General features: G+C 38.3%; 1 protein-coding gene and 1 pseudogene across 1 annotated transcript; both read right to left on the bottom strand.

The window, feature by feature from the left end:
* Positions 1 to 14136: 14136 nt before the first annotated feature.
* LOC128568500 (L-threonine 3-dehydrogenase, mitochondrial-like) lies at positions 14137 to 15689 on the bottom strand (annotated as a pseudogene).
* A 2389-nt stretch (positions 15690 to 18078) lies between these two features.
* SLC27A6 (solute carrier family 27 member 6) lies at positions 18079 to 69449 on the bottom strand. Its single transcript, XM_053566732.1, has 10 exons — positions 68432 to 69449; positions 57710 to 57913; positions 55562 to 55720; positions 54135 to 54259; positions 41834 to 42028; positions 27546 to 27636; positions 24613 to 24808; positions 23510 to 23607; positions 22308 to 22438; positions 18079 to 18266 (listed from the first exon to the last, which is right to left on the bottom strand). The coding sequence occupies exons 1-10, from the start codon at positions 68910 to 68912 to the stop codon at positions 18090 to 18092; spliced, it is 1857 nt and encodes a 618-aa protein (XP_053422707.1). The 5' UTR covers positions 68913 to 69449; the 3' UTR covers positions 18079 to 18089.
* Between the last annotated feature and the right edge of the window lie 2640 nt (positions 69450 to 72089).

The raw sequence follows: 72089 nt of genomic DNA, 5'->3' as shown, positions 1-72089 counted from the left end.
TAGCAGGCCCTGGCTAGGTTCGAACCCACCAGCCCCAGTGCATGTGACTAGAGCCCTAACCACTTAGCTATAGGCACCAAGCCTGGCCCATCTGTTTTATGATCATATAATATTCTACCATACGGCAGTATGGACATTTTTTTTTTTCTTTTTGATAGGTAAGTGCTTTCCAAAATATTTTCCTATTTAAAAAATACAAACCCATTGCTTAAGATGCTCTGTGCCCATGTATATAATGTATTAGAGGTATTACATGTTGTCTGAAGGCAGAATGCCGTGATGAATACACTTAACATTTTAATAAATGCTGCCATGTTATTTTATAAAATAGGTACAATGATTCATATTCCCAATAGAATTACTGAGTAGTTAAAATTTTTTCATATCCTGGAAAAAGTTGACATAAAAGTTTGACTAGCCAAACTTAGCTATTTTTAACATGCGTGATTACTGCCTAATGGGAAGAACCAGATTTTGTTATTTTTAATTTTCTTCACCAACAAAATTGAATATCTTTTGTAGCACTTGTCACTGGTTCAGTTCCAGATTTTCTACTGTTTCCATTTTCTCCTAACTTTACCATTCAATTATTTTCCCTTTGTATTTTTTTATTTGTAAGTGTTCTTTATATATTACAGATGTGGCCACTATTTTTTGTAGTTTCTAGTTATTTTCTTCTGGTTTCTAGCTCTTTAAAAACTTTAATCCTTATTGTCTTTTGCCTTAATGAAGCTTTTAAATTTATGACGTTATTTTCCATTTTTTACTTTTATGTCATGAATTATTTTGTCTGTTGTTGGACATTTTCTATATGGAAAAAGCAAGTAAACTCATGGTTTGTATTTACTATAGTTAAGTATCCTGACAATTACACAGACCCCCCATCTTGATATTTCTATGTGTTTGCTGTTGTTAGAATTTCTTTTGCTTTTGAAGTAACTTTCAAGTACACGTTTGATGTTTTGTTTCTCCTTCCTCCATGGTTTCTTTGATAATTTCATGTCATCTGTTTTCTGTTTTCCAGTAATTTCTCCCAATGTTTCATCCACTCATGTCACAATTTTTCCCCTGCCCATCCCTTATGTTTATATGGATTGTTCTATCTATAACATTTTATTTTTTGTTGCAATGGATTTAGCAGGAGCAGCAGGGGTAAGGGAACGATGCAGGTATGCTTAATTCACTATCAACATCCAATCTCCAATAGGTTCTTTTTTGTTGTTATTTGTTTTTATTTTCAGGGGATCAATTTGTATTTGTGCTTTTTTTTTTTTTTTTTTTTTAAGTCAGACTCTTGCTACTTCCCAGGCTGATATCAAGTTCCTGGGCTCCAGTGATTCCCCGCTCCAGGCTCTGTAAGTGGTGGGGTTACAGGCATGATGTACCCTGCCTGGCCGATTTGGGCTCTTCTCAGTGGTTAGTTAGAGCCACTCTGTCTTCAAAACAATCACAACATAGGAAATGTGTCACTGAGGAGTCGGACTAGCTGAATGTCAATGCTTAACACACATATATTTACAATAATTGACAAATGGCAATATGCCCCAAGCAGGAACGTATGAGTGTGCAGCTTTTCCGGCTATAGCACCAAACTCTTGACCATCTCTGAGCAGGGGACCCTCCTACAGCAGGAACCACACTGTGACTTGGGAGTCCCATCCAGCTTTGCAGGTCATGGTGGGGGGTGTTTGTCCTCTTGTGCCTTTGGGGTAGGATGCTACAGTGAATCAACAGCACTTGGAACAGCTCCCCACTAACTGGGGAAAGAAACTTGAGAGGGTCAGAATTCACCCATTTGCTCAGTTAACCAGAAGAGGATTCATTTGGGTAAAACCTGTTGTCGTAAAGACACTTCAGTGAGTAATTTGGGATTTTAAAAACTTCAGCCAACTCCGGCCACATACGGGCTTGCTTGTACTCACTGGACTCAGTAGGAGGTAGGCTTTGCAGTGTCTGTGGTGTCTGCCAGAGCCTCCTCTCGGCAGTTCTGGACAGAACTAACCTCTGGGCCACAGCCAGCCCAAGCTGGGAACTAAAGGTCCCATCAGACTACTGTCTGAAATTCTATCTTTGCCAAAGAGTTGTAAACTCTCCTGAGAGCTGCGACTAAGGGCTGGGGCAGCCGAGGGAGGCAGACAGGTCCAGAGCACATTCCCAGTCGCAGGGAGCAGAACCCAGGCCTCCCAGTGCTAATGGAGCAATGTGAAAATTGCAGTGATGAATTGGGAAAAACCTGTATTTTGAGCACAGTATCTCTGGCAAACACAGTGGACTGCCATGAAATTGCTGCCGGATACACCTGAGTACACAGTGAGACATTTGTTCAGTAAACAGTAAATGCACAAAATAAATTACCTTGAGGGCCATCTGTCCTCCAGACGTGTGGTTCATGTTAGCAGAATGACTCCCACTCAGCGAATCTTCACCAGAACAGGGTTCAGGGTGCACACACAGTGAACAGACACATACGGGTCACCCAAAGGTCATCATCTAAGGACTTCGCTTTGCCCATCATGGTGTTTGGTCTTCTGCAACTTAACACAGATACTCCTTTATGTCACAGGCTTAGATTTACCTGTTTTAGATATATATATATATATTTTTTTTTCTTTCTTTCTTTCTTACCTTAATGTCAATGCTTTGTCTGAATAACAGTGTTGGAGAGTAGAGGAAGAACCCAGCTTTTCATATGAACAGAGATGGACAGGGAATGTTACCTACAGCTGTGTGCCATGCCCATTGGATTATTTCTATTAACCCAAAGCTTACCTGAAGCCAAACATTAGACGCAAGGGTCCTGGGTGGCCTCTGGACAGGCGCCTCCACCCTCCCACCTGAGCCACTTACACTCTACATAGGCTATAGAAAAATGAAACACCCCACTCAAGTGGTGAGGGCAGGGACAGGGCATGAAAACCACAGCTCACCCAACTACCCCTTCCAAGCAGTTTTAAACAATCAACACCACCAAACCCAAAACCAAAATATTTGTTTAGCGTCAAAGACAAAATATCATGTGAGAGCGGGGCTATGGAGCTGCCCCTTCTCAGGACCCACAGCTTCCTCAGCCTCTTTGTTTGTAGGGAAAAGTGAGCCATGAGGGCCCACAGAGCATGTGCTCAGGGTGGAGGGTGACACCGGCCACCTGTGGGCACAGACCAAAGGGCAGAGATGCCGAAAGCTGCAGCTCTATCCACTGCCACCTTCGGGCCTGCTCACGGGAATTCCAAAGATAGTCCCTGTCCAACCCTTCTCGCAAAATATCTCCTTCTGGGTCAAGTACAGCCAGACTCATCAGAGTCCAGCTTGGCAAAGAGCCACAAACTATCCTCTACTGGAAGAGAATTCTTATCTGTCCACAGACAAGGTTCTTGTTTTCAGCTGTCTTTTGGGTTTTGTTTTTTGGGGGGTTTTTTGGGCCTTCACAAAATTAAAAAGACTTGAAATTTAATAACAATAACAATTTTTAAGATAAGGACTAGAAACAAAAACCTGTAAAGAATGAACGAACATAAATACATTCGAAAAAGGAATCAGACAATTGCTACATCGAAATATTAAGCGATAATAATAATAATGATGCAAAAAAAGTAACATTCATATTGCCAAATACGAGTATGTCTATTATAGAATGCTTTGACTCTAAGATTAATTATAGAGTCATGAGGTAACTTCTTATTATTTTTTTAAGTAACAAAAAATAGACAGCTAATATTTATAAATAAAAGTAAAGGATAATTTCAAAAAACAGATCATGCTAAATCTTATAGACAATAGAAAAAGAAGAAATACTTCAAAATCATTCTACTTGATCTGGGTACACCTGATATTGAAATTGGAGAAAATATATTATTATAAGGGAGAAATTACAAACATATGTCACTAATAAATGAGGATACAATATCCTAAACAACATATTAACAAGTTGTGTTAAAAATTAATGTTTAAGTAATATACTTTGGTCAAAATTAAAACCAATTTATGTGAAAATTAGTCACTATTTTCTTTTCTTTTCTTGTTCTTTTTTTTTCTTCTTTTCCTTTCCCTCACCCACTCCCTCCCTCTCTGTCTGCTCTCTCCACCCCCCATGTCCCACCGTGTCATTAATTGTCTTCAAATTAAAATTGAGTACATAGGATTCATACTTCTCCATTCCTGTGATGCTTCACTACGAATAATGTGTTCCACCTCCATCCAGGTTAGTACAAATGCTGAAAAATCTCCATTTTTTTATGGCTGAATAATATTCCATGGTATACATGTACCACAGCTTACTGATCCATTCCTGGGTTGAAGGACATTTAGGTTGTTTCCACATTTTGGCAATTGTAAATTGGGCTGCGATAAACAGACTAGTACAAGTGTCTTTATAATAAAAGCCTTTTTTTCCCTTCTGGATAGATGCCCAGTAATGGGATTGCAGGTCAAACAGGAGGGCTAGGTTGAGTTCTTTGAGATTTCTCCATACACCCTTTCAAAAAGGTTGTATTAGTTTGCAGTCCCACCAGCAGTGTAAAAGTGTTCCTTTCTCTCCACATCCATGCCAGCATCTGCAGTTTTGAGATTTTGTGATATAGGCCTTTCTCACTGGAGTTAGGTGATATCTCAGGGTTGTTTTAATCTACATTTCTCTAATAATTAGGGATGATGACCATTTTTTCATATGATTGCTGGCCATTTGTCTGTTGTCTTTGGAGAAGATTCTATTCATCTCTCTTCTCCATTGATGTATGGGATTGTTGGTTTTTTTCTTGTAAATTCATTGAAGTTCTGTATAGATCCTGGTTGTTAAGCATTTGTCTGATTCAAAATATGCAAATATCCTTTCCCACTGGGTAGGATGTCTATTTGCTTCGGTTGTTGTCTCCTTAGCTGTACAGAAGCTTTTCAGTTAATTAAATCCCATTTGTTTATTGTTGCTGTTGTTGCTATTGCCATAGCAGTCTTCCTCATAAAGTCTTTCCCCAGGCTGATATCTTCCAGGGATTTTCCTGTTCTTTCTTTGAGGATTTTTATTGTTTCATGAATCAATTTTTGTGAGTAGAGAAAGGTGTGGGTCCAGTTTCACTCTTTTTTTTTTTTTAAACGTTTTTTTTTTTTTTTATTGTTGGGGATTCATTGAGGGTACAATAAGCCAGGTTACACTGATTGCAATTGTTAGGTAAAGTCCCTCTTGCAATCATGTCTTGCCCCCATAAAGTGTGACACACACCAAGGCCCCACTCCCCTCCCTCCTTCCCTCTTTCTGTTTCCCCCCCATAACCATAATTGTCATTAATTGTCCTCATATCAAAATTGAGTACATAGGATTCATGCTTCTCCATTCTTGTGATGCTTTACTAAGAATAATGTCTTCCACGTCCATCCAGGTTAATACGAAGGATGTAAAGTCTCCATTTTTTTTAATGGCTGAATAGTATTCCATGGTATACATATACCACAGCTTGTTAATCCATTCCTGGGTTGGTGGGCATTTAGGCTCTTTCCACATTTTGGCGATTGTAAATTGAGCTGCAATAAACAGTCTAGTACAAGTGTCTTTATGATAAAAGGATTTTTTCCTTCTGGGTAGATGCCCAGTAATGGGATTGCAGGATCAAATGGGAGGTCTAGCTTGACTGCATTGAGGTTTCTCCATACTTCCTTCCAGAAAGGTTGTACTAGTTTGCAGTCCCACCAGCAGTGTAAAAGTGTTCCCTTCTCTCCACATCCACGCCAGCATCTGCAGTTTTGAGATTTTGTGATGTGGGCCATTCTCACTGGGGTTAGATGATATCTCAGGGTTGTTTTGATTTGCATTTCTCTAATATATAGAGATGATGAACATTTTTCATGTGTTTGTTAGCCATTCGTCATCTTTAGAGAAAGTTCTATTCGTGTCTCTTGCCCATTGATCTATGGGATTGTTGGCTTTTTTCATGTGGATTAATTTGAGTTCTCTATAGATCCTAGTTATCAAGCTTTTGTCTGATTGAAAATATGCAAATATCCTTTCCCATTGCGTAGGTTGTCGCTTTGCTTTGGTTATTGTTTCCTTAGCTGTACAGAAGCTTTTCAGTTTAATGAAGTCCCATTTGTTTATTTTTGTTGTTGTTGCAATTGCCATGGCAGTCTTCTTCATGAAGTCTTTCCCCAGGCCAATATCTTCCAGTGTTTTTCCTATGCTTTCCTGGAGGATTTTTATTGTTTCATGCCTTAAGTTTAAGTCCTTTATCCATCTTGAATCAATTTTTGTGAGTGGGGAAAGGTGTGGGTCGAGTTTCAGTCTTTTACATGTAGACATCCAGTTCTCCCAACACCATTTATTGAATAGGGAGTCTTTCCCCCAAGGTATGTTCTTGTTTGGTTTATCAAAGATTAGGTGGTTGTAACATGTTAGTTTCATTTCTTGGTTTTCAATTCGATTCCAAGCGTCCATGTCTCTGTTTTTGTGCCAGTACCATGCTGTCTTGAGCACTATGGCTTTGTAGTACAGACTAAAATCTGGAATGCTGATGCCCCCAGCTTTATTTTTATTACTAAGAACTGCCTTAGCTATACGGGGTTTTTTCCGGTTCCATACAAAACGCAGAATCATTTTTTCCAAATCTTGAAAGTACGATGTTGGTATTTTGATAGGAATGGCATTGAATAGGTAGATTGCTTCGGGAAGTATAGACATTTTAACAATGTTGATTCTTCCCATCCATGAGCATTGTATGTTCTTCCATTTGTTAGTATCCTCTGCTATTTCCTTTCTGAGGATTTCATAGTTTTCTTTATAGAGGTCCTTCACTTCCTTCGTTAGGTATATTCCTAGGTATTTCATTTTCTTTGAAACTATGGTGAAGGGAGTTGTGTCCTTAATTAGCTTCTCATCTTGACTGTTATTGGTGTACACAAAGGCTACTGACTTGTGGACATTGATTTTATGTCCTGAAACATTACTGTATTTTTTGATGACTTCTAGGAGTCTTGTGGTTGAGTCTTCGGGGTTCTCTAAGTATAAGATCATGTCGTCAGCAAAGAGGGAGAGTTTGACCTCCTCTGCTCCCATTTGGATTCCCTTGATTTCCTTGTCTTGCCTAATTGTATTGGCTAGAACTTCCAATGTTGAATAGTAAAGGTGACAGAGGACAACCTTGTCTGGTTCCAGTTCTAAGAGGAAAAGCTTTCAGTTTTACTCCATTCAGTAAAATATTGGCTGTGGGTTTGTCATAGATAGCTTCAATCAGTTTAAGAAATGTGCCACCTATGCCTATACTCTTCAGTGTTCTAATTACAAAGGATGCTGGATTTTATCAAATGCTTTTTCTGCATCTATTGAAAGGATCATGTGATCTTTATTTTTGCCTCTGTTAATATGGTGGATAACGTTTATGGACTTCCGTATGTTAAACCAGCCTTGCATCCCTGGGATGAAGCCTACTTGATCATGATGAATGACTTTTTTGATGATAAGCTGTAATCTATTGGCTAGGATTTTGTTGAGAATTTTTGCATCTATGTTCATGAGTGAGATTGGTCTGAAATTCTCCTTTTTGTTTGGGTCTTTTCTTGGTTTTGGTATCAGGGTGATGTTTGCTTTATAGAATGTGTTGGGGAAGATTCCTTCTTCCTCAATTTTTTGGAACAATTTCTGCAGTACAGGAATAAGCTCTTCCTTGAAGGTTTGATAGAATTCTGGAGTGAAGCCATCTGGACCAGGGCATTTTTTTGGTTGGAAGATTTTTTATTGTTTCTTTGATCTCAGTCCTTGAAATTCGTCTGTTCAGGAGCTCTATTTCTTCCTGGCTGAGTCTAGGGAGAGGGTGTGTTTCCAAATATTGATCCATTTCCTTCACATTGTCAAATTTCTGGGCATAGAGTTTCTGGTAGTATTCAGAGATGATCTCTTGTATCTCTGTGGGATCAGTTGTTATTTCCCCTTTATCATTTCTGATTGAGGTTACTAGAGATTTTACTTTTCTATTTCTCGTTAGTCTGGCCAATGGTTTATCTATTTTATTTATTTTTTAAAAAAACCAACTCCTTGTTTCATTAATCTTCTGAATGATTCTTTTGTTTTCAATTTCATTGATCTCTGATTTGATTTTGGATATTTCTTACTTTCTACTGAGTTTAGGCTTAGATTGTTCTTCTTTTTCCAATTCCATAAGATCTCTTGTGAGATTGTTGATGTGCTCTCTTTCTGTTTTTTGAATGTAGGCATCTAAAGCAATGAATTTTCCTCTCAAAACTGCTTTTGCAGTACCTACAGGTTTTGGTAGCTTGTGTCTTCATTGTTGTTATGCTCAAGGAAGTTAATGATTTCCTGTTTTATTTCTTCCTGCACCCATCTCTTATTCAACACAAGATTGTTTAATTTCCATGCCTTTGGGTGGGGTCGAGCATTTTTGTTAGAGTTGAGTTCCACCTTTAGTGCCTTATGGTCTGAGAAGATACAAGGTAAAATTTCAATTCTTTTGATTCTGTTGATATTTGTTTTGTGTCCCAGGATATGATCAATTTTGGAGATTGTTCCATGGAGTGATGAGAAGAATGTATACTCTTTATCTTTGGGATGGAGTGTTCTATATGCGTCTATCAAGCACAGTTGTTCCAGGGTCTCATTTAAATCTCTTATATCCTTGTTTAATTTCTGTTTAGAGGATCTGCACAGCTCTGTAAGAGGAGTGTTAAGGTCCCCTGTTATGATGGTATTATCAGATATCATATTGCTCAGACTGAGTAAGGTCTGTTTCAAGAATCTGGGAGCATTTAAGTTGGGTGCATAAATATTTAGAAGTGAAATGTCTTCTTGTTTTATTTTTCCCTTGACCAATATAAAGTGACCATCTTTGTCTTTTTTGACTTTAGTTGCTTTAAATCCACATGTATCTGAAAATAAGATTGCAACTCCTCTTTTCTTCTGAATTCCATTTGCCTGAAAAATTGTCTTCCAACCCTTGACTCGGAGCTTTAATTTGTCTTTTGAAGCCAGGTGTGTTTCTTGCAGACAGCAAATGGATGGCTTGTGTTTTTTAATCCAGTCAACCAATCTATGTCTCTTCAGTGGGGAATTCAAGCCATTAACATTTACTGAGATAATTGTTAAGTGTGGTAGTATTCTATTCGTCTTATTTTGTGAGAGTCCATTGCTTAGTTTTATCGTTTGCATCAGTGTGGAGGTTAGGTTCTGTCCTTTAATTTCTGAGTTCTTACTTTGCTGCTGATCCATTGTGGTGGTCAGTGTGCAGAACAGGTTGAAGTATTTCCTGTAGGGCTGGTCTTGTTGTGGCAAATTTCCTCAATATTTGTATATCCGTAAATGATTTGATTTCTCCATCAATTTTGAAGCTTAGCTTAGCAGGGTACAGAATTCTGGGCTGGAAATTGTTCTGTTTAAGTAGATTAAAGGTAGAAGACCATTGTCTTCTTGCTTGGAAAGTTTCATTAGAGAAGTCTGCGGTCACTCTGATGGATTTGCCCCTGTAGGTCAACTGGCGCTTACTCCTGGCAGCTTGCAGAATCTTTTCTTTTGTCTTGACTTTGGACAGGTTCATCACAATGTGTCTTGGAGAAGCTTGGTTAGAGTTGAGGTGACCTGGGGTCCTATATCCCTCTGAAAGCAGTGTGTCAGTATCTTTGGTAATATTTGGGAAATTTTCTTTTATTATTCTCTAGTTTGGCTTCCATTCCTCTGGGGCATTCTTCTTCCCCTTCTGGAATTCCTATAACTCGTATGTTGGAACGCTTCATAAAGTCCCATAATTCTGATAGGGAACGTTCTGCTTTCTCTCTCTTCTTTTCTGCCTCTTTTACTATCTGAGTTATCTCAAGAACTTTGTCTTCTACCTCTGAAATTCTTTCTTCTGCATGGTCTAACCTGTTGCTGATACTTTCCATTGCATCTTTAAGTTCCCTAATTGACTGTTTCGGTTCCTTCAGCTCTGCTATATCCTTTTTATATTCTTCATATCGTTCATCTCTTATTTGATTCTGTTTTTGAATTTCCTTTTGGTTATTTTCCACTTTATTAGCAATTTCCTTCATTGTTTCCATCATTTCTTTCATTGTTTTCAACATGTGTATTCTAAATTCCCTTTCTGTCATTCCTAACATTTCTTTATAGGTGGAATGCTCTGCAGTAGTTGCCTCATGGTCCCTTGGCGGGGTTGTTCTGGACTGGTTCTTCATGTTGCTTGGAGTTTTCTGCTGATTCTTCCTCATGAGTGATTTCTTTTATCTGTTTCCTTGCCCTAATTTTCCTTTCACTTCCTCTTGCTCTTTAAGTTCTCGTGCCTGTGGACTAAGGGTTACAGGACCAGAAGGGTGAGAAGCTTGAGGAGCAAAAAAGGGATGAAAGAAAGGAGGACCGAGTGATAAGAAAAAAAAGAAAGATAGAGAAAAGAGAGGGGGTGGGGATAAGGAATATTGACAAAAAGAAGAGAGGTACAGAAAGAGGGAGACAGGGCAATATAGGTGTACAGTAGGGTACTTTGACACAACCTTAAAAAACCCCACCTTCTGGGGGTGCCCAGTTGTGTGGTTCCATTGAGGTCAGCAGCTCTTTGCTTACCTGATCAGACACAGTACCCCACCTCCACCAAGTAGAGAGGAAAGACAAAAATGCTATAAATCAAACCAAAACAAGCAAACAGAAAACTTTACGGGATAAAATTGGGTGGAAAACCAAATAATAGCAGTAGAAACCCTAACAAAAATGACGTTCTAATTATTGAAATAGGCAGCAATGGGAAATTATAATTAAACTAGAAAAATTGAGAAAGAAAAAGGATCTGTATGGAAAAGGTTGAACTTAAAAAACAAAACAACAATCTACAACATCAAAATAAATGAAAAAAACAACCAAACCAAAAAAAAAAAAAAAAACACACAACCAAAAATAAAGCAGTATGTATATGTTATTGAATATTGTCTGGGCAACACGTGGTCTTCTGGGGTATGAGATGTTAATCACAGTTCTGATACGACTGGAGGCTGCTGATTTCTCAAACCCCAGCAGGTAGACACCCTAAATCTCTCTTCAACCCACTTAAAAGGCACTTTGAACTTGTTCACTTGCTGAGCAGAAGCTTTCCCAGGGAAGTGCTTGTAGCTGGAGTCACTGCTGAAGTGGCTATCCACCTACCCAGTGTGCCAAAACTGATCTCCCTCTGCCCCCGAGGGTTAGGGCTGCAAGGCGGCTCAGACCCCGCCCTTAGGCTACTTGGTTGCTGGGTTACCAGCTCCCACCCAATTCTAGCTCTGCAACCCTGAGGGCGGAGCTTGCCGGGGCAGATCGCTCACAATGGCTGCTTGTGACCCAGAGCCAAACACTATTAGCTCCGTCTGGCTCAGTGGCTCAGACTGGGGCCCTAGACAAAGGCCAAAGTTCTCCACATTCCCGCTCAGGCTCTCCACAAGGCAGTTCAGCTGGGTGCCAAGTCCAAAGACACCAAAACAGTTCACAGGCAAGGCCTTTCTGGTTTGCAGTCTCGCTGCTACTGAACTTACAGTTGCGGGTGGGTTTAGATGGATTGAACACACGCGACCACTTGCTGGTTTTCCACTGTTTTAGTCCTCCTCTTGGGGTCCAGAAGTCTCTCGTTGACTCCCTGTATCCTCTCAGGGGTGATGATAGGCAGATCCCAGTAGCCAGAGATCCCTGGAGTCCTATCTCCCCAGACTCATGGTGCCCAGATGCAAGGAAGCTGTTACTCGGCTGCCATCTTGCTCCGCCCCCTTCTTAATTCTTTTTAAATGCTGAACTTACTTTATGGTTCCCCAAGTATGCATCTTTGCTGCGGTGGTCGCAGGGACGGGGAAAGGGAGCTGGCGGGCACGGAGACTGTACAGCGTCCTCTTCACAGCAGCGGGCCCAGAGACCTGGAGCGCAGCTGACGCGGCTGCGCAACCCTAACAAGGGGCGGGCATGCCTCGGGCTGAAACGCGGCTGCGCACCTCATGCTTTGCACCCCCTGCCGTTGCTACGCAACCGGGTGGTGGTCCCGACTCTGGACAGGCCGGGGCCTTCCTCCCTTGCTCGAGGCTGGGAGGAGGGGTGACTCTCACCAGCTCGCGAGTTTGGAGTTGGGGGTGAGTCCTCCCTGGGTGCGAAGAGGAGGACTGGGCTGGCGCCTGCTGGCGAGGAACGTGCAAAAAACGACGTCTGACTCTTCTTCCCCTCCTCGGGCGTCCAGTTTCAGTCTTTTACATGTGGATATTCAGTTCTCCCAGCACCATTTTTTGAATACGGAGTCTTTCCCCCAGTGGACCCTCTTGTTTGATTTATCTAAGACTAGGTAGCTGTAAGCTGTTGATTTCATTTCCTGGTTTTCTATTTGATTCCAAATGTCTATGTCTCTATATTTGTGCCAGTACCATGCTGTCTTGACCACTATGGCCTTGTAATACAGCCTGAAATCTGGTATGGTGATACCCCTGGCATTGTTTTTATTACTAAGAACTGCCTTAGCTATATGGGGTTTTTCTGGTTCCATACAAAACACAGAATTATTTTTTGCAAGTCTTAAAAATAGGATGTTGGTATTTTAATAGTGATGGCATTGAATCGGTAAATTGCTCTGGGAAGTATGGACATTTTAACAATGTTGATTCTTCCCAGCCATAAGTATGGTATGTTCTTCCATTTGTTAAAGTCCTCTGCTATTTCCTTTCTTAAGATTACATAATTTTCTTTATAGAGGTCCTTCACCTCTTTTAGGTATATTCCTGGGTATTTCATTTTCTTTGGGGCTATAGTGAAGGGAGTTGTGTCTTTAATTAACATCTCATCTTGGATGTTGTTGGTGTATACAAAGCAACTGACTTGTGGACATTGATTTTATATCCTGAAACATTACTGTATTTTTTAATGACTTCCAAGAGTCTTGTGGTTGAGTCTTTAGGATTCTCTAAATATAAGATCATGTCATCAGCAAAGAGGGAGAGTTTGACCTCCTCTGCTCCCATTTTGATTCCCTTTATTTCCTTGTCTTACCTAATTGTATTGGCTAGAACTTCCAGCACTATGTTGAATAGAAATGGTTACAGAGGACAACCTTGTCTGGTTCCAGTTCTAAGAGGAAAAGATTTCAGTTTTACTCCATTCGGTAAAATACTAGCTGAGGGTTTGTCATAGATAGCTTCAATCAGTTTCAGAAATGCGCCACCTATGCCTGTATTCCTCAGTGTTCTAATTAGAAAAGGATGCTGGATTTTATCGAATGTTTTTTCTGCATCTATTGAGAGGATCATATAGTTTATGGTTTTACTTCTGTTGATACGGTGAATAATATTGATAGACTTGCATATATTAAACCAGCCTTGCATCCATGGGATGAAACCTACTTGATCATGATGAATGACTTTTTTGATGATAAGCTGTAATCTATTGGCTAAGATTTTGTTGAGAATTTTTGCATCTATATTCATTAGTGAAAATGGGTCTGAAATTCTCCTTTTTAGTTGGGTCTTTTCCTGGTTTTGGTATCAGGGTGATGTTTGCTTCATAGAATATGTTGAGGAAGATTCCATCCTTCTCAATTTTTTGGAATAATTTCTGCAATATAGGAATAAGTTCTTCTTAACCTTCTGGTGTGAAGCCATCCGGACCAGGGCATTTTTTTTTTTGGAAGATTTTTTATTGTTTCTTTGATCTCAATGCTTGAAACTGGTCTGTTCAGGAGATCTATTTCATCTGGGGTAAGTCTAGGGAGGGGGTGTGATTCCAAATATTGATCCATTTCCTTCACATTGTCAAATTTCTGGGCATAGAGTTTCTGGTAGTATTCAGAGATAATCTCTTGTATCTCTGTGGGATCAGTTGTTATATCCCCTTTATCATTTCTGATTAAGGTTACTAGAGATTTTACTTTTCTATTTCTCATTGGTCTGGCCAATGGTTTATCTATTTTATTAATTTTTCAAAAAACCAACTCCTTGTTTCATTAATTTTCTGAATGATTCATTTGTTTTCAATTTCATTAATCTCTGATTTAATTTTGGATATTTCTTTTCTTCTGCTGGGTTTAGCCTTAAATTGTTCTTCTTTTCCCAATTCCATCAGATGGTTTGTGAGTTTGTTGATGCACTCTCTTTCTGATTTTCGAATGTAGGCTTCTAAAGAGATACATTTTCCTCTCAGGACAAAGAGCTTCTCCCTCACATCCTTCAGCTGGCCTGGACCACTCTGGTGTTGGAGCCGACGTTCAACATTGTGGTCACCAGCTCTGGGAGGTCAAAATCATGTTTCCATCCCCAGTCCTTTCGAGTGTTCCTGTCATCAAAGTTCATTGGCCAACTATCTGCTATGGCCTGGCGAACAGCATCCACATTGTATGTGATCTGGAATTCCAGGATGTGCTTGAGAACCTCCAGGGCCAGCTCCTGAGGGGTGAAGCTCATGGCATTGATGTTGTAGGTCCTCACGGACAGAGACTCAGCTGGGGCCTCCATGACCTCCAGGGTGGCCCAGAGGCAGTTATCAATGTACATCATTGGGAGCCTAGTGCTGGAGTCCAGGTTGCACTTGAATTTGCCATGCTTTGCAGCATCATGGAAGATCTGGACTGCATAGTCAGTTGTTCCTCCTCCAGGTTGGGAGTCAGCTGAATGATTCCAGGGTATCTCAGGCATCGGAAATCTAAGCCATACTGATAATGATAATATTCTCCTATGAGCTCCGCATGGACCTTGGACACCCCATAGATGGTCCTGGGTCTCTGAATGCAGAGATCAGGGGTCAGATTCCGGGGAGAGGTAGGTCCAAAAGCCCCAATCATACTGGGCACGAACAGCTGCACACTGTGCTCTGCTGCAATGTCCAGAATATTATGCCATCCAGTTATATTCACAGCTCTCGCCAGGGACACATTTGCTTCTCTAAACGTACTGAGCAAAGCACTATAATGAAACAGCCAGGTGATGCAATTGTTTACCACAATCTCCTGAAGACTCTTGTAATCCAAGATATAGGAATAAATAAATGGGCCACTATGGAAGACATGATGGTGAGGCTTCCTTATGTTGGACAAAATCACATTGTCCTTCCCAAATCATTTCTTCAAAAGGTTAGCAAGCCCCACTCCTAGCTGGCCAAGACCTCCTGTAATTAAGACTCGTGGATAGTCTGTTTCAGAGAAAGAGGCAGAGTGGAAGTTGGTATCTGTTACAATTTTCTGAGGGGAGGTGCCCAGAAACTGGACTGGCAAGACAGCTGTTAAACAGCCACAGGCTGGGCGCAGTAGCATTGGGCCCACTACTTGCCTCAGTATCCTAATAACCGGAATTTTCTTTTCAAACACTCTTCCAACGCAACACACGCGAAGCTTGCAAAGTGGCGTCTGAGCCCAGAGCTGCACTTTTTGTTGTTTGTTTTTAAAAGAAAAATCAAAGAGAGATAGTATAATCTTTCACATTTGAACCCGCCTGTAGCCAGACAGAGCCTGCTGGGAAAAGGCCCCTCAAGGACATACAGGGTACATCCGTGCTGTCAGCTGGAATTTGAGAGATCAACACTCCCTCTACCAACCTACAACTGCCCATCAGCTCTCATCCCCCACAGGATTAGCCTGATTATGGCTCTGCAGACCCTGGAAGCCACGGGTCACAACCCCGGGCCTCTGTGGGCTTCCTTCCTCACCCAGGGCCACAATGGGCTTCTGCTCTTCAACCGAGACCCAGCAAAGTTCTTTTAAACTAGTCAGGGCACAAATCCACTCCATCACCAAGAATCATCCCAGCCTCCTTACTTGGGAGCTGTCAAAATATGCATCTGTCTGACCCAAACAAGTAGATAAGATATGACTTAAAAGGGGGGAAAACAGGGAAAGGGTGGGGGCGGAGGGGATGCATCTACACCCCCAGACTGTACTTGGAGATGTAGGAGGATAGAATACAAAAGAAGCAAAGTGAAAAGCAACCAAGTGGCTATTCCTCTTTCTCTGAACATCATTGGATGCTTTTCTGTGGTTCTCCTCTCCCTTGGTTGCTCTGCCAAATTCTTGGGGGCAGGCAGAGCCTGCTCTCGCTGGGGGAGCTGCTGATCTGGGAGTTTGGAGAGTCCTGCTTACTGAAGAAGCTCAGCAGCAGGTGTGCAGGTAGCCATGGCAGAGCCCCTTAGAGGGCTGGCAGAAGTCTTCCCCTTGTCACAAGGAGACTGCACATGGCAGTTGTCACAGAAACCCAAGCACCCATCCAGAGATCAGCAATGAGCTTGTTGAACTTGGAGGTCATCTCCACAGTGGCCTGGCTATGTGCATGGGTCCACAACTCCCTCACCCACGCTTCAATGCCCAAGTCGTCTGTGAAGCCATTAGCTGTGATGCCGTCCAGACATATGGCTCTTACTGTCAAGGAGCACACTGCCATGGCTGGGAACTGTCATCCTTACATTCTAAATGCTTAGCCAGGAAGGCCTCCGGGTCTAGTGCCACCAAGCCATCCACAGAGCCACTGAACTCCATTCCAGGGGCTGTGGTGGCTGCTTGGTCAGCTGGCAGGTCAGAGGTGTCAGGGTCAGCAAAGGGAGTCTTGAGCTACTGCTGCTGGGCCCAGACAGTAAGCCGCTCTGTGCCTCCAGGGAAACCCTACGGGGTAGCACCAAGTGGCTGCTCCCTGTGGGGCCACACTGTGGAGGCAGCTGGAAGAGGGGGAAGAGTCATACTTATCCCACAGGCTGGAGGGCAGTGTCATAGTCACACCCCACCGCATCCATGCATCCCCAGGCTCTGCTGATCCTCCCACTGCAGCCTCCTGAGTAGCTGGACTACAGGTGCACACCACCACACTCGGCTAATTTTTAAAAATTTATTTGTAAAGACAGGGTCTCACTTCCTTGCCCTGGTCTCTAACTCTGGGGCTCAGGCAATTATTCTGCCTCAGACTCCCACAGAGCTGGGATTATAGGCCATGAGCCTGCCTTCACATTTAAGATAGGTTGTAACTGGGTGGTGCCTGTGGCTCAAAAGAGTAGGGCACCAGCCCCATATGCCAGAGGTGGCTGGTTCAAACACAGCCCCAGCCAAAAAATGCAGAAAAAAAAAAAAAGACATGTTTTAACTTTATAATATGTGATTTCCCAATGATGACAAAGATAAATTCCCTACACTTCTGCTCCAACCTAAGTAAGCTCTTTAACGTGAGAGACAACAGAAGGCCAGGAGAACCTTTCCTTCTGGTGGTGGTGAGCTGGTGGACAGGGGGCTTCTTGCTGGGCTCTAGTCCCCTTCTCTGTTCAGCCCTCCCACAAAGATACTTCACCTTATTAAAAGAGTCTTTTGTGTGTTTCTAGCTTGAAGGAAACACTGGAGCCTGCTGTTTCCAGCTTGAGATAACTACAACTGTGCTCATTACACTATCCTCCTCATAAATTTCCCAGCGAACCACTCACAAGCCTGTTCAAACTCGCAGCCCTTTCTGACTCTGATCTTTGTGATAATATCATACCAGGGCTCTGGTGTAATCTATTATTTCCCTGTGGTATCAGCGGTTTCAACAGCTCTATTGGTTTGTATTACCAATTTGATCCCATGTATATCTCTCCCACAAATTCCTAAAAGCTTTGAGCTTACCAGTTTTCCTGCTCTGTTGTTTTTATATTTTTATATTTATTCTGTCATCTTAAAGTGAATTTAAAATCGAGGAGCTATGAGGGGCAGGCATTGAGCCAGTTCTTTGGAAGTTTATAGCAGAAAGCATCAGAACAAAAACTCAAACCATGTACGAATGAAGATTATTTTATTGAGTTATAAGATGTAACACATAAAAATATCTTTCAGTAAAATTTAACCATTTATTCAAAACTAGGAATGTTACATATTAGAAAATGCATTTTTTTTACTGATTGTCTTTTAGCCACTTACTCACTATTTAAAATCCTTAACATGAAGGTGAATAGTCATGCACTGAATCCTCAAATGGGTAAAAATAATAATCAAATAGCATTTATATCAATTAAAACAAATTAAAGTTTTACTCAAATAAAGAAATTCTCTTGCCTGTTACAGAAATATAGGAGACGCTTAATTTGTGTTAGTTCCCTTTCCTCATTTCATAATGAAAAATAACCTCGTCGCCTTTCACTCTTCCTAGGAAAGCATCTGAAAATCCCATATATACAAAACTTAAAGTTTAATCTCTCCTAACATTATTTGATCATAAAGTTCCTTGGTCAATGGAACATAAGACTTCTCCAAGTTATCCATGAGGTACAGTGGATCAGAAATCTGCAGTGGATTAAATCCATCTTCTACCAGTTGATACTTCTGTAGTTTAAATGTCCCTGTCATTTCCATTTTTTCCTATAAAACAATGACCAGGATGAGTGGAAGCATTTAATATTATCTATAAGAGCTATTACATATAAATAGTTAACACCATGGAATATAATATTTAACTGTAACATTTTATATCTAATAATCTTCTCTATATTTACTACTAACATTCAAAATAAAAAATGCCTTATAGCATGTTTAAATCTTTAGTTTGATGTAATTTTAAACTTTACTCAGCTATTAACTCATTCAATATATAAAGATTATGAATATAATATACTGATTATAAGTAGGTCTAAAACACATAGGCTATCTCCTCCATTCAATACCAATTCAATATTATGTAATTATGAGACTGATAGGGGACAGTAAGAGAGAAAACCTATCAAAGACAGCAATTCTTACAAGTATACACAAATCTATTGTGCAAGTTAGAACACTGTAAGAACCACAGTGGGTACAGAATACTCTGAAACTTGGGTTCCCAAACTTGGGATACTTCAGTGAACTGCCAGGAGTCTCATAGGATATATTAAGTTTTTTCAAGGGAAACCCAGTGACACCTGTTGGTCACCACTCACAAATTACCAGCTCAAGGTAATTTATAGTTTCAAGGTAACTTAGTATACCTTCCTTTTAATGATGCCATATCTTTGCAAAATTGAGTTGAGTTTTGGGTGGTGGTTGTAATAAAAAGCAAGTACAGACAAAAATCATCGTGGAACATGGGAAGAATTGTGCAGTGTCCAACTTACACCTCCCTAGTAAATGAATGTGGTCATTTGAAAATGAAACATTTTTTCCTTTTGATTTATATGCATTATTTTTTCAAATGGCTACTAATTTGTTAAATCTAAGTATTTATTACTTTGCTTTAACTAGTGAATAAACGAAGGTTTATGTATTTGTTTTGAACCAAGAGTGCTATGAAAAAAATTACTGAAACACTAAATGTGTCATGAATCTAGAAATTTCAAGAATCTGCTTTGAGGTGTTTAAAAGAGATAGTGTATTTCTTTGTGGGAGTTTCAGATGGGAAAACAACCAGTTTAAATGAGATGACATGTATGGACCCACATAAAATTCTGAGTAACCTAGCTGTTTTCATTCATCCTTCTGGACTAATTCAAGTTCACTTCTTTTTGAGCCCCTTTCCCTAATCTTCCTTCCCTCACTGTACCTTGGGGGCCCAAGCCTGTCATCACAGAATTAGATGTGGCTGTAAAGGCACACATATTCTTATTCTCTTTTAAAAAAAAGTAGACGCTCGCTGTATTTATACAGGTTGGTGTTTTGCTTTATTTTTTTTTAACTTAATATTATACAAAGTATATTTTTCTAGGTCTTATAATTTTCATCAAAATAGTACTTTTAGCAATTATGAATAGGGCTGCAATAAAAAGCCCAAGTGCCCATTGATCCACGAATGGATTAATAAATTGTGGTATATGTACACCATGGAATATTATGCAGCCTTAAAGAAAGATGGAGACTTTACCTCTTTCATGTTTACATGGATGGAGGTGGAACATATTCTTCTTAGTAAAGTATTTCAAGAATGGAATAAAAAGTACCCAATGTACTCAGCCCTACCATGAAGCTAATTTAGGGTTTTCACATGAAAGCTATAACCCAGTTACAATCTAAGAATAGGGGGAAGGGGGAAAGGGAGAGGAGAGAGGGGGGAGGGGTTAGAGGGAAGGGGATTGGTGGGATTACACCTGCGGTGCATCTTACAAGGGTATATGTGAAACTTGGTAAATGTGGAATATAAGTGTCTTGGCACAGTAACTGAGAGAATGCCAGGAAGGCTATGTTAACCAGTGTGATGAAAGTGTGTCAAACGGTCTGTGAAGCTAGTGAATGATGCCCCATGATCATATCAATGTACACAGCTATGATTTAATAAAAAAAAAATAGTACTTTTAAAAAATTATTTAACAGTCTAACTTAGTTTTAAGTAACCTTGCCCTCATTCTTGGACTTGATAAAGAATATCAAAACTTTGACTACTATAAGTAATACTTTGGAGGATATCTTCATATGTAACATTCATGTATCTTTGATTGCTTTCTGAGGATAAATTTCTGTGGAAATCAGTAGGTCAAAATGTATGGAAACTCTTAACAGTCTGATCATATATTACCAAATTGTATTCTAAAGCTGTTATACCAACTTGTGTTTACACAAAGAATAAAAGTCCATAGTTAGTTTTATTAAATCAAATTTTGATTTTTTAATAAATGAAGTTCTTTTTTAAAATTTGTGCTAAATAGATTTTTAATAAGATAGTTTTACTTATTTTGTTGGAAATAACTTTTACTTTTAAATTCTTTTTATCAGAATACTTATTATCATAACTCATTTATTAAATAAATATTCCCTAAGGGTCAGGCTTTGTACTAACTATAGGAAATACTATAATACACATAATAGTTATGGCCCATGTTCTTTATAGGAGTTTAAGAAGTATTTTGGAAGTGATTTGGAAGTATTTTCTAATTTTGTTCAAGGCTAACGAGTCTTCTAGAGTAGTCCTATGCAAAAATATTTTTTCAGCTTGATGAAAGTGAATTTTAAATTGCCATAAGGGGAAAATACTTTAAATATTACTTGCTGTATCAGCTTTCTATGGGATCAAAATATATTACTTTGGGGTAGGGTCAGGAGGGGCAGGAGTGAGCTCCACCCGAGGGATCCTTGTAGGGTTGGAGTCATTTGTATCCTTACTATGGTCAGGGGCGCATGAAAACACACAGGTGATAAAGTGTATGAAACACACACACAAATGAGTGCCAGGAAAGCAGAAGAAAGTTCAATAAGTTGAGAAATTATGTTAATAGCCTCCTTGTGACAAATTTGTGAAATTTGATCCTTGGGGACAACGGGGTAGGAGACATCCAAGATCTGTCTATATTATTACAGCAGCATGTGAATCTACAACACTCCCAATGCAAATCTCAGTTAAAATGGATTACTTCTGCTTCATATTTACCGATCTTTAGTATTACAGACGACTGTTAACAAAAATCATCTGAGACAATGTTTGTAAAAACTTAAAAGTTAAAAAAAAAAAGCAAATGAAATATGAATTTATTGTAGTTCAGATGATGTGTCTCCCTGGACAGGTAGTGACTTAGCTATGAGGATTGCTTGGGAAATGCTTTAAAACTGAGGATGGCACAGTCTATTGATCCACTAGGATCTAATAGTGATGTGTCAAGTATAGTCAGTAAAAGTCTATGTGACTGGACATTAAGGGATGGGGAATGGTTCAGTGAATGAGTAACTAAAGTTACACAGTCGTTGAGAAAATTCGTTTTCTTTTCACTATACGTTACACTAGTAACTTAACAAGGATGAGCCCTCATCCAAAAATAAATAAACTCAGAATTCCCCAAAATACAAGGTCCGGGGGAGGGAGAGGTTGGACAGAATGATAGTAAAATTAAAAAGAGTTGCTTAAACCGGGCGTTGTGGCAGGCGCCTGTAGTCCCCGCTACTCGGGAGGCTGAGGCAAGAGAATCGCTTAAGCCCAGGAGTTGGAGGTTGCTGTGAGCTGTGTGGGGCCACGGCACTCTACCAAGGGCCATAAAGTGAGACTCTGTCTCTACCAAAAAAAAAAAAAAAAAAGAGTTGCTTAATGCCAGTTGCCTTTAGGTTCTGCACACATCCTGCAGACTTCTTGATGGTTCCTTATTAATTCTAATTCTAGACTCCTACGCACCAAATGTCTTCACAAGGTGTGTTGTAAGACAGAGTTTTGGCTTGCCACTATCTCTGGGAAATTTTTCTCTGAGGCCCTGAAGAGAAAAAGAAACTGAACAATTTTATAATCAGGACCAAGATAAATATGTCCTAGCATTTCATCATGTTCCCTCTAATATTAGGCGGCAAACATGGTGTCAGTCAGGCTCAGCTCTGCATCCTCGGGCATCTCATGACTCTTGAAATGTCCTAACACAAATAAAATGCATATATCTAAAGGAAACAATATCATTTTGAAATCAAACCACCTCCTGGTTCCCTGGTCTTAAATGTGATAGTAAATTCAAATAGTAAAATTACCTGAATTCTTAAAAATCTTGGGCAGGCATAAGCTGGTAGAGATGCTACAACTTGTTCATAAAATTTTTTCAAATCTAAAGACTTATGTGGTTTTAAAATGATAGATGCCATCCCTGCTTTTCCTTCATAACCTGAAAAAAAGTTTGAAATAGAATTAATTTTATAAGTACTAAATTCATTTTCAAAAATGAATTCTGTTACTTACCTATGAATTCTGATAAATAGAGAAATTAAAACTGTTGTGGTGATAGCAAGGTGACAGAAGCCCAAATGAGTCTGTGTCCTTCCCCGAGCATATGATTTACTTTCTAGAAAACCTTTAAAAATAGGTACGACCAGTATCTACTCCTAATTGTCTACACTACAGAAATAAAACAGATTGAATGGGAAACATTATAAATTACCCATCATTCTCAACCTAAGACCACTAATACAAATATGAAGAAAAGACCCATTAGTCTAAAGGCAAATGTAGAGATATATATCTTATGCATTAATGTAAAAAAAAAGGGCATGTGTTTTAGTTAAGAAACTAGAAACTAGTGTTTTCATAATTTAACGCTTAACACCTACAGATCTTTACAAGGGAAGAGAACATTCTGGACCCTTTCTCTAGAATTAAATAATTATTCCCTTCCTTTGCTCTCCTACCCAAGCACTCCCAGACCTCGTGTCCCCTGCACCTACAGCATCAGCTGGAAAAATAGAGAATGACTGTTCTGTGACTGCAAATTAGTCACTTTTCTGTTACATTTTCAGTAATATGAAATGATCCTCATGTGCATATTTATCAAGATAATGAGAAAAAGATTTTAAATGATTAAAGACCAACTTTAAGTACAAGTCAGTATTACTAAACATTTAAAGCAGAACACCTTCCTATTTAGCGGTTTGTACAAACCCTAAAGAGAAAAATAATAGATTATTTAAAAGCTGTAACAAATTTTAACAAGTGAGTCACTGACCAGCTTTCAAGGTCTGCTTAAAAACACACACGAGCTTTAAGGTTCACTTAACCCCATTCCCCTGATGTGACCATGAAGTTGATTAGCTTGGACAAGGGCATTATCTGCTAAGACAAGACTAAGATGTTTGTCTTAATACATAAAAATCAAAATGTTGAATTAGTAAAATTGTTATAAAATTAAACAATATTACATGCCATCCCGAGCATCCTTCCAAAATCTGAAATATATTTATACCTGACACAGACACACCATAGACGTTCACTTCCTGTATGAAATCCAATTTTCCAATAACTTCAGCAACCTCTGTGGTTGCAACGTTCTCTCCTTTCCATCTAGATGAAAACAAATTCCAGTTAGTGCACCTGTATTTGAAGAAGCAGGTATCCAGTTTTAATTTTAATGCCTTGCGTTTTGTTCTTTTAAGCATCTAGTGAGTTACCAATACTAACTGTAAGTTTCAAAATGGAAGGTTTCTAAGGACATACTTTGTTGGCAATTCCATAAAATCAGTATGTGTTTTCCAGTTAAAATTTCTGGATATCTCATTAGTATAAATTTCTTACTATAAAATATTTTATGATGCAGATGAAAATAAAATGATGATAAGGATTCTAATTACAAAAATGCTTATTTTGTGGCATAATGAATAAGTGAAAATCATTCCCTGTCTCTGATGACAGGGATATAAAAAATTGAAAGTAAAAATATAGTTGTCTTTCTGTATGCTCATACACTTTAATTTCTAGGTATTAACCCCTTTGGCTCCTCAAATGTATATAAATATTTTATTTCAATTAACATAATTTTATATAAATTGAGATTAAAGTATAGTACAAGAAGGTAAGGATGTATGAAGTAATTTATTCAATCAAGGATTTGTTGAATGTTTGACTAGTCATTGGCTAGTAAAGAAAAATAATTTTATAAGCCTGAGATAATCTTAGAGAATTATAAAAAAACATAAGAAAGGGGAATTTTGCTATTTCAACTATTTATCATTAGGTCAAAAATTAGGTCATATTTGACTGAATTGGTTTTCTGTCTTAACCCTACCATTTAGACCTCACATCTACCTGCCAGTTTGATATCCCTACAAAGGAGAACACAGATTTGAACTCAACTGACTCATTAAAGTAATTATAAAAATTTTGCATCAACATTTAACTTGTAGTTCAATCTAGAAACAGATGGCCAATCAATTTCTAAATGAGAAAACGTTATGGAGATAAACAGATTCTGTTTGCCTGGGAAGCTAAAGAGCACGTGGTCTCTGATGTTTCTGTAGAAGCATGTTTCACAATTACAGGGCAAGCTGTGCATCCCAGGATATTTCATACCTGAAAGTATCTCCGATACGGTCCCAAAAGTAAAGGAAATCCTGATCTTGGACCATCAGGTCTCCCGTGTTAAAGTAAACATCTCCCTTCTTAAAAACATCAAAAAGCAATTTTTTTTGTGTATGCTTGTAAGGCCCGGCATAACCAAAAAAGGGACTTTTTGCATTCACTTGGGAAATGAGAAGCCCGGGTTCTCCTGTAAGACAGAAGGGTATCTGCAGTTACCTTCTTAGAATTACTGTTGCATGCACCATGCGTGTATCTAAATTCTATCTGGCTAACATGACCAATACTGGTCATCTCGCTTTCCTCTGAACGTATTTCTAGATTTGACATCACTCACACTTAGTGCCTCCTTTAAGAGATTACCACAAATACAAACTATTCAGAAAAACCAAAAGGGAATCGAATGGAAAGAAAAGATGTACTAAATGTTTCTTATTTCCTGGGTAGATAGACCAATGGCTACTTCTGTTTTGGATCACGTGGATAATAACACAAATAACATTGACATCCATATAAATAACAACCATAATAATAATTTTATTATAATAAAATGAGGATAGCAATGTTTATTAGACATTCACACGAGCCCTTTGCAATTGTCACCTTGCTTATTCTTCACTGAAGTTTTTTTAAAATTGATATTAGGATTCCTATTCTAGAAGGAAGGACCCATGGAATGAAACACAGACCTCAAATTACATCTCCATGATTTTGAGGCAAGGTTTCTGTACAACACACTCTCTGATCCAGTTAATGTGTTATTAGAAATTTAAGAAAATGGTTTATTTCTCTAGGATGCTATTTTGGAAATCTTTGATGGGAAAGAAATGAGATTCATTGACACTTATTACTTTCACTTATGTTGAGACACATTACCTGAAATAACTTTCAGATCAAACTTATTCAAATTAACCAAGATTTCCCCCAGCAATTTGCAAGGTGAAAGCTACTCCTAAGACAAGGTGACAAGAGAGGGAAGGCAACGGTCATTGTCCAGAGGTCTTTAAGGCCGTAATCTATCTGCTTTGCCTGCTATAAAGAGATGGGATATCCATGTGGCTAGTTAGATGGAGTTGGATCCCAGGAAGATTCAAAGCAATTTGTACTTTTAGTATTCTCTATTCAATTATTTTCCCACTCCTTCTGATCATTCAGGCTTCCATGGGCACACAAGCTGTTGACCAAAACAAGCGTGCTATGCTCCCGCAGAGGCCATAGCATCCTCATCCTCACGGTCGTAATCGCCAACACTGTCCTGTCAGCAGCAGCCCAATCACCAGTGTTAAACCTACTGAGCGCTGTCTGGGTACTACTCACTAGTCTGCGAGCTTTACACATGTATTCCATCTAATCTTCATCAAAAACGTGCAAGACTGGCTCTGATCAATCTTCATAGTACAGGTGAAGAAATTGAGGCACAAATAAAAAAGAAGTAATTTGCCCAATGTCCAACAGCTGGCAAATGTAAGCATTGTAGTTTTTGTTTTTTAACCAAGTCCATTTGATGCCAAAGGCTCATCTCTATCATATATCCTGCTAGTCTGGGTCCCCTTTGTTTCAGGATTTTTAAGACTCTAACATCATTCTCAAAATTTATGTTCTTTGTTTTTCTTCTTCATGACACAAGTGACAATTTCTTCTCTGATTAATTATTGCAAATCTTTAAATAGGTCATAGTGTATTCATATGCTTTCCGTCTAGAAATAATTTACACTGTAAAGACACAATACCTTCGTAGAAAAAAAAAAAGAATACTGAGTAGCTCATAATGAGAATTCCAAAACAGTAAAGCAGACATTTGGGGTCAACTGGCTCTGTAAGAAATTCCGAGTTTGCATAAGCACAGTTCTGAGATTCAAGTTCCAATATCAGACATTATTGTAACTGTAATAAATAAAACACTAGACAAGTGTGTTTGAGTTGTTTGCAGTCTTCAGAAATTGCTTTTTTCTTGGACAGTATTTATAGAATTGAATAAGAGAAACATACTTGCTAAATGCCCAGAGGCTTAAAATACAGAGATTTTGATTTTGGATAGATAAAGCTTATAATTTTTTTTCAATCATTCAGCTACCAGAAAAAAAAAAAAAAAAGAAAAAACGAGTTTGCAACCTTTATCTTCACATTTGAAGTAAATATGTAGGATGTTTACATACATTTCATTTAATTGTGAACAATTACCTCACCAAATGAATACTGTCACCTCTTATTTACATATAAAGAAATGGGACTCAGCTTGACTAACCTGCCCAAAGTTGGTCAAGTGTCAGAGCCTAGTTTAAATTCAAGTTAGCCAGACTTTCTAATTTATCTAGAATGATAAATTCATTCATTAAATTTTATGTTATAGTTTGGTGATACAGGACATAAGACATATGCCACTGTTAGGAACTGGAAGTGACAGATTAAGAAAAATATGAGCTAAATAGTGATTAAAAAGTTACCATCTCAGTGACCCATTTGGTGCCCTTCAGATTTAACAATTAAACCATTCTGCTTGCATTAAAATTCAAAAAAGGCAAATTACATAGTACACCTAGTCATTTTTCCTTTTTCGGTTCCGTATGACAGTCAGCCCTCTGTATCCATGGTTCTGCATCCATGGATTCAACCAACCTTTGGATCCAAAATATTCAGGAAAAATAAAAAATAATGATATAATAACAAAAAAATACAAATTTAAAAATACAGTATAAAAACTATTTACATTAATTAGATATTATAAATAACCTGTTTTAAGTATGTGGGAGGATGTGTATAGATTAGATGTAAATTCTATGCCATTTTATAAAAGAAACTTGATCGTCTGTGGATTTTGATATCCACTGAGGGTCCTGGGATCAGGCATCCTGAGGATACGGAGGGACAACTCTCTACAGAATTTCAAAAACTTCGTTGGAGGAGACATCTTTAAATACAAGTCTTACCTTTTTTCACACAACTGCACCAATTCTGTTCATTTCTCATGGGTTCATCTTTCTGAAAATCATACTTTATCAATTCAAATTTGAAAAAAAGCTGAAAAAAACAAAGTAAAGCATTTAGCTATTTTGCACAAATAGATTTTATAGTAGTAGATTTTATGCTCAGTTGAAATAAATAATTAAAATATGGATTTACCAAGACCAAAAACTGATGTTGATGAAAAATTAAACAAATATTTGAAAATCAAAACTGAAAGTCTGAGTGAACAGCATTCATTTACTGGCACTTCATTTCATTTCTATTATGTTGCACTTTACCTTAGCAAAACATTACTGATTTCAATCAAGAATGCCTGAGTTCGAAGACAGAAACAATCCAGGTGGTTCAGTTACTTGTTCTACTAACTACAGGTAAGAGGACCATTTTTGCAGTCACCCTTGAAATAGAAAGTTTTAATAGAAGCTCATTTTTTCTATAAGAAAAGTGAGATTTTACTGACCAAAGAGTTAAATTAGAAAATAGTAAAGTAACATGAAGGCAATAAAATAAAGTGAAAAAAATAATAAGAAAGAACAAATAGGAAAGGGAAGTTAAAAAGAGAGAGAGAAAAAAATGAACAAATCCAGAACAAGTAAGTGAGTGGAAAAAGATGGAAATGAGTGAGATAAATATAATAGTATTATTATTATCAAAAATTAAATATAAACGTTTAAGGTTTTTAATGTTAGTAAAATAGGCATGAAAGTAAAATCACAATTCATTATTTGAATTAAACTATAAATGAGAGCAACTAATACTTATTGAACACTTACTGTACATGCCAGACACTGGGCTAAGAGCTGAAGAGCTATATTTAATTTAATCACCAAAAAACTCCGCAAGGTAGAAATTAGTATTTTCCTATTTTAATATTAGTGCCAATGAAGGAGGCAGCAAAGCAAATGCATTGTTTTTCTAGACCTAAGAAAATATTTATAAAATGCAAGCTTACGTTGTGTTGGTCTGTCTTTGTGTATAATTGGGATAACAGAGTATTGGCCACTTGCCTGTTGGCTTGTAGAAAGAAAGATTGCAGAAGTTCAGGAACTGCCCCTGTTATCTTGGCCAAATAAGAACAGATCCCTGTTCGTTACCCATTCTTTTCTCTCCTGTTTCAACATGCTTTATTTTATAGGAAATTTGCTCAGCAACTTGTGATATCAGCTTTCCTGTTTTTTCATGTGCATGGGGGAGATTCGTTCCACACTAAATTACTGTTCAGTATGTATGTCTATTATCAGAGATAGGGGACTTGATGGTCAAAAATTGAACACTTTTATAATTAAAATGAAAATAATTGATCACAGCATCTTCTAGAAGTAGTCTGGATCAGAGCATTAGTACTCAGCTGGAAGTATCTGTATTCTTCTTCCTGCTTTCATGGGTTCCCTATGAGATTACAGAAAGGCTGCACTATAGTAACACAAATAAAAAAATAGATTTCATGCCTTAAAAATCCCTAAAGGTTCACGTGAATGTGTGTGTGCACCTGCCCAATGCACAACTACAGGGGGTTGCATCATAACAGTTCAGGTAAACAGCTACCCCAGAGCTGTGTGATCCCCACCTATGTGGCTGAACACATTGGCCTTGGAAGTTTCTGTACGTACAAACCTTTATGCCCCTATGCAGGAATCTATTAAATTTATGAGTTGGAAAAGAATCATAAAATTTATTTACTCAATTAATACATAAGGAGACGTTGAACCCAGAGGAAAGTAACTTGTCAAAGTCACAAAGTTCCAGCAGAGATAGGCTTAGAACTGAAATATCAGTCCCTTTGTAGTAAATAATTCAACCTTGCCATAAACAGGTCTTCTGGGAAGTAATCTATAAGCCTTTAAACTGTTATTTTGTATAGAAGCGTTTCTTGTTTATCTTAGGGCCTTGGACTAAGCAGATAGTAACAACTTAATTTTAGAAAGTGTCTCTGAGCCTCAGCAACAATGTTATGCAGAGTCAGGGCTTTGGATCACCCAGCTTGACTTCCTGAAGGGCGGGAATGGAGGTCCGCCTTGTGGGCACTCAAGCAGATTTACATGTTCAAGTCCCAAAATAGATTATGGACACTGAGGCTCAGGTGAGCTTCCCTAGTTGGCAGATACTCCATGCATTTTTGTCACACATCAATTCTAGGAGAGTGAAAGTTCTAGTTCTGACTCCCCAGGAAAGGATAACTGGAAGCTTTGCCCTTAATTCCCTCCTGAATTCTGCCTGTGTGTGTCACCCAGGGCTGATTTTAATCTGTGTTTTTCAGCTGTGAAAAGTTGTGATCATAAATATAAAGGCTGCCAGTGAGTCTCGTGAGTTCTTCTAGCATAGTGCCAAACCCAAGGGTGAGCTTCATGACTCCCCATATTGCACCTGATGTCAGAAGGGAGGGTATTCTTGTGAGACTATTCCCTTACTTCATAGTTGGCTAACTTTTCTTGCCCCTAAGAGATGTCTACTTTTAAGATAATAAAACATTTTTATGAAAATGTTTAAGAAAATGAGCCTTTTCTTTAATGTTATATTTTACCTTTATCTTGTATCTATGGATTTACCACTATGAATATTGAAAGAATGAGCAACTCATACTTCTTTCTCTCCCCCTTCCTAACTCCCACTTCTCTTAGTGTTATAGTTATTTTCATATGGTTGGGATTTATATTTCCATTCCTATCTAAATATGACTCAGAGCTGTTCCATCTTCTAGATGTAAATAGTTTCAGTGTTCACCAGCATTCCCAATGAGCGTGCGGTGGCATCATCCTAGCTCACTGCAACCTCCGACTCCTGAGCTCAAGCATTCCTCCTGCCCTGCCTTCAAGAGTGCGAGGATTATAGCTGTGAGCCTCTGTGCCTGGACCACCGTCAACCTTTTACCTGAGGCGATTCCTTCATCTCTAACTTCTGTTTTATTTTCAAGTTGACCAGAATTTTTCAGTGAATTTTATAAATGTTATTATATTCCTGTAAATATGTGGGTATCAAATTCTCTGATTTATTGAGATTTTGATAAAAACCTCTTTGATGCCTTTATACCTGAGAAGCAATTTAGGCAGAACTAAAAGTATTAAGCGAAAACATTTATTTGATTTTTTTCTGGCCTTGAGCATTTTGTTTTTATTTTGAGAAATGCCGGCAGCGTTTACCATCTTCATCCATGTCACGTTTTGTACAGACTTTGCTTTTTCTGCCTCCGCATCTCCCCTCCAATTCTTTAATTTTTGTTCACTAATTTCCCTGGGATGTATTTTTCTAATGATCATTTTGTACCATATATATTTTTTTTCCCCAGGAACACAGTGTACTCTCTTGTTAAAAGTTCAAGTCTAAGGAGGTTTTCTTCTAGGAGAGTTGAAACAATTTTTGTTTTGGTCTGTTCTCTTCTGCAGGAACACAGATTAAGCCCATGTCAGATTACCATCTATGTTTTCAACATCCTTTTTCCTAATTTTTAATTATCACTTTCTTTTGCTTTGTTTTGTTTTATGTGACTCCTTAATCCTCTGAGCCTTGCTCCCTGACAGTGCCTACAGCCTTGCTAATTATTAAGTCCTTAAATGTGGTGCTCATCTCTGTAATAGGTTCATAAGTTCTTCTCTTTTTCCTTTCATCTGAGCATGTTTCCTTTTCAATTCCTTTTGTTGATTTATGTTTTCCTTGATCTTTCCTTTCCTTCAAGCTTTTATTTTTAAAGAGAATAATATTGCAATTTGTTGAGCCTACAGGAACTTGTTTTTCTCTTTTTATTTATTTATTTATTTTTTGAGACAAAGCCTCACTGTCCCTCAGCGTAGAGTACCATGAATTCATCACAGCTCATGGAAACCTCAAACTCTTGAGTTCAAGCAATCTTCCTGCCTCAGCCTCCCAAGTAGCTGGGACTACAGTGGTTCACCATGATGCCCAGTTAGTTTTTCTATTTTTAGTAGAGACGGGGGTCTTGCTCTTTCTCAGGCTGGACTTGAACTCCTGAACGCAAGCAATCTGTTGACCTCCCAGAGTGCTGGTATTATAGGCGTGGGCCAGGAACTTGTTTTTCTAAACATTTTATGGATATTTTGGAGGACTTATTATTTTGATGTGCATTCAATTTTTTTCCAGCTGCCTTTTATTTAGATTCATTTATTACTTTTTTCAAGCTTTATTTTACCTAAGGATTTCATATTTGTCCCTTCATAATTATTTTCCCCAGGTGAAAGTACTATAGGAAAAGAGAAAGGAGTTAATAATTTTACTTGGGTTTGTCTCTGAAAGTGTCACCAAGAGTTTTATATTGTTTGCCTTGAGGGACATGCATATATGGGACACTATCTTTTCAGTTTTATGCATTTACGCAGTAAACATGACATACAGGGAGGACACTCCAGTTATAGGAACTCTATGTTGCTGCCTTATTTTTCTCCTTCACTTGTAACATTCTTTGGAGGCTGATCTCCCTGTCAGATTGTAAGGCATGAGCCTCCATTAGGCTCACATTTCTGAGAGACACACTTAATCAAATCTCCCCCCATTTAGTTCTATGTAGTATAAAACAACTAGTGGAGAAAATTTTTCTGATTACCTGCTTTCTAACAAAACAGCATGTAAATAAAAATGATAAAAGACAGACTAGAAAACATATGTTGGTTATTAGGTATGATTTTTTTCATTTACAAACTTAAAAGGGAAACTGAATTGAAAACCAAGTTTTCCTAACAAATTGGAGACAGTCATGACTTTTTACATTATGACATTGTTATAGTCTGATAGGAAATTTAAAACCTTAGAAAAATTATAATGAAGGCATGTCAGCAATACAAAATGCAAACCATCTTCACTTGCTCTTGTTAGATGGTTACTTTGAAAAGATTCAGCTTCACAAAAGGGGCTTAATAGGAACACCAGATTTGTAATGGAATCATTATAATGAAATTGAGAAAATTAACTGCAAAGAATGAGCAACTCAGTACTATCAGTTCCTATTTCCCCAAAACACTTATGTCTAGAATACATGTGCATTTTTGACATGTCAACTAGACCTTCAAAATCTTAAAAGCATGCATTATAAAAACCAGTTTGCACCTTCTTTGGGAGAGAACATTAGTGTGACTTACACCAGCCTTGACTAAAAAGGTGAACCACTGCAGCATGAAAAACAGATGTATGTCAGTTACTTCTAGATACTGAAAAAAGTCACCACAGACTAGAAAACCAAATACTCGTCGTTTGTTGCTTTCAGGCGTTCTTTGATACAGGGAAGTTTATTGTACATAAATATTAATGCATAAAACTAAAGAAACTAGAGATGCAAGTGATAAAATGCACCAAAGTTTACATGATGGAATTCTTAAAGCTCTTTTCAAAAGCAAATTTGAAAGTAGCTTGAGCGCAGTGCTCTGGAAACATGAACAGCGATGTCATAGCACAGTGGCAGTCCCAGGGCACAGGCAAGGCTACTGAGAAAACACACCTGAGATTAACAGCCAAAGACGAGCCTCATGCATGCCTGTGACTGGCACCATCGGTCAACTTCTGTTCCTGCATTGTCATGTCAAGTGTGGGAATCAAAAGTGGGCTGGGAAGTTTTCTCTCTTTTTTTATTCTCTTGAAAGAGTTTGTAAGATTGGAATTTGCACTTTCACTATTCAGGACACTTAGCAGGGAAGCTGGCTAGGACTATGGGAAGATTTTGGGACATAAGTTTATTTCATTTAGTGGGATAATTCTTGAGTTTAGTACTGGTAAGTTGTATTTTTTCAGAAATTTGTCCTATTCTAATAATTTCAACTTTATTGCTATGAACTCATTTGACTAAATAGAAACAACTAAATAAAATTCAAATAAAACCTTCTTTTATTGTCTTAATGTCTAGAGCAATGTCCCCTTTTCCATTCCTGATGTTATTTTTTCTATCAATCAGAATTCATTTCTTTATTTTTAAAAATATTATATTTATATTTCTTTTGACATTTCTCACTAAATGTTTCTTTTCTATTTCATTAATGTCTGCTCTTTATTCCTTTTATTTTCAGTTTATTTTAGTTTAAAAAAATTAAGTTACAGATATGGATATTTAAGTCCATCTAATAAATTTTTACCTGCTCTTAGCTGATTCCTCAAGTTGTAAGATGTGACATTTTTATTTATTTATTTATTTTTTTATTGTTGGGGATTCATTGAGGGTACAATAAGCCAGTTACACTGATTACAGTTGTTAGGTAAAGTCCCTCTTGCAATCATGTCTTGCCCCCATAAAGTGTGACACACACTAAGGCCCCACCCCCTCCCTCCATCCCTCTTTCTGCTTCCCCCCCCATAACCTTAATTGTCATTAATTGTCCTCATATCAAGATTGAGTACATAGGATTCATGCTTCTCCATTCTTGTGATGCTTTACTAAGAATAATGTCTTCAACTTCCATCCAGGTTAATACGAAGGATGTAAAGTCTCCATTTTCTTTAATGGCTGAATAGTATTCCATGGTATACATATACCACAGCTTGTTAATCCATTCCTGGGTTGGTGGGCATTTAGGCTCTTTCCACATTTTGGCGATTGTAAATTGAGCTGCAATAAACAGTCTAGTACAAGTGTCCTTATGATAAAAGGATTTTTTTCCTTCTGGGTAGATGCCCAATAATGGGATTGCAGGATCGAATGGGAGGTCTAGCTTGAGTGCTTTGAGGTTTCTCCATACTTCCTTCCAGAAGGGTTGTACTAGTTTGCAGTCCCACCAGCAGTGTAAAAGTGTTCCCTTCTCTCCACATCCACGCCAGCATCTGCAGTTTTGAGATTTTGTGACGTGGGCCATTCTCACTGGGGTTAGATGATATCTCAGGGATGTTTTGATTTGCATTTCTCTAATATATAGACATGATGAACATTTTTTCATGTGTTTGTTAGCCATTCGTCTGTCGTCTTTAGAGAAAGTTCTATTCATGTCTCTTGCCCATTGATATAAGGGATTGTTGGCTTTTTTCATGTGGATTAATTTGAGTTCTCTATAGATCCTAGTTATCAAGCTTTTGTCTGATTGAAAATATGCAAATATCCTTTCACATTGTGTGGGTTGTCTCTTTGCTTTGGTTATTGTCTCCTTAGCTGTACAGAAGCTTTTCAGTTTAATGAAGTCCCATTTGTTTATTTTTGTTGTTGTTGCAATTGCCATGGCAGTCTTCTTCATGAAGTCTTCCCCCAGGCCAATATCTTCCAGTGTTTTTCCTATGCTTTCTTTGAGGATTTTTATTGTTTCATGCCTTAAATTTAAGTCCTTTATCCATCTTGAGTCAATTTTTGTAAGTGGGGAAAGGTGTGGGTCCAGTTTCAGTCTTTTACATGTAGACATCCAGTTCTCCCAACACCATTTATTGAATAGGGAGTCTTTCCCCCAAGGTAAGTTCCTGTTTGGTTTATCGAATATTAGGTGGTTGTAAGATGTTAGTTTCATTTCTTGGTGTTCAATTCGATTCCAAGTGTCTATGTCTCTGTTTTTGTGCCAGTACCATGCTGTCTTGAGCACTATGGCTTTGTAGTACAGACTAAAATCTGGAATGCTGATGCCCCCAGCTTTATTTTTGTTACAGAGAACTGCCTTAGCTATACGGGTTTTTTTCTGGTTCCATACAAAACGCAGAATCATTTTTTCCAAATCTTGAAAGTACGATGTAGGTACTTTGATAGAATGGCAATGAATAGGTAGATTGCTTAGGGAAGTATAGACATTTTAACAATGTTGATTCTTCCCATCCATGAGCATGGTATGTTCTTCCATTTGTTAATATCCTCTGCTATTTCCTTTCTGAGGAGTTCATAGTTTTCTTTATAGAGGTCCTTCACCTCCTTCGTTAGGTATATTCCTAGGTATTTCATTTTCTTTGAAACTATGGTGAAGGGAGTTGTGTCCTTAATTAGCTTCTCATCTTGACTGTTATTGGTATATACAAAGGCTACTGACTTGTGGACATTGATTTCATATCCTGAAACATTACTGTATTTTTTGATGACTTCTAGGAGTCTTGTGGTTGAGTCTTTGGGGTTCTCTAAGTATAAGATCATGTCTGGGCGGCGCCTGTGGCTCAGTGAGTAGGGCGCCGGCCCCATATGCTGAGGGTGGCAGGTTCAAACCCAGTCCCGGCCAAACTGCAACAAAAAAATAGCCGGGTGCTGTAGTGGGCACCTGTAGTCCCAGCTACTCGGGAGGCTGAGGCAAGAGAATCGCTTAAGCCCAGGAGCTGGAGGTTGCTGTGAGCTGTATGATGCCACGGCACTCTACCGAGGGCCATAAAGTGAGACTCTGTCTCTACAAAAAAAAAAAAAAAAAAAAAAGATCATGTCGTCAGCAAAGAGGGAGAGTTTGACCTCCTCTGCTCCCATTTGGATTCCCTTTATTTCCTTGTCTTGCCTAATTGTATTGGCTAGAACTTCCAGCACTATGTTGAATAGTAAAGGTGACAGAGGACAACCTTGTCTGGTTCCAGTTCTAAGGGGAAAAGCTTTCAGTTTTACTCCATTCAGCAAAATATTGGCTGTGGGTTTGTCATAGATAGCGTCAATCAGTTTTAGAAATGTGCCAGCTATGCCTATACTCTTCAGTGTTCTAATTAGAAAAGGATGCTGGATTTTATCAAATGCTTTTTCTGCATCTATTGAGAGCATCATGTGATCTTTATTTTTGCCTCTGTTAATATGGTGGATAACGTTTATGGACTTCCGTATGTTAAACCAGCCTTGCATCCCTGGGATGAAGCCTACTTGATCATGATGAATGACTTTTTTGATGATAAGCTGAAATCTATTGGCTAGGATTTTGTTGAGAATTTTTGCATCTATATTCATGAGTGAGATTGGTCTGAAATTCTCCTTTTTGTTTGGGTCTTTTCCTGGTTTTGGTATCAGGGTGATGTTTGCTTCATAGAATGTGTTGGGGAAGATTCCTTCTTCCTCAGTTTTTTGGAATAATTTCTGCAGTACAGGAATAAGCTCTTCCTTGAAGGTTTGATAGAATTCTGGAGTGAAGCCATCTGGACCAGGGCATTTTTAGTTGGAAGCTTTTCTATTGTTTCTATGATCTCAGTGCTTGAAATTGGTCTGTTCAGGAGCTCTATTTCTTCCTGGCTAAGTCTAGGGAGAGGGTGTGATTCCAAATATTGATCCATTTCCATCACATTGTCAAATTTCTGGGCATAGAGTTTCTGGTAGTATTCAGAGATGATCTCTTGTATCTCTGTGGGATCAGTTGTTATTTCCCCTTTATCGTTTCTGATTGAGGTTACTAGAGATTTTACTTTTCTATTTCTAGTTAGTCTGGCCAATGGTTTATCTATTTTATTTATTTTTTCAAAAAACCAACTCCTTGTTTCATTAATTTTCTGAATGATTCATTTGTTTTCAATTTCATTGATCTCTGATTTGATTTTGGAGATTTCTTTTCTTCTACTGAGTTTAGGCTTAGATTGTTCTTCTTTTTCCAATTCCATAAGATCTCTTGTGAGATTGTTGACGTGCTCTCTTTCTGTTTTTCGAATGTAGGCATCTAAAGCGATGAATTTTCCTCTCAAAACTGCTTTTGCAGTATCCCACAGGTTTTGGTAGCTTGTGTCTTCATTGTTGTTATGCTCAAGGAAGTTAATGATTTCCTGTTTTATTTCTTCCTGCACCCATCTGTTATTCAACAGAAGATTGTTTAATTTCCATGCCTTTGGGTGGGGTCGACCATTTTTGTTAGAGTTGAGTTCCACCTTTAGTGCCTTATGGTCTGAGAAGATACAAGGTAAAATTTCAATTCTTTTAATTCTGTTGATATTTGTTTTGTGTCCCAGGATATGATCAATTTTGGAGAATGTTCCATGGGGTGATGAGAAGAATGTATGTTCTTTTTCTTTGGGGTGGAGTGTTCTATATGCGTCTAACAAGCATAGTTGTTCTAGGGTCTCATTTAAATCTCTTATATCTTTGTTTAATATCTGTTTAGAGGATCTGTCCAGCTCTGTAAGAGGTGTGTTAAAGTCCCCTGTTATGATGGTATTATCAGATATCATATTGCTCAGACTGAGTAAGGTCTGCTTCAAGAATATGGGAGCATTTAAATTAGGTGCATAAATATTTAGAATTGAAATGTCTTCTTGTTGTAGTTTTCCCTTGACCAATATAAAGTGACCATCTTTGTCTTTTTTGACTTTAGTTGCTTTAAATCCACATGTATCTGAAAAGAAGATTGCAACTCCTCTTTTCTTCTGAATTCCATTTGCCTGAAAAATTGTCTTCCAACCCTTGACTCGGAGCTTTAATTTGTCTTTTGAAGCCAGGTGTGTTTCTTGCAGACAGCAAATGGATGGCTTGTGTTTTTTAATCCAGTCAGCCAATCTATGTCTCTTCAGTGGGGAATTCAAGCCATTAACATTTATGCAGATAATTGATAAGTGTGGTAGTATTCTATTCGTCTTATTTGGTGAGAGTCCATTGCTTAGTTTTATCTTTTGCATCAGTGTGGAGGTTAGGTTCTGTCCTTTGATTTCTGAGTTCTTACTTTGCTGCTGATCCATTGTGGTGGTCAGTGTGCAGAACAGGTTGAAGTATTTCCTGTAGAGCCGGTCTTGTTGTGGCGAATTTCCTCAATGTTTGTATATCCGTAAATGATTTGATTTCTCCATCAATTTTGAAGCTTAGCTTAGCAGGGTACAGAATTCTGGGCTGAAAATTGTTCTGTTTAAGTAGATTAAAGGTAGATGACCATTGTCTTCTTGCTTGGAAAGTTTCATTAGAGAAGTCTGCGGTCACTCTGATGGATTTTCCCCCTATAGGTCAACTGGCGCTTACTCCTGGCAGCTTGCAGAATCTTTTCTTTTGCCTTGACTTTGGACAGGTTCATCACAATGTGTCTTGGAGAAGCTCGGTTAGAGTTGAGGCGACCTGGGGTCCGATATCCCTCTGAAAGCAGTGTGTCAGAATCTGTGGTGATGTTTGGGAAATTTTCTTTTATAATATTCTCTAGTATGGCTTCCATTCCTCTGGGGCATTCTTCTTCCCCTTCTGGAATTCCTATAACTCGTATGTTGGAACGCTTCATAAAGTCCCATAATTCTGACAGTGAATGTTCTGCTTTCTCTCTCTTCTTTTCTGCCTCTTTTACTATCTGAGTTATCTCAAAAACTTTGTATTCTACCTCTGAAATTCTTTCTTCTGCATGGTCTAACCTGTTGCTGATACTTTCCATTGCATCTTTAAGTTCCCTGATTGACTGTTTCATTTCCTTCAGCTCTGCTATATCCTTTTTATATTCTTCATATCGTTCATCTCTGATTTGATTCTGTTTTTGGATTTCCTTTTGGTTATTTTCCACTTTATTAGCAGTTTCCTTCATTGTTTCCATCATTTCTTTCATTGTTTTCAACATGTGTATTCTAAATTCCCTTTCTGTCATTCCTAACATTTCTGTATAGGTGGAATCCTCTGCAGTAGCTACCTCATGGTCCCTTGGCGGGTTTGTTCTGGACTGGTTCTTCATGTTACCTGGAGTTTTCTGCTGATTCTGCCTCATGAGTGATTTCTTTTATCTGTTTCCTTGCCCTAATTTTCCTTTCACTTCCTCTTGCTCTTTAAGTTCTCGTGCCTGTGGACTAAGGGTTACAGGACCAGAAGGGTGAGAAGGTTGAGGAGCAAAAAAGGGATGAAAGAAAGGAGGACCGAGTGATAAGGAAAAAAAGAAAGATAGAGAAAGGAGAGGGGGTGGGTATAAGGAATATTGACAAAAAGAAGAGAGGTACAGAAAGAGGGAGACAGGGCAATATAGGTGTACAGTAGGGTACTTTGACACAACCTTAAAAAACCCCACCTTCTGGGGGTGCCAGTTGGGTGGTTCCCCTGAGGTCAGCAGCTCTTTGCTAACCTGATCAGACACAGTACCCCACCTCCACCAAGTAGAGAGGAAAGACAAAAATGCTATAAATCAAACCAAAACAAGCAAACAGAAAACTTTACGGGGATAAAATTGGGTGAAAAACCAAATGATAGGGGTAGAAACACTAGCAAAAATGAAGTTCTAGTTATTAAAAAAGGCAGCAATGGGAAATTATAATTAAACTAGAAAAATTGAGAAAGAAGAAGGGATCTGTATGGAAAAGATTGAAGTTAAAAAACAAAAGATCAACAACGTCAAAATAAACAAACAAAAAAAAACCAAACAAACAAAAAAAAAGAAAAAAATACACAACAAAAAACAAAGCAGTTTGTATATGTTATTGAATATTGTCTGGGCAACACGTGGTCTTCTGGGGTATGAGATGTTAGTCACAGTTCTGATACGACTGGAGGCTGCTGATTTCTCAAACCCCAGCAGGTAGACACCCTAAATCTCTCTTCAGCCCACTTAAAAGGCACTTTGAACTTGTAAACTTGCTGAGCAGAAGCTTTCCCAGCTTTCTCGCTGGAATCACTGCTGAAGTGGCTATCCACTTACCCAGTGTGCCAAAACCGGTCTCACTCTGTCCCTGAGGGTTAGGGCTGCAAGGCGGCTCAGACCCCACCCTTAGGCTACTTGGTTGCTGGGTTACAAGCTCCCACCCGTTTCTAGCTCTGCGACCCTGAGGGCGGAGCTTGCCCGGGCAGATCACTGGCAATGGTTCCGTGTGACCCACCGCCAAACACTATTAGCTCCGTCTGGCTCAGTGGGTCAGACTGGGGCCCTAGACAATGGCCAAAGTTCTCCGCACTCCCGCTCAGGCCTTCCCCAGGGCAGTTCAACTCAGTGCCAAGTCCAAGGACATCAAAACAGTTCACAGGTAAGGCCTTTCTGGTTTGCAGTCTCGCTGCTACTGAACTTACAGTTGTGGGCGGGTTTAGACGGATTGAACACACGCAACCACTTGCCGGTTTTCCACTGTTTTAGTACTCCTCTTGGGGTCCAGAAGTCTCTCGCTGACTCCCTGTATCCTCATAGGAGTGATGCTAGGCAGTTCCCACCAGCCAGAGATGCCTGGAGTCCTATCTCCCCAGACTCACGGTGCCCAGATGCAAGGAAGCTGTTACTCGGCTGCCATCTTGCTCCGCCTCCAGATGTGACATTTTTATTATGGGTCGGCTCATAATATCTTCTAATTTAGTATTATTTTTTCTCCAACACATGGCAATTTAGAAATGCTTTATTTCCAAATACATAGCAGATTATCCAATTGTCTTTTAAAAAATTTAGTTCTGTATCAATTAAATTGTTGTCAAAGAACATAATTTATGTACAGAGTGGCCATAAAGATCATGGGCAATTTAAAATAGTAACTATTGCCCATGAACTGTGTGGCTACCCTGTATATTCAATCCTTTGAAATTTGTTGGAATTCCCTAAGTGGCCCAGTAATTTCTGTACAATGTTTTATAAGTTTTTGAAAGGATGGATATTCCGAAGTTGTTAGATGCAGAGGTCTTTATATGTGGATTACTAGTTTACTATTCAAATACTCTGCATTATCAAAGATTTATTTACTGTTGTGGTTATATCAATTTTCCTTTATAAATTTTGTGACTTTTTGTGTTCACCTTTATTTTTTAAAATATGCTATTGTTGAGAATACATTCTAGTTTAACAGCTTTTTCTCCAAGCCAGTTGGAGGTATTTGTCCATGGTCTTTTGTCTTCTATGGTTGTATTGAGTAATCAGCTACCAGTTTTTTACCCCTGAAATGGTGGTTTCTTGGGCAGATTTTAGGATGTTAGTGTTATCTTGATATTGTTTAAAGATATATTTATATATAAAATATATATATTATATATTAAAAACCTATACAGAACATTTGAGTGCTATGAATGATAAAAGTAAATAGAAATAATGAAATTTCAAATTTTCAAGGAAGTTGAAAAGAGTGAAATTAATACATACCAGAACTTACATGTGCTATTAATACATTATATTAATAATGAAAACTGAACAAAAAACTGTTCAGTTGAAAAGAGTGAAATTAATACATACCAGAACTTACATGTGCTATTAATACATTATATTAATAATTAAAAACTGAACAAAAAACTAGGCATCTTTATCCCCATAATATAGAGGGAGATGACTGAGTTATTCCAGTCATTTCTGAACAAAAAACTAGGCATCTTTATCCCCATAATATAGAGGGAGATGACTGAGTTTTTCATAACCCATAGCACTAGTGCTCACCTAGAGCTGCTATGTTATTTATAGAAGTTCTCTACTTTAAAGAAAAGGTGATAATGTTTATCATAATTTATAAGCCCAAAGAAGACCTCAAAGTATTTCTTTCGTAAAGAAAATACTGTACTTACTCTGTAAAAGAAATTTGTTCTCCCAACTGCTCCAATTTTCCCAGTGTGGTTCATGAAACAAATGTTTCCTTCAGTAGCTCCATAAAGTTCGCACAACTTAATATTTCCAAATCTGTCTAAAAACTGTCTCCATACATCACTCCGTATACCATTTCCAATCGCCAGACGCACCTGATGGTCCTTCTCTCCTTCCCTCTGTTTGAAGAAAAGCTTTTACTTGTAATGAATTTCAGTTCCCAATTCTTTTCTTCATCATTATTAAAATGGCAAATATCCTAGAAGTCAGCCGCGTGCAATAATAGTAGGGAAGAAAAAATATATCATGTAGGTCTGTTGCAGAACTGTGTACAACAGCTAGCAAAAGTAACATTGGCCAAGACTAATATGGTCTGTGTGTCTTAATGTCTAGGAAAAGCTCATTCTAAATTCTAGAGTATTGAAGACTTTTTTGGGAGAGGTCAGGAAAGGAAGAAAGCATTTTCCATGGGAAAAAAAAGCATTACTTTAAAAATATTATAAAACATACTTGAGTTTATACTCCCTGGTCTTGATATATTAGCTATATAATTTTGAGCAAGATTTTGATTCACATTTTGATTCTCAATTTTTTCATCTGTAAAAACAGATAATAGCCTATTTCACTTATATGTTGCAGTACACAGTAATACACAGTGCCTGGCATACAGTAAACAACACATTGAGGTCGTAGAATCAACATTCATATTGGCTGTACAAATATTATAAAAACCCCCGACCAGGAGCATGTTCCTGCAATCCCAGCTATGCAGAAGGCTGAGATGAGATCACTGAGCCCAGAAGGTTGAGACCAGCCTGGGCAACAATAGCAAAACCCTGTCTCAAAATAAATTTTACAAAATCATAACCACTATATGTAAATATTGCTTTGAAATGTCCAGCATTCTTATATTTTTATTTCCAATTCATATTTAAGAATTAAAAGAAAAATAGGATTATATTTTGTTCTATATTCGATAAGCAATGTGCTTATTAACAGGATTATACACTGCCCTAAAATTAAAGTAAAAATATATTATCAGTGTATTCATGGTAAATTGATGATTAGATGACACCAAAATTGAAAGTAATTGAATGAAATAAGATATGCAACCATCCCCCTAGAGGAAGCTAGCATAACCAGACTGATATCAGATCAAGTAGACTTTAAGTAAAGAAACATTTCTGGAGATAAAGAACATTTCCTTAATTGTTGTGGTAAGACATTTATATTTTATACTTAATATCCAACATGTACCCTTGCAATATGCACCACAGGCATGATCCCACTGTTCACCCTCCCTCCATCTGGCCTCCCCCCTCCTACCCCACCTCCTTTCCTTCTTCATCCTGGGCCATAGTTGTGATCTATTCTTCATATGAAAGTGTGAGTGATTATAAATTCGTTTCATAATAGTACTGAGTACACTGGATATTTTTCCCTCCATTCTTGAGATACTTTACTAAGTAGGATATGTTCTACCTCCATCCATATAAACATAAAAGAGGTAAAGTCTCCATCTTTTTTAAGGCTGCATATTATTCCATTGTATACATATACCACAATGTATTCAGGTGAGGGATATATTGAATGTAAGCATTCCAAGTTGTATATGGAATCAGCACATTGTACCCCATCAATGCATTAATGTATACATGATCTACCTCTTTATAAATTAATAAAAAAATATTGACTAAAACTATAAAAAAAATTTACTAATAATAATAGAATAAATTCAACATAAGGGTAGCAGCTCGAAACTTCTTTTCACTGAATAACCCAGTCCAAAGATATAAATGTAAAATTGATAGAAGTATGGACAAATGTCTTTTTAACTTAGCTCTCTTGGTACTGCAAGAATAAACAGAAGAAAAATCATTAGAACATAGAAATTTAAAGAAAATTAACCAATTTGACCTAATTTATGTACATAGATCACACTCTTCTTAGTAAGATATCTCAAGAATGGAAATAAAAGTGTCCAATGTACTCAATGCTATTATGAAACCAATATATAAATACACACTCATAGGAATGATAAAACACAAATATAGTCTAGCAGGGGGAAAGGCTGAGGAAGGAGAGGGGAGTAGAAAGAGGGAGGGAGATTGGTGGGAGAAAGGAGGCTATTTGGTTGGATCTCACCTAATGTGCACAGTGCAAGGGTATATTTCAAAATAACTAAGAATAAATTTTAAATGTCATACCACAAAAAATAAGTGAGGTGATAGCTATGTTAATCAGTTTGATTTAAGCATTCCATGTTGTATATCAAATCATCACATTATATTCCATAAAGTATACAGTTATATTTTAATTAAAAATTAATTTAAAAAGAAAATTAAAGGTGCCTACCTCTAGAGATCAAATATTGATAATGTAGAGATACTTTTTATCTTGGGAATACTATTTCATTTTAGTAGCTGTATAAAAGTGCTACTTTGATTTTTAAAAAATTCAATTAAAAACAAAACAAAAACAAAAGATGCCAAGATGGTAGAATCATCTGAAACAATGCTGTCACTTGTTGATTTTCTTAGGCCCACATCAGTGGGATTTAAGGTAATTATTCTATAGACGGAGAAAAGACTCACCAGGTCAGAGCAGCTCCTTTTAAGATAGAGGTTACTTTCTACCATTATATATAACCCAGAGAAGTTCTGTCCTGGTTCCCATCTTCTGTGGACATGTCAGATATAACCTGCCATGGGACTAGCACTTGGATTTTCCACTGCTATTTTTCTGTATAAAACAATAGCACTGCAAATCTTAGGATTTATTTCACTTGAACACCAGAGGCTAATCTTTTATATGGTGTAACTCTTGGATGCTTTTCAAGTCTTAGATATGAGTTTCAGCAAGCATCATTATTTACGAAATGTGGTGACATTCTCTGGAAACCATGAAAGTGGTTTATAAACCACGCTCCATAGGTTTTAATATAGCTATAAAAACTTATTAATAAGAGCATCCAAAATAATCATCCAAAAAAGTTCATCCAAAATAATTCAATTGATATGGAAAATAAAATTATCAAAACTAGGATCAAGAATTTTGTCCAGTTAAAACAAATTCATTTCTCTAACTCTCAAGATATTTTTATTCCATTTTTATCTCAGATCATGTTTTGAAAGTATGAGGAAATACCAACTGATCTATTATTTAATGTTATGGAGGAAAAGAAATGTATGCATGTTGAAATATTTACATAGATCATAGAAAGAGAATACAGAAAAATTAAAAAAGAAAAAGAATCTATAATCCTACTATGACGAAATTATGAATATTTTTACATATCTATAATATGCACATTAGAAGTTACAATTATAGTACATTGCAGTTATATATTCTTATTCATTAATGTACTTTGATCACTGTTCTCAACGATTATTATCATTCAAAAATATGATTTTCATGCTTATGTGATTATCATACCCCGATTTGTTTCTTCAAAACCTATTCAAGGCTGCTACATTGTTTCAAAATGTTCGTTATTATAAAAAAAACTGAGTCAATATCTTGTCTCTAAATCTTAGCACCTCATTAGGATAGATCCCTTGGAAGAAGTTAATACTTGTAAATATTTTTATGACTTTGTTACCAAATTATTGGCTAAAATGGACATTCTTATTTATATCTTACAGAGGAGGGTGAGTTGGCTACCTTCTCAATGCACAAGTAGTAGTCATTTTTATTTAATATAAAATGTTAATTTGAGGCTCAGCACCTGTAGTTCAGTGGCTAGGACACCACGTACACAGAAGCTGGCAGATTCAAACCTGGCCAGGGCCTGCCAAACAGCAATGATGACAACTATAACAAAAAAATAGCTGGGCATTGTGGTGGGCGCCTGTAGTCCCAGCTACTTGGGAGGCTGAGGCAAGAGAATCATGTAAGCCCAAGAATGTGAGATTGCTGTGAGCTGTGCTGTCACAGTACTCTACCGGGGGTGACATAGTGAAATTCTGTCTCAAAAAATTAAACAAATAAATAAATAATAAATAAAATAAAATGTTAATTTGCTAAGAAAACATGGTGTATTTTTTGGATTTAATTTATTTTTCTAATGCTTATCATTTGATAATATGTTTAATGTTTAAAAATTAACATTTTATTTTAATAGTTACAAGTGTTTCTTTTAATTTTATTTTATTAACATCATATTCAATGTTTACATTTATAATTAAATATATCATTCTTAGCCCTTGTTAATAATCCTACTTAATGTGTAATTTAAAATCTCCTTTAGCATCTTAAATAATAAAGAAATCCTTATATTATTTTCTTCTTTTCTTCTTTATATTTAATTATTACAATTCAGCTAGAATGAACTTTATAAAAAAGACATAACTTTTTTATTCTACGTAATGATGCACCTCATTTATGGTCCAATCAGATTTCATGAAAGTTTGATTTTAAGTCTATTCAAGTGCACTTACCAACTTGCAAATGAAAGGTCCTCAATTAATAAAAGTCTAGAATTTTATGAACAGCTTTAAGCAGACTCAATAGGCACATGTCCATAAAATACTTTCAAACAATTCTCTGAAATCTTTCTTGAAATGATAACCGAGCCAAACATAAGCTCTTATGAAAAACGGAAATGATGTAATTTGTATAAGCTATAAGATATAAAGTACTTTTGTTATTTTACAGATAATAATCAGACCTTGTCAGTGACATTATTCAGATTTTTGTTTCCATACTTCAAATTATAAGTTGGAAAAATACATAAATGAAAACCTGATTTTTTATATATAATAAAAATTTGGCCTTGTAACAAGCCCAAAAGGTATCTCTATTTTTGCACGTACTTATACACACCCACATACACTCTCACATATACACATATATGGAGAGAGAGAAAAAAAATAAGCTTAAAAAACTTGTTTATAAAGGAATGAAAATCTACCTAAAAGGAATATACTGTATAATATCTTAAATTATAAATCAGGGCTTGTCAAACTACATCCTGCAGGGGCCAAAGCTGACCTGCCTCCTATTAAAATAAATTTATAAAATTTATTTTATAAATAAAGTTTTATTAAAACATAGTCACGGCCATCTATTTATGAATCATCTATGGCTACTTTTGAGAGACATAGACAGAATGGAGTAATTATGACAGAGATAGTATAACCCGCAAAGCCTAAAATGCTTACAAACTTAGTGCTTTCAGAAAAAGCATATGGTCCTTGTCTTGAATTATAAAGTCCAAATAGCAAAATCTTCTTAGTATTAATGCAAGTTTGCATCTGGTTAATTGGACAATACATTGCTGCTACAAATATTGGTTCATTAAGCTTCCTCATCCATATTTCCATATGTTTTCCTTTTATGTTTCCCATTGGATATAACTAGGAGCGAGTTTGATTTGTAAAGAGCCTGGTCAAAGCATTCAAAGACGTGGGCATTTTGTGAGGTGGGCAAAATACTGGTCAGATGAGCCTTTTCAGAAACCCACCCAGCTATTTATTTTGTAAAACTCCATTAATGAGCCCTGGAAGAAAACAGAAAACGGAGAGTGCATCGAGCAGAGGGTTGTGTATTACAGTAACCGGTCACCAGTAATATGAGGATAGGGAGGTTAGAGGGGTCACAGTCGGCGGCTGACGTGGTTCAGATGAAAGATGATGAAGGTCAGAACCCAGGTTGTGATCACAGAAATGGAAAAGCAGAGTCAACAGAACGACGAATGTGAGGAAGAAAAAGTCATTAGGATTGGCAGAGGGACCCTTCAAAAATCACTCGGGAATGTCCAGACACTGGGGGAGGGTCAGAGGGTTGCTTATAATATTTGGTTTTATATATGTCAGCTGTGAAATAAGCAGTATATCGCGTAAAATAAAACCAAATCTTGGTACTGTCCATCTATAATTTTAAAAACTCTACTTCTCTATCTGTAAGTCTCCCTAAGGCTTCTTTATTCCAATTCTTTTTTATTCTTTCTGAGACATGAAGTTGTCAAGCAAACATCACTATCTAAGCTAGGTTAGGAATGGTATGAGGCGGGCATGCAGAAATGTGAGTGGAATGGATGGATGGATGGATAAACCCACCGACGAACACAAGTGAAAGACGTGAGTGACAGAGTAAAAGACAGAACCAAGGAGGCAGAGAGAAAATGGAAGAGAGACAAAGACAGGAAGCAAGAAAGAAAGTGAAAGTGAAAGGAAGTAAGAGAGACCTCCAGGGAAAGAAAAACGAAAGAAAGAAAGAGAGAGAGGGACCCGGACAGAGTGAGATCCAGAGGGAGAGGCCGAGGAGAACAGGGAGGAGGGGGTGGGGAGGAAGGAGAAGAGAAGACGGGGAGAGGGAGGGAGCGGAAACAGGAGAGAACGTAGAGAGAGGAACAGAGTGAAACAGAGATTCACAGAAACGTAGTGACACAGAGAGGCAGAGACGCAGAGATAACACTTCCATACACTCACACAAGGATGCAAAGTGTGAGCCTGAGAGGGCTGATCCTGCAAGATTGGACCTAAATTTAAAAAGCCAAATGGCTGTATGCTGACTAGAGGTCACACATGCGGTACGCTGCATACTTCCAGTTTATGGAAGACCCACACATCTGCTTGACTTTGAGAATTTCACAGCTGATCAATCCTGTTCCCCTCCCCTGAATCAACCAACAGGGCATGGCCTGCACTGCCCAATCAGAACTCAGTAACCAACAGGGCATGGCCTGCACTGCCCAATCAGAATTCAGCAACCAACAGGGCATGGCCTTCACTGCCCAATCAGAACTCAGTAACCAACAGGGCATGGCCTGCACTGCCCAATCAGAACTCAGTAACCAACAGGGCATGGCCTTCACTGCCCAATCAGAATTCAGCAACCAACAGGGCATGGCCTTCACTGCCCAATCAGAATTCAGCAACCAACAGGGCATGGCCTGCACTGCCCAATCAGAACTCAGTAACCAACAGGGCATGGCCTGCACTGCCCAATCAGAATTCAGCAACCAACAGGGCATGGCCTGCACTGCCCAATCAGAACTCAGCAAGTATGAGTCCTTCATTTGCAAAAATGCACATGACTGGGAAACTGGGAGTCCCAGCAACTTGGGAGACTGAGACAAGAGAATCACTTAAGCCCAAGAGTTTGAGGTTGCTGTGAACTGGGATGCCAGGGTTCTCTACCGAGGGCGACATACTGAGACAATGTCTCAAAAAAAAGATGGGGATGGGTGGGGGAGGGAGGGGGGAGGTGGGTAGGGGGAAGGGGATTGGTGGGATTACACCAGCGGTGCATCTTACAAGGGTATATATTTAACTTGGTAAATGTGGAATGTAAGTGTCTTGGCACAGTAACTGAGAGAATGTCAGGAAGGCTATGTTAACCAGTGTGATGAAAGTGTGTCAAACGGTCTGTGAAGCTAGTGAATGATGCCCCATGATCATATCAATGTACACAGCTATGATTTAATAAAAAATAAATAAAATAAATCCAAACCCTCCTTTTGTTCTCTGGAACACACCTTACCCACCCTTTACACTAAAGGCTGTGCTTCCCCAGTTTACCAACCATTCACAGGAATAAAGTCTCTTCCCTCCAAATTCTTTTCTAGAGAACTTTTGTTCACAAAAGTGAGACAAATTCCCACAAAGATAGAGGCCCACGCTCTGAGACAGAGAAGGAGATGCACGTGCAGAGCCTCTCCTGTCTCCTCTCTCTCACACATGCAGGACATGCACACACGACGGAGATAGAAAGATACCCCCAAAAGTCAAGCCTGATCTGGAGGCCTACACAAAGACACTGCAGGAGGTACACACAGTGGTACCCAAAGAGACACAGCTGCACGCAGAGACAAACGTGCTGAGGCGCACAAAGAGACACACACAAACAAAAAACCAAAGTAGAGAGAGACCAAAGATTGGGTGGGGTGGGGGGTGGGGGATACAGAGAGTGCAGGCCAGGAGCAAAGCCCACGCTGGCAGCGGGGTCCGGGGAAGGCAGGGAGCGATTGAATCACTGTAATCACTCAATACAATGAGATGCATTCTCTCTATTTTGCATATGGAGATAATAAAATTCAGATCCAAGGTCACATACCAAATACAGACATAATTTGAACCCACTACAATGTCAGCTCTGTGAAGGCTGGGGGTGTTGCCTGTTCTGTCTTCCGCTGCACCCTATTGCCTCCAGCATTACCTGTGCCCGGGCCTGGTGCATAGGAGGTGTTCACAACCTATTTGTGGAAAGAATGGAGTGAGGTGGGGAAGGAGGTGGAGGGGAGGGAAGAGGGAGGTAGAAACCAGCTTTAAAAAGCCTCAAAAACCCATGCTGTGTTTTATCAAGCCTGTCCCCATGGTTTCAGTAAGAATTCATAAAAGCACATGTTTCTAATTTGGAAGTTTTCCCCTTTTACTGAAAAAGTATATGGAATACTTCAGTTTTGTCAGGTGCTTACATGTTTGTACACACAGAGAGTAAACCACTTTAGAATACACAGAAAATACTTATTTGAGATTCAGTGCTTTAAAATCCCTTTTAAAATTTAAAAGAGAATTTGCTGAGTGGGTCAGAGCTTTTAACACACAGACATCCCAAGGTCTTGGGTTTCAATAAACATTTTGCTCTGGCTTTCAGTATCATGCATAAACCGATGTGATGATAGCAATAAATGAGTAAATATCAACTTGAACCAAGGCTCAGGTCCTTTCTTTGAAAGGTTCTGTGGAGCTATTTTTCCAGCAGTGTCTGCAGAGCTGCCATCGAGTGGGAAGATGGTTGAACTGTAGTTACCTCCAACCAAGTCAAGGACTCATTTACTCATGCACAGGCCTCTAACAATGTCCTCCTACAAACAAAGTCTCTTTCTTCCAGAGCATGCACTCAGTCCTACTTAGAGAATCTCTAATATATCCAGGCTGAATAGTCTCTTTATATGACTAAAAAAAAGTCAAATGCTAGACATTCTGTTTAAAAGCAGGTAATTGTGTATCCACCTGACTTTTTTAGGAAGAAAATGCTTTTTTATAGATGGAGAACAGAAAAAAAAAAAAAGTGAAAACAAAGGGGAAAGTCATTTTTTGCCTTTAGCCCTGCAGAACCAGCTATGTAATGCACAAAACCGTGTCCTAATTCCTAAAGGATCATTTAAAATATAAATAACATATGGTAGGGATTATGATTTTTCCATCTTGATTCTATTTAGCATAAGACCTTTTTTCCCTAAAACTTACTCATAATTCTACATGCCCACGTGTCACAGCAACACACCCTTTGTATTAATAATAAGAACAACAATATATTCCAACACTTTGTTTTGTTCAAAGACACTCAAATATTATACATTGAAACAATGTAGGCAGCAAGTTAAACAGATATTACAGAAAGGGTATAATGTAACACAAAAAGTAAACAGGACGCCAGACAATCTTGGAGTACAAAAATAGCCATAAACGAAGAGGACTTTCTTGTAGGGAAGCAGGAAAGGAATGGTGGGGGAGAGAGACCAGGGGCCTCTTTTAAGAAAGGATTGGGGAGTTTTTAAGAGGAAGGGCCTGCAAGGCTGAGACTGCACAGGCTCCAGCTGTGGGTAAAAGTCTGTGTTATGCAGCCTCCTAAGACTGCGTTTGGGCAGGCACTACCTTCACAGATAACAGCCATCAGCTTAACAAGCCATTATAAGGCTTATGCCTATAATAATTAGGAAATATTTCCAGGAATGTCATTAAAAATTATTTTTTGTGGATATTGAAAAATAGTTCTTTGATAAAAATCATACAACACAGTTTGTTAAAGTCCCTTTAAATAGATACGATTATTTTATAGTAAAATTTAAATACTATTAAAATGTTAACAATTGTATGGTATTTTGCCACAAAAATAACTACAAATAAAAATATAAAATCAGAAACCCTGAAAGTATTTTGCCTGTCTTCCTTTGGAGTTATATCTTGTTATCATAGATAAAGTATGTTAGTAAGATGTTTCCATGCTCAAAAGTGATTTAACATATAGAAAAATGTATAGCCAGCATTATTTATTTGATCATTTGCTATTTTTTTCACATTATCTATTCCTTAAATTGTCTATCCTTCACTTCCTTTCTATGGACACATACAGTTCGGGTCATAATTGGCCAATCTTTGTTCTCTAATGAGGGCTTTCCAAGAAAGACCAGAATCTTCAGCAAATGATAAACTATTAGAAATTTTAATTTTAGATTATTTATTGCCCATGGGACAAAAACCACGAGAAATTCATATGAAAAGATGAAGGATTTAATTCTAGCTTATCCATTAATTCTCCACATGACATAGGGCAATTCGTTTCTTTGTGGCTTAGAGTTGGAAAGTGTGAAGTTCAAGCCTACACAACTGTGTCTCATGAGCTTTGTGGTCTTGGGCCAGCTACTCTGCTTTCTTGAACAGCTCCTATCCCCATTTTTCATTTATAGAATGAATATAACAAACCCGGGACTCATCCTTGATTCTTCCCTCTTATTCATTCATTATCCCTAATCTAACAAGTCTTCTTGGCTTTCCTTCAAAATAGGTCCCAAAGTACCTATTTTTTTAGTCTAGTTCTTCCTTCATTTTTTGTCAAATTCTCCAATGGGAATATTATGTAGCACCAAATTTGTCCTCCAACTCTAGAGAGATCCTGGTTCTATAAGATTTGGTCAATGGGTGGCCTAGCCATACTTGCCTTCTCTTCAAACATTTCAGATGTGTCCTGTGTGGGCCTCTTCATTTTCCACTTCTTCTGTCATGACCACAATCCCCCAGCTTACTTGTCTGTGGATCCCACTTGTGCTATCAGGTCCTCAGCTCGTAGGTGACCATTTCCATGAAGTCTCCCCTGACCACCCAATCTAATTTGCAATGCTCCACACCCTCTTTCTATCATTCCCCATCACTTATTCCTGCTTTATTTCTTTATAACACTTGTAATTGTCTGTAATGGCTTTTCCTCATGTGTTTGCTGGTTTATTTTCTCCCCTTGCCCCCATGAGTGTAACTTCTATTACAAAAGCAATCTGATCTGTCCTGTATGCTCCTGTATATCTAACTTAACACTCTTAACTGAATAAATGAGTGAGTGACATACATGATCCTATTCCTAGACGTATCCCTAGATATAGCTGTTGACTGCATAGGCAGAGTTATTTAAATAAGATAAATGTGGTGAACTACAAGCTCAAAAAAAAAAAAAGAAAGCAATTTGTAAATCATATCATCTAATTTCAGTCTTTTCTGTGTCCATCTTTCCTATGTAAGTCCATACCTTTCATAGGTGTTATTTAACTCTGGCCTAGTCTCAGCAGTGCTGTGGGTAATTAATAAAAGAGTGATGTGTCCATATTTTAGCCTGAGAGAATAATAGAAGCTATCCCAGACCACCATCTATGCCTTTACAAGTGCGATGATGACGAAGGTGGTGAGAGAGTTCCCCTTCGTCTCGGAAAGGTGGGTCTCAGAGGTAAAGGTTCTGCTGCCTCACTCCACATGGAGAGCCATCCCCCTATTGCCACTCTTGAAGGGCCTGGTGTGGATTTGATTAAGACAGAGTCACTTATTTGTAGCCTCAAGAATTTTTAGGAAATCGTAAAGTTAAAAAAATAAGAATTTAGAGAGATAAATGATTCTAGGAAAAGGAAAATAACTTCTGAGTGTAAAAAAAGCAAGCAAATCAATAACTCCAGACTGTGGAAAATCTCTCTACTTACTTATTTTTCAGATGATGGCAGTCGATCAAAAGAATGTGGAATGACTGCTTTAGGAGCAGAGATAAGTACAAATCAAAGCACTTTTTTTTATAGCTTAAAGTAAGACCAAACAAAAAATATCCTAATGTAATAACTTATATTCAAAGCAAAAAAGAAAAAAAGAAAAACCTGTATAATCAGTGTCATTAGTTTTTCCATCTTTTTTTTAAGAACAGAGTTTTGAAACATTACTTTAACCTTGCAATAGTTGCTCTCAGTCAACATATCATGCATCTAATTTCATAATCTGGCAGCATGGTAGTTTTATAGAAACTTTAATTAGCCTAAAATCAAAGTGGATTGGATTATGGGTCTATCTATCCTCTCCTTCTGCAATACAAACCACATTGGTCCATTCCTGGATCATTCTTGCTTTTCATTTTCCATGCCTTGTTTTATACTATTTTATATTAAACTATCACATGCATCTTTGTAAGCCAGCTAAATTGTGTTCTGGAGGAAGGTGAAGTTAATTTATTCAAAGAAATAAAATTTATTTTTTCTCTTAAAATATTTATTCTTTCTGAAATACTTTTTTTTCTGATGATAACTGATCTTACCTTAGGCTGTTTGCAAAGGTAGTGACAAAGTTCTCCAATATACTGAAACACGGTCACATTATACTTCTTACAATCGCTCCAGAATTGGCTTGCTGAGAATTTCTTCCTTAACACACAAGTGGCCCCTATAAGAAAAGACAAAAACAGACCTTGGGGGAAAAAAAATTCAAGGGCAAAATTATCATGAAACACAAATGATGTTACTCTGTCTGGGATATATTTGCTCACTTTCAAGGCTGTTTTACTTTATCACTGATCATTTACATCAAATGCATTTAAAACTAGTGATCTTACTTTTCAATAACTCTTCTAAAAATATTCATGTTGTAATCCTATATTTTGACTGAGAATGTGTTTATTGCAATACACAAGATGAAAGCAATAGTCAAAAGAAGCAGGAGAGTTACAAATATTTAAATATGACCACAGCTAAGGACCACAGACCAGAACATGATCACTGGGACTCGTGGGCCTTCTTCATAGAGACCAAGAATATTCACTTCTTTTGACCTTGAATATGTATGTATTATTTATTTTTGAAAGTTCAAGGCACTGTCAACACATCTTAAAGTCAGGAGTTACCAAGGTAGAGTTAGTATGACAGCATCAACAAAAATGTTCACCCATAGCCACAGAACCTAATTTTAACAACACAATTTTGACAACAATGTCTGTCCACGGGAAATTTTACTGTCTTGACTGTCATCTTTATTTATGGTAGAAATTGATCATATTCTAAAAAATTACTTTAAAGTATTTTAGACATATCCAAGTAGAAGCATAAGATCTCTATTTATATATATTTTAGGTATAGTAACTGACATATAATCTCACATGATTATGAATAGAATCTATTGAGTCACAAGCTCTACAATCTTATTGTCTAGGGTAGACAGTTTGCAAAGATGGCCTCAACAATTCCTTCTGAGCGTTCACATTTACAATGTAGATTTACTCTCCCTCCTGTCAAAATGCAGGCTCTCTTTCCCCATTCCTGGAATTTGGCATCTGGACTAGCCTGTGACTTGCTTTGACGAATGGAATGCTGGTGAAATAATTTATGTGCCTTCCAAAATGCGGCCTTAAGACTTACGCAATGCCCACATGCACTCCCCTGGAACACCCTTGCTGCCATAGAAGGAATCTGGAGTAGACAATTTGAAGATGAGCAACCACCAGGAGAGAAGCCCAGTTCAAAGCCAGCTCCCCACCACTTGGCCAAATCCTGGGGTAAATGCTCATTAGGTTTCAAAAGTACTCTGAGTATGCCATAACATTACGTCCTTTTCATAAATATTGTGTTATAATTACATGATACACATGTGATCACTCTGAAGTCTGCTGAGAGTATCAACCTTCAATGAACACTTGTTCAAATTATTAACTATTTTGAAAACTTATTAAAAGAAAAGAAAACAAAAACTTACCTAACTCAACACAGCCACCAATTCCCACAAGAGCTCCAGCACTATGATACAGAGGAAGGGTTGTATAAACAATGTCATCAGCAGTACAACCAAAAGCCCACAGTCCAGCAGAACTCTTTATAGCCTGCAGTTGAGTAATCACAGCAGCTTTTGGTAGACCTAGTAGGAACAAAAAGAACAGGAAATACGTATGTGTGTGTGTAATAGAAAGAAAGGCTATGCTGGCATCAACTACACCAGCAATCGACACAAAATACATCATTTTCCTTATGCTTTGTAAAAGCGACCATGATGGCCTTAGCAATACTCCTTTAATAGGTTCCTAACTAGGACTGCATCTCAAATTCTACATCATTTTATAGTTTGGCCTTTCTAGGTAGATCTAAGATTCTAGAAGTTAGTTATAGCAGCAGCTCACATTTTCTTTCACCAGCCATCTGATAAAGAGAATTTGGAAGGTAAGTTTTATGTAGTCCTCACTCATCTAAAAGTATTGTTTCTACCCTTGCACTTATAGTTTGCATAATATTCTAGGTGAAAAATTATTTTTATGATGGATTTTGAAGACAATACTCTATAATATTCTGATGTTCATTATACGTAATAGAAATCTTTTTTCTTTCTCACGTCTTAACTTCTGTATGCAACCTAGTATTTTCATTGTTTTCTTTTTTGACATTTTTGAAATCTTTTAATGGTATATGACATCATGATGGTTTGTTCTAGGACTATTCTTCTTTACCCATTTTTTTTCCAAAAACTGTGTTGGCCTTTTCAGTCTGAAACTCATGCCTTGCAGTTCTAGGCACTTTTTAAATTTGAAAAAAATAACTGGTACATCTTCTTCTCTCTCCCCCCCCCCATCTTTTTTCCTGTTCTTTTTGTTCATTCCCTTCTTCTATCTCATTTGTTTGTTCTCTCATCTTTGGAACTCATCTTTATGTGTTCGATCTGCCTAATATTATTCGATCTTCTAGACCTGTTTGATGAGGGAACCTCGAGAATCTCAGGGAGAAGCTGTCTGGTCTGGACAGAGCAGTCACCCACATATCAGCATTTTTTTTTTTTTTTTTTCAGTTTTGGCCGGGGCTAGGTTTGAACCTGCCACCTCCGGCATATGGGGCTGGCACCATACTCCTTTGAGCCACAGGCGCTGCCCCCACATATCAGCCTTTTCCAGTTCATTTATCAAAGCTGTTCTAGTCATAGTATACAAAATGTACTCTATTATCCAGTTTATAAGAGATCATTATTCGGTACCAAATAGTTAAAAAAGAAAAAGAAAAAAATGTACTGTGTAAGAGGAGTTGCTTATAATACTACCTATGCACAAGAAATTATAGTAACAGAATATTTTTAACACGTCTGAAACAAATCCTAATCATCTTCAAACTAATTAGAAAAGCCCATTTAGCCTACCATTAATACTATTCAATTTTGCCCCGGAATCGGTTATGTTTAATATTTCTTTTGAATTCTCAAACAATTTCATTATTTTTCTTTTGTAATTGCTATTGTTGTTTGCCTTAAAAATAGAAAATCAGTTACTTGATTATATTTTATATCTTCTTCCAAACCTGCCATGCCTTTGAGGGCTACATGATCCAATTACCCTAAGGAAAATCAGAAATGCAAATACACGTGCTTAAATTTCAGTTGTAACTAGATCATGCTTAGGATTTGACATTTTTACATAAGAATATAGAGAATTGTTTTCAAGTGCATTCATAGACTTCTAAATCCAAGGGAACAGCTAGAAACTAGTTCTTCATTTTCGATATCAGAAACCCGAGAATCAGAGAAGCTGGCAGAGATCTTGATTTAGAAAGGTGGGTAGATAACATACGCCCAACAATGGGGATGAATCAAGATGTTCAGATGTCCCAGTGCCCTTTGTACTACCAAATTTCAACAAAATCTCAAATGAGACAAAGGCCAAATGAACATGATGACTTCTCAAGTTAAACTGAAAAAAAAAGTAAGCTTTTTCATCCATGCTGAAATGTTTAGGGTCTGAGGACCTTATGTGTTCTTGCACACATGATTTCTCAGATGGTTGGACACTATACGTGGCAGAAAGTTGCCCAGTACTGTTGCTTTGCAAATTTGTTGCATCTTTTTTAAGCCTTACAAAGAATTGGGTCATACCTGTTGTTCCAGAGGTAAAAATATAAAGACAAGTAGTCTTGAGGTCTGAGACAAGGTGGTGGCAGCGTGGAACAGGCTTGTCCGATGAAGTGCTCAGTTTTTCTTTGAGGGAAATTATGCCTTGTGGAACACAGTCTTTCATCCCCCAAACACTGACGTCTTTGGGGAGCTCTGGAAGGATTTCTTCTATAGTTTCAATCAAATCTAAAAGCCAAAAGTTTAGAAATAGGCAAATAAAACTTCAATCTCAAAACATTTACCTTGGGATTACTTGTGTGTGTTGTAACAGGGATAAAATATAAACAAAATGCTGATTTCCTTCTCATGTTGGATGAGCAATATCACAGCTATTTCATGGCTCTGTTTCAACAGGACTAACTAAAAGGGGAATTTAATTATCTATCACTTGATTTATTTATGCCAGAGTGCCAATTCAGATTGAATTTTAGAGACTTCATTATCCAAATTATGTTTCGCCTCCATTTTTTTAAAATAAAACTGTTTTTATACTTTGAGCCTAAATTCAGGATACTATATGAAACACTTTCCTTGAAAGACAGCTTGGTAGCTAGTTATTCCAAAAAGCCACCGGTCTGTCACTGTTTGGCTCTGCTCTCATGCCATACATTTGGGAGAATCCCCTGACTGCTCTGAGGTCATAAGATCATGATGGAGTAGAGACTATTTCAGAGGCAAAAGTTAAATGAGGAGACTTAGAAATTTTCTTTTCTTTTCTGGATCACAATACTTAAAGATAAAAGCCTTTGAAAGTAAAAGAAAGAGAAGAATGCCTTTAAGAGAAAGTCGGGAGATGCCTGGTGCAGGGAAGAATGTGGCCATCAAGTGAGAGGGGCTGATGAGAATGGACCCACAGTCCCTCACAGTAAGACTCACATCCTGATGGAACCAAAATCAAGCAGAAAAGATGGAGGAGGAGTAGAAAAACTGTTACTCCCTTACTTTGCAACATGGATCTCTGATATGAAGTCCAGCTTTTCTGTTCTACATGGCCATTCTAATTTATTTCCTTATTCCTGCAATATGCTATGTTTTGTAAGGTATGAGGGATTTCTAAGTGCTATATGACTTAAAACATACATTAACATCTTTGGGGATACTAAACAATAATATCACATTGGCCTTTTGGAATTAATGCAAAGAGGGCGGCACCTGTGGCTCAAGGAGTAGGGTGCAGCCCCATATACCAGAGGTGGCAGGTTCAAACCTGGCCCTAGCCAAAACCTACAACCAAAAGAAAGAAAGCCTGGTGGAATTAATGCAAAGAAGGCCAAGGAGAACTTGGCAACCACCAGAAATTAAGATGAGGCAAAGAAAGATTCTCTTAGATCCTTCTGGGGGAGCATGGCCCTGCTGACACCTATACCATGTATTTTAGACTCCTTGGCCCTCAGAACTATGAGAGAATAAATTTTTGTTGTTTGCGATACTTTATTATAGTTACCCATAGCAAACCAATGCGCCAGTGTCCCAAGTTTATGGAAGGTAGGATTAGCAATCTAACCCGAGTCTAATTAACTCAAAAACTGTATGTGACCTTATAAAAGAAATCGGTTTTAACAAAGTGCTATTAAATATTAAACAAACCCAGATCAGAATGCTCAAGTGCTGTTCATGCAAATATGGAATTTTACATCTAGAGCAATTATATTTTTTCTCATGTTTTAAAGAAAGCTTTAAAAATAATTATAAGATACCTTCTGCTTTGGATCCGAGTTTAGAATACTACTCTAAATGTTTTCATGGAAATGTAAATCAGAATCTGGTTCCCTTAATAAAGCTATCCGTCTGTCATTGTTTAGTTCTACTATAAGGCAATACATTGAGGAAAAAACTTACAGTTTGCTTTCTTAAAATCTAGACATGGGGTTCATTGCTAAGAAGCAACAAGAAAAATATGTCAAATGGAACCAGGAAGTTAACAAATAAAACCTATAAGAAACCAGAATGAAATACAGAAATAATACGGAGTTGATATGTTGCAGGGGATGGGAATTGGAGGATTATGATGTCTTCTTAATTCTTATTTCTATAGCACTTCCAAATAAAGTAAAACGCAAGCATGCAGGGAAATTATCTAATTGTCCTTAAAATACTCAGCGTGCCTCCTATACAGATGCCTTTGGGAAGAAGTGAAACCCACAAGGGATGAGGGAAGGAAAAAGGAGATGTAAGCACAGAAAAACAGGTCTAGAAAAAGGATCTGGCTTTCTCTTTTTAAAAATGTTCTAGATTTTGTTTTAATGACTCTGTGTTTTGAATTTATAAGGATGAGTCTTTGAACTGACTCGTTTTATTACTTTAATTTGAAGTATCTCACCTGGAATAACAAATTAACAGCACAAACTTTTGTATGTCCTTAATTATATGTCTGTTTACATTTAGGAAAGCTAGTTACATTATGATTGTTGCTCCAAGTCTTTCTTGAAATTGCAGAGCCTTAAGCAAGCAGCAGGTATTCACAACGAGTGGTAACTTTTACAGCAAGAAAAAAGGAAGTGAGCAGGTTCCTAGCAGTCAGAGAAATGACGATTGTTTTTTACTAACTCATAACTGTGTACAATAATGCAATGGTACATTTCAAAACTACTAAGAAATGACAATTTCATTTCCTTCACATACTAAGATTAAATTTATTTAGCTCAGACACTTAGAATTCTAAAATAGAACTTTGCCTAGACAAATGATCTCTTCCATAGTTTCTGGAGATGTGAGGATAATGAAAACTGAGAAAAAAAATAAAGCTGTGAAAATTCACGTAGGGAATAAAGAATTGTGGATTACTTATCACTCCACCCTTTCTTAGTAAATTGAAATCTTCTCATCTCACCTGGAAAGTAAATTCTAAATATTGAGTCCTTACACAAAATAGCACTAAACGCTTTAGGGAAAATTGACTTTGTTTCATGAGGATTTAGTCTGTAGTGAACTAATGTACTATGATTGATGCCTATAGGACTGGGAATGTCTCAAGAGAGGACTTGTATCCTTCTACGTCCTTCCGCTCACTGCCCCTCGCCACCTCCGTAGGTGCTGGATACAAACTTGATTAAGGGAACTGAGCTCTGCACCATAGGAAGCCCTGTGGACACACATCTTGATAGTAAACTACCGCAAGAAAATAAGACAGCTGGATTTTCTATGCTTCAAGGAATCTGTCTTTTCATAGCAATCTGTTCTTTCAAACATTATGTTATCTTTTCCTCCCATATGCAAGGTGCTACGTTAGGTGGGGTTGTGCGTAAGCTTATGATCTGTTAGCACTTTTTGAACAAATGTATTTCTTGTTTCTATATCATTATATCTCTTGGCTGGGCACAACTCATGCCTGCATCCCAGCACCCTGGAAGGCAGAGGCAGAAATAAGCATTGCTTCAGGCCAGAAATTTGAGGCCAGTCTGCACAGCACGGTGACCTCATCTCTACAAAATATTTAAAAAATGATCCAAGAGTGATGGTAGATGACCGTAGTCCTAGGCACTTGGAAGGCTGGGATAAGAAGATCACTGGCGCCCAGGAGTGTGAGGCTAAGTGACACATTCCAGCTTAAGTGACAGAGTGAGACCCTATTTCTAAAATATAATAGTCAAATAAATATTATATCTCTTATTCACATTTCTGAGACTGTTAAATAGGCAAAAATTTCATATCTTCCTCTAATATGGCAATAGTGTGAATTATGCAATTTATGCTGCACTAAAAACTCTTACTACTCTCTTATTCTATATTTAAAAAATAATACTTTCAAAGGTCTGAGAAAGGAATTGATTGATTATAACTCCTAATACATTGTAAACATTTCAACTTTAAACTTTTACGTATTAATAAATAGAACATAAAATTTAGTTACAAATGGTTAACCTTAGTTTTCCATATTGCAAAACAATATTGTAGTCCAAAGTGAAATTCTAGATAACACCACATAACTGCCACCCTACTATACTGTAGAGCAGCTCAACACGCTTATCAGAAAATGGGTGCCTAGGCTATGGTTTCTACGAAAATTGCAATGTTCTAAAGCAATGCATATTGAGCTATAGATACTCGTACTCACTTCATATAAGGCCCTCAAGTTCATTTTCTCATGAAAAACATCCCAGCTATGTTTACAAATATTAGTTAAGTAATAATCATGATAAGCCTAGGAACTAGGTTTCATCTCCATTTTAAGGAGATTGAACATAAAGAGTTTGAAGGTAATTGAAGGTTAGAAAAATTGACCTCCCTAAGTAAGTAAATAATAGAGCTTATATTTTAATTCAAATGTGCTGGAATACAAAATCTATTCTCTTAAATTTAAGACACATACTACGTTGCCATTCACTACAATTATTTTCAAAACAGTAATCTCAGTATGATTTGTTGAATAATTCATTCCTTTCCCATTGATAGGTGATAGGTCTGAGTCATTCTATCCCACCCAATCCTCTGCCTGGCTTTGGGATTATACCATGCTTTTTAATTAGTGTAGCTTTATAATATTTTTTATACAGCCAGTTCTAGTACTGACTTCTCATTAAAAACTTGTGTTCCTATTTTCTTTTTAAAACTTGTGTTCCTATTTTCACCCATTCTTTAGGACAAAACTTACGATTGGTCGTCAAAAAATGCATTATTCTGATACAGTCTGGAAACAAAAATTTCTGATTTGTTTTTCCTCTTAGTGGCTATTACATAGGCTTTTACAATGACAATCAAAAAGCAGCTTGGAAAATAGTTTGACTTGATTTATAAACTATTAGTTATGAAGTAACAGATAATTTCAGATTGCTTTTATGTTGTATGTTTCCTACAGATATAAAATAAAAAATTAATAATATTCTGAGAAAAAAATATGTATTTGAACAGTCTGCAATGTGGTTGGGGAGAAGGCATCTGAACGTCACTTTAACCTAACAAGAAAAACTTCATCCTAACAAAAAGCTGATTAAACTCTCTCCTTCTAGCCCTACTGGATTGTTCAGGTATTGTTTGCCAAGATACTTAAAACATTTATGAATCAAATTTCTCATGTAGCTATCAGGTCATATTCAGTTGTGACAAAAATCAATTCTTTTTACCCAAAAAAATAAAGATGCAAGACAAATGTTGGCTTTGCTCTGTGTTTGTAGGAGCAGGAATTGGAGTCTAGAAGAAGGAAATAGGGCAGCGCCTGTGGCTCAAAGGAGTAGGGCGCTGGCCCCATATGCCCGAGGTGGTGGGTTCAAACCCAGGCCTGACCAAAAACTGCAAAAAAAAAAAAAAATAGAAGATGGAAATGAAGAGTGGAAAACGTTAACAACCAGAAAACAGAAATTGCTGAGAAATCATTTCCAACTTATACTGGGGGACCCCACTACTTAAATAAAAACAGTGGAATTCAGGGTTGATTCCTGAGAGTACAGGATTTTTAACCAGAGAATGTGGATTTAAACTTTGCTTCTGTCTGCTCGCCCCTTCCCCCTTAATTTTTACTTCAACTTGTTAATATGTTGTTTAGGATACAGGATACTGCATCCTCATTTAGAAGTGAATTATGTTTGTAATTTCCTCTTTATAATATTTTTTCTAATTTTAATATCAGGTGTATCCAGATTAAGTAGAATGATTTTTGGATTCAGCATGATCTATTTTTTGAAATTATCTTTTATCTTTATTTTGAAATATTAGTTGTCTATTCTTTGATACTTCGGGAACAAAATTATAAGAAGTAGTTAATTGATGACTCCATACTGAACCTCAGAGTCAAAGCATTCTATAATAGATATATTCTTACTTGACAGTGTGAATGTTACTTTCTTTGCATTACTATTATTATTATTGCTTAATACTTTGTTGCAGCAATCGGCTGATTTCTTTTCTGAATGTATTTGTTTTCATTAGTTTTTTGCCAGGTTTTTGTTTCTGGTCCCTATCTTAAACATTGTTATTGTTGTTAAAGTTTAAGCCTTTTTAATTTTGTGAAGGCAAAAAGTGGAAGCCTAATGAACACATGTATATGTGAAAATTAAAAAAAAAAAATAAGCATTGCTTCTGCCTCCTGCCAGTTGTGTGACGTTGGACAAGTCACTTCATTTCTCTGAGCCTCCGTACAACTCTTACAGTTCCTGAGAACATTAAGTGATAGATACAAATCGTTCATTATGGCATCCAGCTCACTAACATCACTGTTATTGTCACCACTTTGTAATCTGTGGTTATGGTGATGATGAAGGCCAGTAATGAGCTCAAGCTCCTTAAATAGCTGGAGCCTGAGGAGAGGAGATCAAAGTGAAGGACAGGGAGGCGTCTGGAAGGCCAGACCCTGCATGGCAAACGTGCTTCTGGGGAGTTCTGCCGTCAGACCATTGCGGTTCTTTTTACTACTAAAAAGTGTGTAACTAGGCAAGGGTTAGTGGAGACTTCATTGCTCCTCTAAACAAAGTTCTCTAGGAACAAGATACGAATTTGATGTATAATAGAAGCAAAGTCTTTCTATCATGATAGCACATTCTTTCCTGACGTGATTTTTAACTGCCCTGAATGTAGACGAAATCACATACAGTGAGAATAAGACGGAGCCTGTCAGGCTGGGGCAGACATGACGCCTCTGGTCTGCTCTGTGTAAGTTCTGCCTGACCTGCACCCCTGGCTGCCACCCTGAAGATGCCTATCTTGAGTCATTTAGGTGGATTGATTTAAGAGATTAACTTTTGAATTAGAATGTTGTTTGCGCTCAGAGGTTATATTAATTATTGTTTACTGTGGGTCATGGGTTCTGCCGATTATTGTTTCAGATAAGGGTTAACACGGTCTTCACTTTGACCTTAAATGCATAAAACTGTAATGTTGGAAATAGAAGATCAGAACAGTCTTGGAGAGGCTACGCTCACCATTCTCCAGAATCCCAGCCTTGTGACAGTTTGGTGGACCTATCCCTGTCTCCATCTATTGGCTGACAGCGACAGGCAGCCAGACCTTCTTGGTCCAGTAACATAGGCACACTAGTTTGTAAGTGGGTTTGTATATTTTCACTTTCTGATGTTCCCACATTTAGAGGGGTATGGGGGGGGGTAGTAAATTTATCATAAGTAAAATTATGCAAAAAAGAAAAAGTAGACTATTTCACTTGCTATTATTTCTAACACATCTCCTATTTGCAGTGAATAATTATTACTCAAATGGGACAAAATGATATGTTCTTTCTGGCTTATTATTTTTCAGTAGCAAAATATTAATAGTGGAAATTAGTAGATTAAATGCAGAGCAAAGCCCTCTATACAGTTTAACTCATCACCAAGTAAATAAAAGGGAGCATCCAAGTATCTGCAAGAACTAATAAAAGAACCCTCTTCTGTTTGGCCAGAAGGAGCTAACCACATTCTCCAAACTTGTCTCTGCTAGCATTCCAACCTCTGTCACTGACAGTGGCAAGCATTTATGCCGGTAGTGCTACTGGGGAGAACAACCACTTAAGGCCAATTTACCAGGGTTGTGTAATACATTGCCTGGGTCTCCTAGTTGCCCTGTTCCCAAATCTCAAAGAAGCCTAGGCAAAATGGACCTCTGACTACATTTGTCTGTCTTTGAAACTATGCAAATAAAAATAATGATTGTAATGATTTATTGAATATATATCATGGTCCTAGTATCCTGTTGTGTCCTTAAAATTTAATTCACACGGACCCAGTGGTATTCATTGATCACCAGACGTAGACAGTATAGCTCTCTACACACCCAGGTAATATGGTAGAGCCTCTATCTCCTAGGCTCCCAATGAGAATAGCATCTGTAATACTGAATACTGCAGGTAACTGGAACACAGTAGTGTTTGTGTATCTAAACATTAAAAGTTATAGTAAAAAACAGTATTATCTTAAGGGATTACCATTTTACATGCATTTTATTGTTGACTGAAATTTCATTACAGCGATTTTGCCTTGTATTTTTAAGTTATGCTTTCTGACACTTATGTATTTAAGAATTTCCAGGTAACTTCACATAATAGTGTAATTTGTTTCAAATAGCACCTTGAGCACAGTTTTTAGAAAAATTCTGTTTTTCATAAATTATGTAGAACCAATTGCAAACAGGTTTCATAAGTTAGGCTAGATAACATCATTGGTGATAGATGAAGTTTCCATCATGGTTGGTATCTGTCTGGTAACTGCCTTCAGGAATAAACCAAAGGAAACTGTACCAGCGAACTAAGGCAGATATTATTCTAGTCATCTGATAACCGTCTTTAGGAATAAACCAAAGGAAAGTGTATCTGCTGACCAAGGCATATGTGTGTGTGTGTATAAAATTAACCACAGATAGGGCAGCGCCTGTGGCTCAGTCGGTAAGGCATCAGCCCCAAATACAGAGGGTGGCGGGTTCAAACCTGGCCCTGGCTGAACTGCAACAAAAAAATAGCCGGGCGTTGTGGCGGGCGCCTGTGATCCCAGCTACTCAGGAGGCTGAGGCAAGAGAATCGCTTAAGTGGAGGTTGCAGTGAGCTGTGATGCCACGGCTCTCTACCAAGGGCCATAAAGTGAGACTGTCTCTCAAAAAAAAAATATATATATATATATTAACCACAGATAACTGTCCCATTTTTACAAAACATGAATTTCATGTTTTGGAGGTGTGCCAAAAAAAATAGTAAGATTTAAGGTTGATTTCTTCAGTGATCTACTTACAGAGAAGTCAAGTGACTAAACAGTCTTGGCTTAAAACTCCAGCATCCCAAAGTGTCTTTTTTTTTTTTTTTAATACAAAAACCGATTGTTGGTGTTAACAACAAAAGCCAGGAAACAATGCAATTAGTTCTAGGCAAACAAAGCAAAAGTGGACACAAGTGAAACTGCAAGATTAATTAGTCCTAAATAAGCAACAATTTAATCAACAGTTAGTTGACTAACTACAGTTACTGTTTTAGTTAGTCACTAAAACAGTTCAGTTCTGAAAGGTAACTACCCTAAGCATGTTAAGAAGAATCCCTCAGGAGACTGGCTGGGGGATGTTTCTCAGGTTGGACTGAACATCTTCATCACAGAAATCTTTTCAGGGACACTGTGGCCCTCTTAGTTTGCTCTCCTAAAGGGAATTTGCAGCTTTATCAATTTTTAACCATTTGGAGTTTATGCTGGCTCCAAGAAGTCAGCAATCTTGTCAAATAGTGCAAGAATGAGGCAGTGGGATAAATTGTGAGATTATATCCAGAGACGAATGTTGATCATTTTTCCTCCTAAATTCACATTTTTATCTGGTTCTGGCACAAGTAGGAAAAATGAACAAACGATATGCAATAAATGCTTCCTGGATCTTCTACTCCTCAGGCCTAAATAAGATAAAATCAGTGTCTGAGAGTAAGCATTTGCCACTTTATAGGCCACAAGTGGAGCTGGAAGGACACTAAGCCCTAGGAAGAGTAACAGCCTTGAGGGGCTAGCCTTTTTTTACTGTATATTTCCTAACTCTTTTTTTTTTTTTTTTTGCAGCTTGTGGCCAGGACTGGGTTTGAACCCACCACCTCTGGCATATGGAGCTGGCATCCTACTCCTTTGAGCCACAGGTGCCACCCTTCCTAACTCATTTTTGTGTGTTATGCAAAGGTTACATGACAAAGGTTACCTGAAAAGTTCTATGCTTTGGAGATCACCAGTGTATATGTGTACTTTTCTATACCCCTCTGTGAATCTAAAGACTCCATGTGAGGGATTAGTCATTATTATTAATCTAAATATTCTCACTAAGGTCCTTCCATAGACTCTCCTCTTCCTGAACCTTTCTGCCCCCAAGTGCAAAGAATCTACATAAGCCATTTCAATTATCCCAAATAAATGCAATTTTTCTCATTTCAATCCCGTATTGTTAAGCTACCCAGGTTCTTTGTTAATTAGACACTAAATCAAGGACTCTTCTTCACAGTTTAGTATAAATATTTATATCCAAAGATATCCTAATACCAAGGTGGGGAAGAGAAAGGGTAGAACTTACTGAATGAAAATGATGTACGGATGGGGACAGGGAAAGAGAGAAAAACAGGCGTAGACGGTGGCACCTGTGGCTCAAACTAGTAGGGCGCCGGCCCCGTATAATGGAGGTGGCAGGTTCAAACCCGTCCCTGGGCAAAAACTGCAAAAAAAAAGGAAGAAAAGAAAAGAAAAAGAAAAAGAGGCCTAGAATCTGCCAAGAGCCCGCCCACTGACTCACAGGTGGGGGCCCTACTACCTTGCTAGGGCGAATCGCAACTTGCAGTTAGTATGAAATAAGAGTAAACACAAAGATAGGAATTCAGGCACTTCTGATTAGAAAATTTCTGTTCTGCCAAAGTAGTCATCTTTGATAACATAAGTACATAGGTATTCTACAATGGAGTCGAGATAACTTTCCTACTCATCAAACATTTTGTCAGAGCTCACATAATTTACAACTGAACAAGTTCTCTCTGTGATTTTGCACTCACTGAAAGTACCAAGAGCAGCAAAAGTGCTCTTCCCCCAAATGGTAGGGAGCAGAGAATTCATAAAAGTTTTCTGAAACTGTCTTGATATTTACAAATCTACAACAAAGTAAGTACTTGAAAAGGGAAACAGGTGTTAAATTAACTTTCCTAAACTGCAAAACTCTTTTGTGCTCTTGACAAGCAGAGTTGATCACACACACGAAATATTAGTTAAGAACTATTTTAAAGAAAAGGACGGTCAGGAAAGCAAGCAGTCCCCATTCTGCACGTGCAGACCACACCCTGTACTCTACCTGCGCCCACCACGAGGGCCTTGGGCCCGCAGGTGCGGATGCAATTCAGGAGCGAGGCGGAGCGAATGTTGGAGTTGAGGAAGGCCACCACGCAGCCCAGCTTGGCCAGGCCGAACCACACGTGGACAAAGTCCGGCTCGTTGCTCATCAGCAGAGCCACAGTGTCCCCCTTCTTTAGAGAGGAATGGTTGAGGAAGACATGGGCCACCCTGCTGCTCCTTCTGTCCACGTCCTGATAGGTGTAGGAGTCTCCTTCGAAGATGATGAAAGGTTTCTGGGGATGCCTTTTAGCCTGGATCAGGAATTTATCCAGCACAGTGACCAGCTCCCCTCTCTGTTGGTGTCTCTTCACTCGAAATCCATTGAGCACCACTTTGAGCAGGAAACGGAAGTCGTCCCAGAAGTAAGGGAACAGGAGTTTCTGCAGGAAGTGCAGGAAGACCATTCCAGTCCCCAGTCCTGTGAGCCATGGCAAGAGCATGGGGGCCACCCTGATCTCAGGTCTGCCAGCGCTGTACCCAGAGACCGCAGGTCCAGACTTTTCAGGGCTGACACCTTGACAGCTTTTCCAAGGGAGAAGGGGGAATCCTGAGAAGCGGAATCAGAGGTTTGCTCCAAGGAGGTCGCCCAAAAGGATGCTGGGCATAAGGCTGAGGACACGGGGCGACTGTAGAACAGAGAGCCCCCCGGTCCCTGCGAGAAATCAACAAGGCGCTCGCAGGAGCCTCCGAACCTACTAGCTCAGGCTGCGCGCTCGCCTCCCAACCCGAAGGCCGCCTGTGCACTGCCGCTTCCCAGGCGCTTTCCAGGTCCTGTCCCCTGGCGGGCTGTCAGTCCTCCGCGCCTCCAGGCAAATGCCACACTCAGAAGTAGGTCCAGGGACAGAAGTGCTCCTCCTGTCACTCGGAGGCCGAATTTGAGCCGGGAGAAGCTGGGGTGGCGACAACTGGGAAGGGCAGCGGCTTCCCTTCTCCATTCGCCAGTAACCACTCAGGGTCTCGGGGCTACGCCTCGGGCCGTGGCCTCAGGAGCAGCAGCCCCCGGGACGACGCCGCCCCGCCCCGCCCCGCCCCGCGAGCTCCCGGCGGACGCACCAGGTCCGGGCGAGCTGTTCCTAGGTGACCGCCGAGCCGGCGGGAAGGCGCTGTCCGGCACCCGGATTGCAGCTAGCACTGAGAGCGTCCCTTGGTCCGTCTGGTGTGTGTTTCCTCCAGACCACGCGGGGGTGTCGCCCGCTTCCCTCCTGCCTCCAGGCTCCCGGCCAACCCCAGCCCCCGGGCCGCAGGCAGCTGGAACAGCCTGGGCTCTGTCCCCCGCTGCGCCCTGGGCGCGCTTCCCACCACCTGGATGCACGTGCCCGCCGCCAGCTCGCGCTCCGGGCGCCAGGCCCGCGCCGGGGCCACCTGAGGGGATCCGGACATTCCGTGGAGGGGAAGCCAGGGTCCGGACGGCTTAGGGTCTCAGCGGAACGCGGCGCACGTCCCTGGAGAGGCCAGTAAGGGAGAGAGAAGAGGGCTGCCCAAATGCCAGACTGAATCTACCTACACTAGAGAGTGGAAACAACAACAAACACGGGGCGGGAATGAGTTTACGAACTGGACACATCCAAGAATGCAATTTTGTGAAGGAGAAAGGAATATTTGAGCAGACCATAAAATAGATTTTTTTTTAACAAAAAAGCATTTTTAAAAATATATTTATAGGTTGGTGCTTACATCTATATTATAACTCTATCTTTAGAGGGTATAGATGGTGCATTTTACAGAATTTTCCAAAAATGTTCATTGATTTGAGATCCTAAGTTGATATTCATATATAAATAGATTTGAGATCCTAAGTTGCTATTCATATATAAAATATACAGTTGATATTCATATTCAAATATAAAGACAACGTATAAAATGCTGACTATTCTCGTTCTTAAAAATAACAAGATTTTTTTTTCATTTTGGTTATTTATGGAATTATCAGGATTTGATGTAAAAAAATTATAGAGGAAGTAAGATGTGGTGTCTTGGCTTGTACTCACCCCAGTTTGGGGGGGGGAGGAGGCAGGAGGATCACTGGAGGCCAAACAACATAGGGAGATACTGTCGCTACAAAAAAATTAAAAACAGCCCTGCGTGGCGATGCCCACCTTCAGTCCTGGCTACTTGGGAGGCTGGTTCAGGAGGATCACTTGCACCTGAGGTGTGAGGTTAGTGTGAGCCAAGAGGAGACCACTGCACTCTAATCTAGATAGCAGAGCAAGATCCTGTCTCAAAAAGAAAAAAAGAATCTAAAGAAGGGTTGGAGTGGAGAGGCAACAAGTAAATAAAACAGATAATGATGAAATTATACTAAAATTGAAAAAACCGAGTAGCATTCCATTACATCTTGGAAGGCAGCTATGCTCACCTCTATACCACCAACGCACGTTCCATTACGTCTTTTTCTAATAGACACCATCATCCCAACTGACTGCTTTATTGTGTATAGATGGTTAATTGTATATATTGAAATAAATAAGCATTGCCTCACATTGCGAGGCTTTTCTTCAGTCATATGTTCTTCAGCTGGGTTTTAGCTAACCTCAGATTCTGTACTAAAAGAACAACTAGTAATCTGAAAAGGATTACCTTGACATCCCAGTGAAGAACCCCAAAGAAATATAGACTCTTAACACCTCTTCATGGAGATGGGGAAAAATGCTTTCTACATTTATAGAAGATCTGATCTTTTTTTATTTAGAAATATCATTTTAGGTTTAAAAAAACTGCTATCGGGTAGTTTACAACTTGAAAGTTAGCTTACAACTTGAAAAGCATCATTGCAATTCCATTGTTTTCTCTCCTGCCTCTGATCTAATTCGGTCGCTGCCTAAATAAGAACATTTGAAGAACAGAATAGAATATGGAGCAGGTGGTCTCACTCTTGGATTTCCAACATGAATAAAATTGGTCCCTCCCTGGTAGGAAACAAATAAAGAAAGAAATATGTTTGCCTTTTTTTATTTTGCTACATTAAAAACATTAATCACACGTTACAGCAATTACCATCTACTATCACTATTATTTAATAAAGGAAGAATTTAACATTTGAAAGGGGGAAGAAAATGCCATTGTAATAAAGGACAATCTTTTAAAATGAATAAAATTTACTTGATGAAAATTTCATGAGGCTACACTTATTTTTCTTATCATGGACACTCTAACATTATCCCCAAGACTGGAAACTAAATTTTTAACAACTACTTACATAAATGAGTCTAGAATATATTCGGCACCATAAATGAGAAACAGTTTGATTTATTAGGAAGACCGACAAGTACAATATCTGTTGCCAAAATTTATACTGGCCCAAACCAATGTCGTACCTGAAATCTAACCATGGAAAAAAGAATCAACAAAAATCTTGGGACAGTGAACACTTTTGTGTGTATTCCTATATCAGCCCATGGATCTGTTTCTATTTTGTCCAGAAATTTTACATTCACATTTATTTATTTATTTATTTTTCTGGGAACCATCTCATTCAGTTGCCCTGGGGTTGAGTGCCGTGGAGTTATTGCTCACAGCAACCTCAGATTCTTGAGCTCAAGTGATCTTCTTGCCTCAGCCTCCCAAGTAGCTGATCTCTCACCACAGGCACCCACCACTATGCCTGGCTATTTTTAGAG

The sequence above is a fragment of the Nycticebus coucang genome, chromosome 17 (genome assembly GCF_027406575.1).
Source record: "Nycticebus coucang isolate mNycCou1 chromosome 17, mNycCou1.pri, whole genome shotgun sequence".
In the NCBI taxonomy this organism is placed as follows: Eukaryota; Metazoa; Chordata; class Mammalia; order Primates; family Lorisidae; genus Nycticebus; species Nycticebus coucang.
This window is presented reverse-complemented; position numbering and strand designations above follow the sequence as displayed.

Bases quoted from the DNA above. Each gene is read 5' to 3' on its own strand.
- SLC27A6 (XM_053566732.1), bottom strand. From the start codon at position 68,912: ATGCTCTTGCCATGGCTCACAGGACTGGGGACTGGAATGGTCTTCCTG. The intron at 27,637-41,833 runs GTAAGTACAGTA...TGTTTTTTTCAG, and splicing joins GAACAAATTTCTTTTACAGA to CTTTTTTTCAAATTTGAATT. The intron at 18,267-22,307 runs GTAATTTTACTA...ATTGTTTTATAG, and splicing joins CAAGATTTTTAAGAATTCAG to GAAAAAATGGAAATGACAGG.